This window comes from Calliphora vicina, chromosome 4, assembly GCF_958450345.1.
Source record: "Calliphora vicina chromosome 4, idCalVici1.1, whole genome shotgun sequence".
NCBI lineage: Eukaryota > Metazoa > Arthropoda > Insecta > Diptera > Calliphoridae > Calliphora > Calliphora vicina.
In genome coordinates this window covers 84329410-84401498 of record NC_088783.1, presented here as the reverse complement: position 1 = coordinate 84401498, position 72089 = coordinate 84329410, and the positions used below count along the sequence as shown (strand labels likewise).

Here is a 72089-nt window from a genome sequence, read left to right as displayed (position 1 = left end):
GAAGTAAAAGTAAGCACTGCTATACACCAAGGGTTCAAAGCGCTTTACGACACTATGAATGTAGTTCGTACGGAAAGAAAACCAACTCGGGAATGCAAATCACTGTGCGACCCAATTTCATGCCACTATATTTTTTATCACCGAAATAATTTCGGAAATTGTCCAATGGACCAATGCCAAAATTTCTACAAATCGTTAAAATGATATGACAACTTCAACTTTTAAAGACACAAATTCAAAAGAAATTTTTGTTCTAATAGGCATACTTACTCATTCAGCAGCATTGGAGAATAATTAATTATTTACTGACGAGTTGTTCAACTCTACCTACAGTGGAACACGATTTACAGCAACCGTGAGTCGTATATGGCGACCACAAAAATTTAGTTGGTAAATCTTGCATATAAAGCTTATCGAATTTATTTTATTTGGTTTATATAAGTGAATACAGATATTAATATCTACACAAAGTACAAAGAAAATATTTATTTTAGTTTTTGGAACCGAATTGAAGAAGTCCTTTATAAAAAAGTCTTTAAGTTGTTATATTTTTTTTAAGGCTAATTTAGTTTTATTTTTATTATTATTTTATGTACAGTAATGCCTGGGTTTACGTCGTCTCGATTTACGTTGTTTTGATTAACGTCGTTAAAAATTTTGTTCCCTTCAATTTCGCTATGCGTTGACGTTCGACTTACGTCGCTTCTGTTGTTTATAAACAAAAACAGGGGAATTCCCGCATTAAAAATTTTCAGAATTTGTGTGCAGCAATTTTAAATACAAAAAAAGTATTTTAATAATAAAAGTTTTTGATTGTAATATTAAAGTACTTATAGATGAACTATTCTGAAGCGAATGCAAGGGGGACATTACAAAAGCAAATCTTCCGGTAGTGTGGATGTCCAACAAAAAAGCTTGGGTAACTTTTAAATTATTTAACGATTGGTTCAAAATACATTTTTATCCAGAAATAACAATATACTGTAACAAATAATTTGTCACATAAAGCACCACTATTAGTTGACAATGATCCGGGCCACATTATAAATTTAGTTACCATGAGCGATAGTATCAAAGTCGTATTATTACCTGCAAACACAACTACGCTCATTCAACCAATGGATGAAGGTGTTATTGCTATATTATTTAAAGCGAAGTTTTATTTAACAATCTAATTGATGAAATAGACAAGAAATCTAATGAAAATATCATACAAGCTGGGGACAATATAAAACAAAGATAGGGAGAGTTATCTGTGTCGACGATGCGAAATGCGTGGAAAAAATATGACCTGAATGTACCGCAGAAATCGAAAACGATGAAAATGTCCGATTTTGCTGAAATTTAAAATTTTGAGGACGAACCACTATCCACCTCTGAGTTATTTGCACGCATAAACCAGTCAATTCAGTAACAAAATCAAAGGGAATTTGAAAATACAACACATCCACAGATTCCATTATTATCAGAAACCATTAGTTGCATTAATAAAGCTATGCAGATTTTTGAAGAATTTTACGATGATGAGGAAAGAGTTAAGTTGACAAAACAATCAATAAATATCAGGCCTGTCACAGAATTCCATTCCGATCGAAAGTTAAATTAATTCCGTATTTCGCTTCTTCAAAAAAAGTAAAACGAAAATTTCTTTCGGTTTTCAAAGTGGAATTGATATTTCATTGTAAATGTTTGTTTTTCTAAAATGTTAATCAATTTCATAGTATGTAAGTTTGAGAAATTACTTACAATCAAAAATTAAATCAGGGGATCATCTTCATCCAAAATCCAAAAAATGTCATTGGCAGATGATATAGAGGAGCTTCGTTTTCTTTGCGACTCTTGCTTCAGCTTCCGCATCAAGCGCTGGACATTCCAGGCACTATCATCTTGATCTGCGGGACTAATTCCTTCCATTGTTACAACAACAAGAGCTCCCAACCAAGCGTATTTCTTGACCGCCTTTCTTGCAGATAAAACGTTTTTAAACACATCTAAGTCATTGCGGAATTCCTGTATTGCTTGTGTTTTCTGCGGAATTTAAATAACAATTATATTTTAAAAATTATTTCCGTGTATAAACGTACACACCTTCTGTTTTTTCTTTGGGGGCTCCTCAATAAAGCTACTAGAGAGACAAATTTCGTTTTCATTTGTTTTATCTACTTGTTCCATTTCATTGCTGCCGCTTGAATGGCATGATGCAATGTCATCTATATTAAACTGAAAATATAAAATGAATTAAAAAATAAGTATTTTCCTGGATCATATTTATAAATATATATGTACATACTTCTGAGGGTTTTGCCTTGATATTGTATAGACTTGCTCTAGTTTCGGTATGGGTTTCCAAGAAACTATGTTGCTGGAAACACCATAACTTTGGGCTGTAAACATCTGCTACTCCGCTACCACTTTTTTTGATTGCTTAATAGCGCGCACGTCTTGCATATACCAATTTTTTCATTTCAATCAAAACTATATGAAATGACTGGGCCTTCTTATTGCGGTCTAAATATTCAGAAGATCTAACATTATAAATACACTGATGTTGTTGAATCAAATTAATTAATTGATCCGTTTCGGTTCTCGACCAATTTTTCATAGTTTTTTTTATTTAATATGTTGTCCATCAATCCAAATTTTTAATTTTATTACAAAACAATTTCTAATAATTTAAAAATTACGTCAAACATAAACCAACTCAGCGAAAAATAAATGAAAGAAAATGTCAAAAACAAAAAATATATTCATATTCAGCAAAGATAAGAATGAAAGAACAAAACAACTTGCCAAGTACGAGCAAAAAAATTTTCTTCTTCTTAACCCGACCTTACCTCTGACACCTACAAACACAAAAATTGCGCAATCAAGAAAATAAAATTTTAAAAAATTTTATTTTCTTGATTTTTATTTAAACACTTGGGATAAAACAACAACACAAGCATGTAAATAAGTGTGTTTGTTATTATCATTACTCACATTCGGTAATTTCGTGTTTTTAACATGAGTTGATATAATTCTCATTTGGTTAATAATATTTTGTAAAAAGTTTTGTTTTTGTCAAAGATATTGCAAACATTTTATGATGTATGATAAACATATAAAAATATTGAACACTGTTTTAGATGTTTATTTATTGTTTTTTCTTTACTTGGCTTTTTCTTTCTTTATTTTCCTATTTGTGTTTTTTATTTTTTTTTCTGACATTATTATTTTTAAATTTTTTTTTTATTGATTCTGTACCAATTTAGATTAAAAATTATTTTTTGGACCAGACAAAAATTTTACTGTTTTAATAAAATTTTTGTTTGAAATTGTGTTGTAAATTCAAACAACTTTTTTATTTAATATCAAACTTTTTTAATTGAAAAAAAATATTGTTTTTTTAAAGCAAATTTCTTCATTGAATCAGAAATTTAATTCTTTCTGTGTAGCTTTACATAAGGTATAAATAAACAAACAAAAACACAGATTAAAAAAATAATGCATATAATAACATTTATTTAGATCATCTTATCTATTAACGTATTCATTAATAAACTTTCTTCCAGTTTCGTTTTGCTTTCGAATTGCATAACGATTGGCTGTCTTCTACAAAATTTTTTAGCATTTTATTTTGATCCTTCATCATTTTAAAGACTTTACCTAAATGGTTTCTCTTTCTTCCAGAGGACGACGAAGCTGCGGCAGTTGATGAAAACGTGGTGTCAAGACATTGATGAAGGCGGCGTAGAAACCATTAAGGCTGGGTTAGCCGACCGTTGATGTAATGTAACCGTAATGTTGACTTAACGTAACACTTTAGTGCGATTATAGAACATTAAAAACGTGTCATATGTTTTTGACATAAACAAACAAATTTAAACAGCTGTTTGAAAGTGTTATCAACACAATTGTTTTAAATACTGTTCAAGCGATTTTATAATATTTTTCTGCGATTTAAAAAAAAAAAAATAAACTTTTTTGGTAATAGTACTTACATATAAACCGTATTTTTTACACATAATGGCCCATAATCATAGTCAGAAATAAAATATATTTTAATAGAAATAAAGTCGTCTTTACTTAAGAGTGGACTTTAGGTCTACCATAGACAAGTTAAAGTATATTTTTGACGTTAAAGTCGACTGTAAATATAAAACAAGCTGAAGCTGTTATTAACTCATTTAACAACAGCATCAGCTGTTCCTTGCCACGTAAAAAAGTTCGCAAAAGTAAAAAAAATTAAGTTACAAGAATTTGGCAGAGATTTTGCAATTATTGAACAGTTATCAATAAAATTAGTACCAAAATATTCTAAATATGATATTAATCTTATCTTTTCCATTTTTCCACCACAAACAAATTTTTTTTTTAGTTGTCCCGGTTACTTTTATTGTTTACCTTTTTTGGTTTTTATTTATTTTGTTGTATATTGTATGAAAACATTTTTTACATTTGAGGTGGCACCCAGTTAAAGTCAGTTCAATTTAAAACATACTTTAATTTTGACTATAGTTGGGAAATAATATAAAGCTGGTTTTTAATTTAAAGTTGTTTTTAAAAAGAACCGACTTTAGTTTTGACTATGATTATGGGCCAATGTATTCATCATCATTGTGAAGTGCTGCGAAGTGACTTCATATATGTTTATATTAACCCATTAGGAGACAATTATAAATATTATTTATTACCTTGTCATACAGACTTTATTTATTAAAGGTCCGATAACATAAAAATTAATTAATATTGTATTGTACTTTATACTAAGGGCCATTATTACAACTTGCCTTTATGTTCGTAATAGTAATAGTTAACTTTAAGGGAACCTTTTTCTATTGCTTAAATTTTCACCTTTCACTATTTCGAACATAAAGGAAAGTTTGGCCCTAATTTGTTAATTTAATTTGTCTATACAAAATGTTAATTAAATATTTTCAAACTTATTACTTTCGACTATTATTAGTATACATTTTATAAATGCTTGTGTGAACTAATTTGTATAATAAGTAAATATTACCATAACAATAAAAAAATTTTGTTTTTAGTAAGAATTGTGCTAAATTTCCCAATTATTGATAAATTCACTGACATTTATTGTTGTGGGATATGCTAGTTCCTTTTTCCCCTTTTACAATGCAGAAATTGAAAGGCAGACATTTTTCTCATTCTCTTTTGAACTAACCTAAACATGTGTAATACACACTGTACCTCTTCAACACCTCGCCATCAAACTTCGTCTGTCTACCTTTCAATTTCTGCATTGTAAACGTAGACTATGCGCATTTCACTGGTTGCTTAGGCCAGATCATCAGGAAACCTTTTCCCAAAAGGCTTTAGAAAAACTAAAGATATTATACAAATCAAACTATAGAGTGAATGAGAATTACAGACACTCAAGCTTTTTTTGTAAAAATATCAAGGCTTAAACAAAAAATCAACAATAAACAGTGAGTTTATCTTTTTTTGTTTTTTATTTATGTATTTATATTATTGAAATATTTAAAACATTTTTAGAACATTGAAAATATTGTTAAGCGTTCTGAGCATAAGTATTTTTTATACAAGACTTTTAAAAACAACAAGTTGACAACACCGTTAGTAAATGTCACGTTGAAACGTAAAGAAATTCTGTTTTTAAAGGCTGGGTTAGCCGACCGTTGATGTAATGTAACCGTAATGTTGACTTAACGTAACACTTTAGTGCGATTATAGAACATTAAAAACGTGTCATATGTTTTTGACATAAACAAACAAATTTAAACAGCTGTTTGAAAGTGTTATCAGCACAATTGTTTTAAATACTGTTCAAGTATTTATAGTACTTACATATAAACCGTATTTTTTTACACATAATGTATTCATCATCATTGTGAAGTGCTTCGAAGTGACTTCATATATGTTTACATTAACCCATTAGGAGACAATTATAAATATTATTTATTACCTTGTCATACAGACTTTATTTATTAAAGGTCCGATAACTTAAAAATTAATTAATATTGTATTGTACTTTATACTAAGGACCATTATTACAACTTGCCTTTATGTTCGTAATAGTAATAGTTAACTTTAAGGGTACCTTTTTCTATTGCTTAAAGTTTCACCTTTCACTATTTCGAACATAAGGGCAAGTTGTAATAATGGCCCTAATTTGTTAATTTAATTTGTCTATACAAAATATTAATTTAATATTTTCAAACTTATTACTTTCGACTATTATTAGTATACATTTTATAAATGCTTGAGTGAACTAATTTGTATAATAAGTAAAGGTAGGGTCACACACGGCAAATATTTGCTCAAAAAAGCGTAACAATTTTTTTTTAGCACAAATTTGTTTGACTTGTTCACTCTTACAAGTGTTTTGTAAGATCAAACAGCATGGAATAAAATAAAACTAAATTTTTTGTTTTGAATCATCCTAAGTAAAATAAGTTTTTTAAATAAATAAAAGAATTCAAATGTATTTTATTTAGTGGTTACGTCTTTTTCGTCAAATATTTGTCAGGTAGGGTCACAACCTTAAATATTACCATAACAATAAAAAAATTTTGTTTTTAGTAAGAATTGTGCTAAATTTTCCAATTATTGATAAATTCACTGACATTTATTGTTGTTGTAGCAGCAGTGATTGCTGAGTTGACAGCCCTTGGCCTTTTTGTTTTTTATTTATGTATTTATATTATTGAAATATTTACAACATTTTTAGAACAATGAAAATATTGTTAAGCGTTCTGAGCATAAGTATTTTTTATACAAGACTTTTAAAATCAACAAGTTAGTAAATGTCACGTTGAAACGTAAAGAAATTCTGTTTTTAACAGGTTCAGACGTTACAGTTACGTTACATTTTGTCACTATAACTGCTTTAACTACTTTACACACAATAGAAACGATCAGCTGTTCCGTTCCGTTAAGGTTACATTACAGTCGGCTAATCCACCCTTAACAGGTTCAGACGTTACAGTTACGTTACATTTTGTCACTATAACTGCTTTAACTACTTTACACACAATAGAAACGATCAGCTCTTCCGTTCCGTTAAGGTTACATTACATTACAGTCGGCTAATCCACCCTTTACTGGTGATGGCAATGGCTGTGTCTCCGTCAATGACTGGCTGCTTGCATCTGGTATATTTACACAGAAAAAAATATTGCTTAAATTTTTTTAATTAATTTATTTTTAGGTTTTATTTTGAACTTTAATAAATTTTTTTTATTAATTTAATTATTTTTTTAATTCTCTGTAGGATTTTTTGAATTCTGACGTTTTTAAAGATATTAAAATAGGAAACAAATATTTTGAAAATAGTTATACATTTCATAAGTCAAAATACTCGTAGTTTTATATAAAATTTCCCCAAATTGGATTATTTTGACACCAGTTAACTCCAAATAATGGCAAGATATATTCATGGTCTTCTTTGGATTAAGTGAAGCTATTCGGTAAGTACGAATATGTTGAATTATACATAAATGTGTGCAACTTTTAAGACATTTTGTTCATATAAATTAGAAAGACAGCCTTGTGTATGGGAATATGCGGGATCCGATGCTAGAATTACATTTTCGTTCGAGACGTGTTTCGATAGGTAAGTACGAATATATTCCTTTTTAAAATATCCTTATACTAATGTACGTTTTCTTCTATCATTCCTTAGATCTTGTTTTTTGGAATGCGTGGCCGAGCTGACCCTCTGAAAGTTTTATGGATGTTGTTATTATAGGCAAACCAGTGTTTGTATTGCTTGCTTGAAATTAGCAAAATCACCTAAAAAAATGCTTTGCTTACAGTTTTTCAGCAATTGCGCCCAAGCTATAACAAACAGCAAAAGTAAAAAAATAAAAAAAAAGCTTATTAGCTTATAGTGGTACAGTGAGATGTTATCTGCTTGCGCAGGCAGTCACAGCAATTAAATTCACAAATGCTGAAATGCTGTGAGCATTTCAGCATTTTTATTTTTTCCTATGCTTTTGCTGTGCTTTTTGCTGCGCTCTTTCACTTGGAAATAACTGCTTAAGGTTTTTTATTAATGTTCAGAAATTGAATGTGTGTTTGCACTATTCTCTTTGAATTAAAGTATATTGTGTTTGGACTTCTCATTCTGTTGGCAAATTTTTAAGTGTAATCTGTTGTTAATAAAATTGTTGTTAGGGAGGCAGAATTAAAATTTTAGAAAAATAAGTTATATAATTATGTATGTATATACTTATGTATTAAAATAAAGGCCCATTTGTTCAGGTGTATAAAATATAAACCCCTTTAATACCAATATCACAAAACAAGATTATAATAATTTAATTCCTGCTTTAAGATGAATTTTAATTTGGTTTTTTTAGATTTTTTTTATGTGTATATATATTTTTTTTAGATGAAATAAACTTTACACATTTTTCTTAAAAAATCAGTGTTGTTGTTTTTCTTTTAAATAAATCATGAGTTCTTCAAAAAAAAAACAGCAAAAATCTGTTTAAAACGGTTATTTCTCTAAAAAAAAGTTCTTTATAAAATTATTTAAAAAAAAAAACACAAGAGACTTAAAAAAATTTGCCAACAGAATGAGAAATAAAAACACCTTTCAAAGAGAATGGTGCAAACGCACATTTAATTTCTGAACATTAATAAAAAACCTTAAGCAGTTGTTTCCAAGTGAAAGAGCGCAGCAAAAAGCACAGCAAAAGCATAGGAAAAAACAAAAATGGTGAAATGCTGTATAATGACCATTTCATTTTGAGAATTGCTTGTAGGGAATTAAATCAATAATTTCTGTTGTTAGTTGTAAAAACAAACAGTCTTTTGACAATTAGAGATTTATGCGTGAAATAATTGATTAAAATTTTAAAAAAATCAAATTGTATTTTATTTAAACTAATATTTTTGCGGAAAAAAGAGTTAATTTTTTATTATTTCTAATTTTCGATGGTAAGCAAATGTTTAGACAATATTTGTTAAGCAGAACATTCACTAACTATAAGGTATTATTTTACCACAAAATAATAAAATTAACAAAAAACTCAAGATATTAACTGGAATTTGAAAAAGGAAAAATATTTTGATGATCTGATAATTCAGATCCAAAATAAAAATGTGACAATAACTAAACCGAAATTAATATTGTTGCAATTTTTTGAGGGTTTTCCCATTTACATAATGTTAGTTATCAATTGGCAAAATATATATTTTTTACCTGACTTTTACAACTTATATATATATGATCAACAAAATTTCTACTAAAAATACGAAAGAAAAATTGTTTTGTGATACAATTTGTATAAAAATATTTTCAACATTACATTAATTATTTTATGATATAACAATATATACATAAATAGAATTTCTGAATTTAAGGAATAAGATTTTATTGTTTTACGAAATAAAAAATAACGTAAAACTGTCATTCCAAAAAACAGCGAAAACCCACGATAGGTCGCTCATGGCAGCTGACAAATGTTCTGTTGATGTAGCAGTATAGTAAAAAAGTGCATAAGATATATGTTTTCTAAAAAAAGTGATTGAAATAATATTGCTAATTTAATTAAGAATATCAGTATGTACTTTGTATTATGTTTTTTGGTAGATATAATCCCACTAATGTATTTTTGAAATAGTATTTTTTTTTACTAATTACATAATTTCAATTACAATTATTATTTTAACAATAACAATTATGTATTTCCCTTTTTCATTATTATTTTATGAAATATACTTACAAACTGTAGCAATACTCTTTCTTTATTTCATTCTACATCACCATACCATAAATAAATTCACACTCATTCATAGCACACATATAAAAATTCCTTCTTGAAAACAAAAACAATTTGAATAACTCTAATAATTCTTGAAACAATTCATACAAACGTTGTATCATATCAAAGCAAAAATATATTCGCGGCAGCATACGATCATATACATACATAACAAACCTACATTCGAATGATCGTTTTATTTTTGTAGGACACAATACTCACTCACTTTTCAATGTCAGTGAGCGAAAGAATGTTACAGAATTGACGAGTAAAGTGAAACATTGAAGATGACAAATGAATGTGCTTGTGCAGCTCTTTCATCAGTACTGAAAGAAACATGAGCATAAAACGCTCAGTGCTCAGTTGAAAACGCTCAGTGCTGAGCTGAAAACGCTCAGTATGATGAATGATTCACTTCGCTCAGTTGAGTGAATCGTTCAATTGAACTAGGTCATTCATGAGCTACACAACTCTAAAGCAAATAAGTAAAACTGAAACACAGTGAAGCAAAAACAAACCCTGAGGCAAACACATTACACACATTACATACATTTATAGAATATGTAAAATAATTATAATAATGAAATAATATTTTAAAAAATTGCTAATTAATTTCAGAATTGTGTTAATAATATTTTAATAAAATTTAGTGCAAAATTGCAATTATAAACATAATTGATTCAATTAAAAATTTAATTGAATTTGGTTCAGGAATTCAATTACTATATTTAATACTATTTTAATTGGATTATTTTTTCAATTAAAATTTTTAATTTCAATTTAATTAATAGCATCATTTTGATGATTGGACCAAAATCAAATATTTTTTAATATAATCAATTTCGTAATTGAAACTCATTTATTTTTTCTGTGTACCTAATGAAATTAAATTACAAAGAAATTTTTTTGTTAAAATCAAATTATTTTCAAATATATGAAATGTTAATGCTTACAAATGAAAATGTTTCCAAGATTTCAGCACTATTGGCAGCATTGCTTCCAATTATCTTGTGCACAGCATTATAAAAAGTACAATCCGATGGTTCCCACCAGAAGGACCCATTTCCTGTTTCTATTCTCTACAAATTTCAATAGGTATTTTGTGACAAAAAATTTATTATGATATATATACATACATACAGTGAATGTCACTTAAAATCGTACACCATCGTAGTCAAATTTTATTCATTAGTGTTAGAAAGTTGATGTTTTGGAAATATTTTAAAATGCTATTTTTATATTGTGTGTGCTATTACCTATCAGAAAATTGGGTATAATTTTAATTGCCCTTATCCACAAATAAAAAAATTGGGTAAGACTGTCAGTGCCCAGAATATCAACGCTTCATTTAAAATCGTAAAGGCACTAAAAAATAGCAAATGATACCCTACAAAGTATTAGGATTATTTAATATTAACATTTTTTTTATTTTTTAAAGTTTTAATTATAATTTAATATAATTGTATGAATTTAAGTGAAATATGAATTTTGTGATGTTCATCAATATTTTTTTAACGAATTGAGGTTTTGTTAACATTTTTGTTGAAATACATATTTTTTGTTCCAATTAATAAAATGACTTTTAATTTTTTATATAATCACCTATTATTGCCTGTATAATTTCATAATATTTAAAAAAAAATATGTTGAACGATTTTGAGTGACACTCACTGTATGTAAGTAAGATAAAAATACCTGTGTTTTTGCGTTAAATTTCTTATTTTGACGTGCAGTAAATTTATGATTCATTTGCACAGAAATTTCCTTGTAAATATGTCCATTCCTCTTTGTTCGCTGCAAATCGGTTGCGCGTTCCGCCCACAGCTCTATCAAAACCTGGGTGTCGCTATCGCACCACACACTTCGCTTCTTTCATGGAAATCTTAATCTCAAGACAAAACACCAATTATATGAAAAAGTAATTATATTTTTTTTTAAATCAGTTAGTGATTTAGTTACGAAAAAAATTATTCGACAACTTTTGTTAGCTTTAAAGTTTGCGGTTTTGAGGGTTAAGTATAGAATAAGTGACATTCAGTATGACATTCCTCAGTTGATACATTATTTCTGGTAAAGAAGAAACCAAGTTTATTAATTTCAATTCAGCTTCAGATAAATTTTCTTGATGTAAATCTAATAAATCATGGAAGCAGCACTTGGTGACCAACATCTTTCATTATATAATGTTGCTACTTTTCTGGTTTTTGTTGCAATTTTTTAAACGTTTTAATGCACAATCTCAATTTAGAAATAGTTGGTTCAATGTTTTGTATAAGGGTTACATTAATTTGTGAACAATCATCTTCAGATGCAGCTTTTAATACAATACAGTAATTAATACAAATTAAAATTTTTAAATGCAGTTTAAGAGGCTTATATCATAAGAGTTTAATGCTGTATAAACAGTGAATGAAAAGAAAACAAGAACAAAAATAATTCACTTTATCTTAAACTACTAATGATTTTACGCGTCAAAAAAAGTAAACAGTGTCAACTTCTTTGATTCTTCTTTAGTACGAGAAGTAAGGACCAACCCAGTGTCAAGTGCTGTTCAAATAGCAAAGAATATAGCAGAGACATCTGGAAAATCAGTAAGTGCCAGTACGGTTAAAAGAAATGGACTACATGGCAGAGTGCCACGTAAAAAGCCATACATATCTAAAGCTAATCAACACAAGCGCATGGAATTTGCAAAAAAGTACAAAAATGAGGACGTAGACTTTTGGAAAAACTTTTATACAGCGATGAGAGTAAATTCGAAATATTTGGAGTGAAAAAGCCTCCAAAAATATGGCGGTCAAAGAATCAAGCTTTTCTTGAAAAGAGTGTTACAAGCACCGTCGAACACGGTGGAGGCACGGTTAAGGTATGGGGCTGCATGGCGGCATCTGAAGTCGGCAATCTGGTTTTCATTGAGTCTACAATGAATAAAATTGACTACTGTAATATTCTGAAAGGCAATGTTCCTCCCAGCGTTGAAAAATTGCGACTGCCAAGAAACTGGGTCTTTCAACATGACAACGATCCGAAACATACGTCGATAATTGTCAAGGAATGGTTGTTATACAGAACGCCTAAGACTATAGATCATCCACCACAGTCCCCAGACCTTAATCCTATCGAACATTTGGGGGAGCACCTCGACAGAAAAATCAGGCAGAGGACCATTTCCAACAAGGACGACTTGAAAAAGGCTTTAATTGAGGAATGGAACAAAATCTTTCCAGACATAACGAGAAACCTTGTGGAATCAATGCCTAGAAGATTGAGTAAGGTCCTGAATGCAAATGGAAAACAGACCAAATATTAAAAGTTGACACGAATTTAGTTTATGCACCTAATATTTGATATAATGAGTTCTGTTTACTTTTTTTTGACGCGTATAATTATAAGTATTTTAAGATAGAGTGAATTATTTTTTTTTAGTTTTCGTTTACTATTTATACAGGATTAAACTCTTGCTACATAAGCCTCTGAAGCTGCAATTACACATTTTAATTTTTAGTAATTACTGTACTGTAATAAAAGCTTTTGTACAAATGAAATAACTGTTTACTTTTTTTTACGCTCACAGTATATTTTTGTAGAATGTTTCTATAATACATCAATGTATAGACTGGTTATAACAAAGTAGTCCTATGGCTGAGGTTTTGTTTCCAAATATTGGAATTACAGCCGCTACATCATGTGTTGATGCCACTATGTCTCTAAATAAATCTAACTTAAACTCACTCAACTTTTGTTTTATACACATTTCTATATTTGCAGATGTCCCTTTTCAGGCATTTTTTGCAGCCCAAACATATTTAATACATACAATAGTTACCCCAGGTTTTCACCACTACAATCTTGACATCGGATGCTGATATTTAGGTATTTAAAGTTGGAAATATCCGTCAATTCATCCACAACAATTCAACATTTTTCATTAATTTCCTTTTTCTTTTTAAATATTGCAATATATTTAATATTTTTTCTTTATAAAAATTATAAATTAACTTCTAAATTTTTGTGGCATTACGCGCATGCCATTTTAGATTTTTATAGAGCAATTACTGAAATACCATCTTCTGCCACACATTGGGATAACACACAATACAATGTTTTATGTTTTAAAAAGCTTTTCACAGAATGATTTAAGTCAGTTGTGGCAGATTTTAACCCAATTTTTTATGTTCATAAATTTCTAAGATGATTCAAAAGAGCAGATGTTGAGAGGATCCTTTGCAAGATAAAACTTTTGGACATTTTAAGCAGTGAGCCTTGACTTTTTCTTTGTTGATAGTCTTGTATTCATAGATAGTACTATGAATAGCATAGATTACTTTAACATTTTAACAGCAGCGTGTTGAGAAATTATGCTTAGGATCGACTTGGGTCTTCTAGCAAGACAATGATCACAAGCATACTGATCGAAATGTCAAGGAATGGTTGTATTACAGAACGCCAAAACTGATTGATCACCCCCCTCAATCAAGACTTGAATCGTATCAAGCATTCCGGCAGATCAGAAAACGCATCATAAGTAACAAAGAGTCCCTAAAAGTAGCAATCACTGAGGAATTGAATAACATTTCCTCACCAGTAACCAAAAACCTCGTTGATTCAACGCCCAGATGACTTGCTGCAGTCATAAAAGCAAAGTGCAAGCAAACTAAATATTAGTCTTGCAGAAACTTTTTAGTTTTAAGATTAATGTTAATTTGAAAATAAAGAAGGAATAAATGAATATTTTTTTTAATTTAAATAAACTACACTAATACCCGGAATGGACGCAGAACGAAGCACGATTTTCCATACATTTGTATTGATTTTCATTTAATTGGTTCCGAGATTCATAATTTTAGCTGAAAAAATAGATTTTTCAATAAAATATATTTCATTGGAGTGATGGAGAGATGCAAAAAAAAAACGTAACAAAAATATTAAAATTAAAAATAAGGAATTCTTAGAATAAAATCAAAAGTCTATACGTATTTTTTTCAACTTTAGTCATCTAAATCGACTAAATTAACTGAGGGATGTGTCATGCATGGAACACATTGAAGACAGCAGGCTACCAACTGCAATCCGTCAAAATTAGAATACACACGTTTATATGAAGACGATTCTTTTGACGACAGCACAGCTACACGACCACACGATTGCTTTTGCCGCTGTAGCCGAATTAAACTAATTTCTATTTCTGTCAACTACAAAGCAGAAATAGTGTTGCTATTATAATAAAAAATGTAAATCAAATGAGTGCTTAAAAAAAATATATTTTTTTACTTAATTAAGAGAAGTTTTTGATAACCATATTGATGTAAATTAATAACAGGTACATAATTAATTATAGCCATATATATATGTTTACTCAAAATAATTGTTTAAATCTTAATTACTTTGGAATTTTGTACGGTTATTTTTTATTAAAGTGGCACCACTGAATTATAAATCAGCTGTTTACTTTGTAGCTGTCGTCTTTAAAATAATTCAGTAGCTGCCACACGACTACAACTCCAGCCAGCAGAATTTGTGTTCGTGTAGTCGTGTAGCCTGCTGTCTTCAATGTGTTCAATGCATCAATCCGATTTTGTTATGCACTTGTCTAACGTTTGTTGGATTGTAACGTTTTTTTTTCAAATAAATTTCTTTATAACAATTTATATCTTCGGTCACATTCTAGAATTTTTTAAACTGCGGTCTTCGTCCGGGTCATTGTTTTCAAAAATGTCCATTGCTGCATCGCTTCAGAAATTTTAGCAGCAGTAAGCTTTTTTTTCTGCTTCGACCTGAAGCGGGAGTATTTCATTGTCCAGCGTATTGTTACGCTGAATTGTAGTCAAACTTTCGTTACAATTTAACTCTGGGAATTAGCTAGGCACTTGAAATTTTGTACAACTGACTATGAGACCCACCTTAGTAAAAATTTCAAGTCAATGGAGCAGTGCCCCGCCCACTTCTAGCGGAATCTTATAGTGGTACTAAGGGAAAATATCAATTGAAATAGAATATAGTTTAATAATTTTTTATTGGTGTCTATAATGATTTTTAAAATGTTTGGTAACAATTTCAAGTCAACCCGCTCAATACTCATTATACCCGTGTCGGTGGGTGGTAGAGATGAGCGATATTTCCATACCTGTGATTTAATCACTGTGATTGAAAAATCACTGGTAACAACAGTTACTGAATATTGCAAGTAACAGGTACATTTAAGTCGTTCTTTTATATTTTTCAACATTCACTGGTAACGTTTTAGAAAAATCACTGGAACAACTTTAGTAACAGGTACTTTTAATATCGTTCTTTTACATTTTTCAACATACTGTTAAATGTCGTTCTTTTATATTATTCAACATTCACTGGTAACGTTTTTAAAAAAAATAACTGCTAACAAATGGAGAAAGTAACAGGTACATATTTTAATGTCGTTCTTTTATGTATTTCAACAAACTGTTAAATGTCGTTCTTTATATTTTTCAACATTCACTGGAAACAACAGTTAGAGCATATTTTTAGGCGCATAATTTTATATATCTCCAATACAGTGTATCAAATAAAATGTTAAGTAACATATCAGTTAGTTAGCTTAATTTTGTTATTTTCCTATGTTTTTGGTTAACATAAGAACAGATTTAAGAATGAAAATAATACATAATGATTCTTCTTAACATAATTATTATTTTGCTTAACATAAACCAAACGTGATCGCAGTCACTGTTTAAAAGAACAGTGATTTATAAAACACGTTCACTGAGAACGACGTTCTTCAAAAATCACGGGATCGCTCATCTCTAGTGGGTGGGTCATTATCAACAAACACACAGTGGTTTAGAAACGTTTTTTATGGATATAATTCGGTATCTCGGGAATTATTGCAATTGGAGCTAAGGTGTTTTCGAGTTGATTTACAGTTGTTGAGATTCCTAGAAGTATTGGGGGCCAATGCGTGCCCCCTAAAATTTGGTCACATCGGGTCTCAATTTTTAAAAAAAATCGCCCAAAATCTATTTATGATGAAGGTCTACAAAAAAGACGCTTACATGTGTAGGTTATCTCTTTTAGTATAAGAGAAATTTAGTTTTAATTTTGCTCGATTCGTGTCGATATTTTTTTAAAAGAATTACCTACACACAGTTACTAAAGTATACGTACGATCGACTTTTTGGGTCATGAGTGAGTGAATGAGTCAGGCCTTGTATTTTTAAATAAATAGATTTTTTTAAAAAAAGCCCAAAAAGTCGATCGTACGTACACTTTAGTAACTGTGTGTATTTGGCGACAAAATTCTAAAAAAAAAGAAAACTTGCTAACAGTTATCTCGGCCCTATAAAAAGTTACGCGCATCCAGAGTTGACCAGAGTTTTACCAAATTTTCTTAAGGACTATATACAATTTTTATATGATCCGGAAAGAGAACTTTATGCAAAATCGTGTAAAGTAAAATTTGGCTCACTTAGCGGACACAGAACAAACCAAACAATTTTTTTTAAAAAAAATTATGTTTGAGTAAAAAATTCTAAAAACGCAAGGCATTGATTGATCTTTAAAAAAGCTTCATATTTGTAAAACCTTATACATATGTTATTTAAATATTATTTTACTATCACACATTTGGATCTACATAAGTTCCAAATTCTGTTATATCTTTAACCTTTAAAATTTTACATTAATTAAAATTTTATATTTTTCTGATTTTTATGCAATCTAAAATCGTAAATGTAGTAGAAGGTTCCAGTTAAGCACTTACATTTATAATAACATTAAATGACACATCAATACCTTTCTTTACATATAAAAAGTTTACAGAATACGCCCCGTTATACAAAGTACTACTCCAAGGAACACAAAAACGATCACGAAAACTACATCAAAAAGTCGACACACTTTAATAAACAAATTATGTAATGTAAAAACATTTTTATGATTTTTTTTTTTAAATCTAAATTTCTAAATTATTTTCCATTTTATAAAATATTAATAAGCTATATACTTTGTATTTATTACAAATTTGTTTTTCTTTACTACTTACAGTTGCTAACAAGATAATAGCAGTACCACGAAATTTTGAAATATTTTAACTTTTTTCACAGTGTACTGTGTTTGACATACAGAAGAGAGTGGGCGTCGAATATATTGATTACAGCGTGAACTTACAAATAAAACCAGTTTATATCCGCCAGTTCACAAAATATTGCGATATTTGCTTGCAAACCAGTCGTTATTCAGCGTACTCCAAACGAGTACCACTATGTATTTTTGTTAATAGTGGTTTTTTCCTTGGACTTCGTTCTGTGAAGTTTGCATCTAGAAATCATCTCCTTACTGTCATATCAATAACTTCTAAATTTCATTCGGTTTTTATTTTCTTGACAAATTTCATTTGATGATTCTGACGATATTTCGATCGTTCTGAGGTGCAGTTTTCCGTTTGCAATCCCTATTTTCTATTTTTCTTTCTATTCAATAGCGATGGATATAAAGTAGAATATATGGAAAAGATTTTCCTTATTTTTTAACTTTAAAATTAATTTTCTCTAAGCAATGGTTTAATGTATTGCGCGACCCACTAAAATACGAATTATATGAAAAAGGACTATATTTAACATTACAAATACAATAAATTCAGCATATTTAACTAAATTGTACTTTAATCTTAAAAAATATTTGATTTCTTTAAAAAAAAATTAAAAAAAATTAATTCACTGCTATTTCAATGTTAATAAAAAACAAGTAAGAGTGCAATATTCGGCTATGCCGAATCTTATATACCCTTCACCTTTGTTGTGGATGCATTATTATTTTTTATAATTAGTATATAGGTATGTATGTACATTGCCCACTTTCAGCTTACTATCCTAAATTGATCAAGAACACAAAAAACAACAACAACGCCAAACGAAACAGAACACCAAAAGAAAAAACAAAAACAAAATACGCAAGGCAATGAAACCAACACACATCCAAACATACGTTTAATTGTATAAAAAACAACGCCAAAAGAAACAAAACACAAAAGAAAAAAAAAAATACGCAAAGCATGCACATTCAAACATACGTTTTGTTGTTTTTTTGTCAAAAAAACCAACACACAACCAAACAAACGTTTAGTTGTATAAAAAACAACAACAACGCCAAAGCAACAACCATACGTTTTGTTGCTTTTTTGTCAAAGCATGCAATACATTGTGTTTTTTGATGAAATTTTCAGAGGTTGTCTCGGATTTTTGCTCATATCTCCGTTATTTATGGACGAATTTTGCTGATTTTAAATAGCAAAATTCTCGAAAGTATGTCTGACAGAATTGTTGAAGATTTGGATCCCGGAGATATCTGGGGCCTTCAGAAAATTGATTTCAACAGACAGACAGACAGACAGACGGACATGGCTTAATCGACTCCGCTATCTATAAGGATCCAGAATATATATACTTTATAGGGTCGGAAATGAAAAATGTAGAAATTACAAACGGAATGACAAACTTATATATACCCTTCTCACGAAGGTGAAGGGTATAAATACATATTGTTATATATAAGAGCCTTTATTTGCGAAGTTATCAATATTTTTACAAAAAGATTACCACACAAACAATTTACAGGCTTGACCGATTATGGGTATGAACAAAATTTTAAATTTAAAATTTTTAAAGACGTACTGCTATTTTCATGTTCGTAACTGTAAGTGTGAAATGTATGAAAACAAACAAAAAAGCTTCATCTTTGACAGCTTACCGTTATATTATGAGTTGGCACCTGATTCTAATTTTTTACATCTGTGAATTCCGAAGTGGTAAGTACAAATTGCCATCATTACTTTTGGAAAATTCGAAACTTCAAATATGGACTTCCTGCCTCAAAAACCTATCATTGAGCCTATAGTGCGGAGCTTCGAAAATTATTTTTTAAATTATCTCGTACCTATAAAAAGTTACACGCATACAAATTTGGAACATGTAAAAATAGACGTATTTTTCAAGTTTTTTTTCTAGAAAAGTAAATATATTTTTTCTTTTGTAGAAAAAAATTTTCTTTTGAACTTGTAAATACAATTTTTATATGTTCCGGAAACTTAAAGCAAAAGCTTTTAAAGTAAAATTTGGCTCACTTCATACCCCACAGATCTATTCAAATTTGACCAATTTTTTAAAAAAAAAATTATGTTTGAGTAAAAAATTCTAAAAAGGCAAAGTGCCGATCCTCGAAAATCAACCTATTTATATATGTACAATATACATAAGCCTATTTGTTACTTACATACTTACAAAGTTTTTTTTACTATCACTAGGCCCAACACCCCAGCTCTAATCATGTGAAATTTCTAAACAATATCATCAATAGTTCCCGACATCGGAAATACCTCAGCTCTAACCATGTGAAATTTCATTAGATATCTCCAATAGTTCGCGAGATACCGAATTATTTCCAAAAAAAAACGTTTCTAAAGGAAAGATGAAAACAATTTTGTTTCGAATTTAGAAACTTTATTAAAATTTCAACAAAAACAAACATTTAAAAGAAAATCAATGTAAATATATTTTTAAATGGAATTTGCTTACTATCAGGTATGTTCTGCATATCACATTTTATAAAAGTGGTTTGAAATCACATAAAAGGTGTTTTGTGAACATAATTATGTGATTTTAAAACGTTCAGCCAAGTCACTAATGTTTTAAAATCACTTGGTTATTTCTGCGGCTATTACATGGATAATATTAAAATAAATTACTTAAATAAATTAAACAATATGTCCTTTATTAATTTTCTTATAGAATATTAAAAAAACACTTAAAATTTAATAAAAATCTAGAGACACCTTTTCTGCTGTAAAAAGTTTATTTGCTTTTGTGATTTCAGGTTTGTTTTCAGTTGTACACTGTTTATGATTTTCGAAAATATATGGAAGCTTGCCAGACTAAAATTTTTTAATGGTTGTCTAAAATATGTTCAATATCTTTAAATTAATTATAGAATTCATCATAAAATTTATAATATTTGTTAGATTATATTATAATTTATAAGTTTTTTGCGCTAATTGGGGAAAAAACTGCAACAAAGTTGAAGCAAGTGTGTACTGTGGCAGCTTTGCTGTTTTGTTTTATTTTTGACATAGTGGTTGAGCTTGCGCCATAGTTTTTACAAAATTTTTATAAAATGTAATTCCATTCTTTTTTATTCCCTTAAAGATATAACAGAAGCTCCAGGCATTTTTTATTTTCACTTTAATATTACTACAAAATTATTTGCAAAACAAAACATTTAAAATAAACGAATCAGCTGTTTTCTTGTGCTTTAGAAAATTTAAAATCACACCGAAAAATACAATAACGGTATGATTTACAGAACAGGCCTGTATGATTTATTCGGATTTTCAAAATCTCTTAAAATGTATAATTTATAAAAAATAAACGCTTTTCCAAAAAGTGAAATCGCTACATTTTTAAATTTTCTCTGCGAAGAAATTATCAATACAATCAACATTTCGAATGTTAGTTGGTGATTTATGCAGCAATACAAATATTAAAAAAAAATAGTATAAACCATGACTTTCAAAAAAGAAAAGCTAAAGTTATTTTTGAAAACTATTTTTGATGCCAAAATGTGACATCAAAATATATTTCCAAAAATATGACATACATGACATATGTACATACATTTTTAAACAGGAAAATATTAAATTGTTTTAATTGTATTTCCTGCATGTTTTTGACTATGAAACATATCACTGTGCGCCCGTTTAAAGGCTACATTTATGGCTTTTAGATTAAGTGACAATAACGACATAATAGTTATGCATCGGATAAAAATCCTTTTAGTAATTAATTCCAAAACATACCTACATAAATATTAAATTTACCCATTTTACTTATTTCTCAACAAAGTCTAATTTATCATAAAAATAGTTTGACCTAAAATGTCATTGTTGTTTAATTTATAAATTTAAATTACAACGCCATTTTTACTTGTACAAAATAAATGTTATTGTAAAATTTCAAATGAGAAAAATATAAAATGCCGTCGCTAAAACTACTTCTCCATTTTTAAAGCAAACAGGTAAATGTAATTGTGAACGCCCTTTTATTCGATTACCTAAACCCATGAATATTTAGAGTGGATGGATATTATAAGGGTTGAAATGAAACAGAAACTGTAACATGTGTGAATAATTGTTTTTGTTGTCTCTTTTACTTAGCACTGCCATTGTACTCTTTGTCAGCGCAAGGGGAAATTTCATACTATGGTGAAATTGTAATGTATTGTTTAGGGAGGGGAAACAAGAGTAAAATCGGGAAATGTGGTGTATTCATAAAAACATGGTTGTATTTAATAGTAGTGTTCAACTTATTCCGGCTCATTTAGCTCATGTTAAACACATGTATTTCTTATGGGACTGATTGGTCTCTCACTACGAAAAATCCAATAAAAAAAGGGTTTGCTCATTTCAACGGCTCACGACGTGTTCAGCTCAGTAGCATTGGCTACTGGAAACACTGTAAAACTTTTTTGTAACTGGCAATGCTATTTTAATAAACATTAAGTTAAATCTTCGGAAAAATTTTACATTAATATAACAGTAAATGTTTAAAATAATAATCATTTGAGCTTAAGTTAAAAAAAAAAATCTCGAAAAAAATACTTTTTTAAATTTGTTTAATTAAAATGCACATAAATTTTTACTCAGTATTGATTTTGAAATAATTATTTTTTGCGAATACATACTTATATATTTTTTGTTAATTAAAAAATATATGTATTTGAAAAAAATGGGGAATGAATTGATTATTTCGAAGCTCTTTTTATTGGAAGCGCATAAATTGTTATGCTGATTTTAGTAAATAAATAATAGTTGTAAAAACTGACGTTTATTATTAGAACATGAACAAAATCCGTACGCCGACAATTTACCAAGCGGACTATTCCGAAGTAAGAGTATTATATTCCGCAGTGCCGAATCGTATATACTTACCATTATACCATTAGTTATTAGCAGAGCAACCATTCCTTTTTTTCACGTATCACGGAGTCATAATTTCATATTATAATATATTTTGGAGGTTGTCTCACATTTTGCTCCATAACTCTCATTTGGGAAATTTTATCCCCCTAAGTCATTACCTCAACGCCCTATCGTGCGTACGAACATAGTTTAATCGTAATAGAATTTTACAAGCAATATATGGGCAAAAACACGTTTCTTTTAAAATCTATGAAACCGATTTTAATTTTTCATTATTTCTTAAGTGTTTATGATTTTGACAAAATGGCAAATAAGTTTCAGAATCCGAGTTCTATCTATATCTTTATTAGATGCAGTTTCCTAAAGTTGAACAATATAAAAAAATTATTGAAACGAAGAATAGTTTTATAAAATATTGTAATTTTTTTAACTACAAATTTCAACTCTTGGATTAAGAGTTGTATAAAGGATCTGTTCAGCAGATATAGAGGGGCAATAATGTTATATGCGTTATTACTCAATCACAATCCGATCGAAATTTATAAAGTGCTAACTTTTGAAGCCAACATTTTGGTTATTTTTTAGTTTTTCGAACAGCGTACAGTGGGTGAAATTAAAAAAAGGTGGAAATAAAACTGTAACTTCTAAATCGATAGTCCGATTTTAATAAAATTTTCCACGACTTAGAGGTGGAGCTGAGTTAAAGTTTTGTATTTGGACTTTAAAGATTAAGGTGGGGCGTGGCCTCAATGTGGATTATCTAGGATATATGATAAATTAAAAATTGTGCCATCCAATTTGAAAGATTTTTAAATGTTTAGAATCTTAAAGAAGAGAGCTATAAAAAACATAGCTTGAACAATATTTTATCTCTTATAGTTAACGAGATATTCACATTTAAAAATTATATCAACTATACTACGTCAAAAGTTATGTTCATTTAAATTAAAATTTTTTTATAGCCCGGTCATCGGTACCGTCAACAGAGTCAAAAGTTTTCCCACCGTGCAGCATATGTGGACTCTAAAACAAAGTCAACTGTTTGTTAACAACTGAAATAATTAGCTTCACAGGGTTAAATATACTGGTTTATTGCATGAATTGCGTTTTTTGTCTATAAAATAGTATGGACAGAGGGTCCCTTATAGTACAGTACACTCGCGATAATATGAACACCCCAAAATATGAACACTTTTTACTTCCATAGGGTACTCTAAAATATGAACTTAGTGAACTAAGCTGTTCATATTTTAAAGCTTTTTAAAATATGAACATCTTTATTTTGTTTTTTTAACGTATTTTATCTATCTGCGCAGAGTTGAAATCTAAATCAACAGGGTAGTGGCTAAATTCTAATTCAACTGCTTAATAATTTTTGGACTTCCCTAGCTGTTGATGGGAATTAGATGTCATTCGCAAATATGAACAATCTTGGCCTGGAGAACTGGCCTGTTTTTAATTAGTTCATATTATCGCGAGCGCACTGTAATACAAACATCACTTGAAAAAAGCTACTTTTCTATTAAAACTTAAATCAATTAGTGAACCAATAGGTTTTAGCTTACACTCATTATCATCTCATCTATTTCGCGATTAAAATGGTTCGAATGCATGTAATATTCCCGTAGAAGACAAATATTTTGATTTTTTGATTTTAATTCTTAAAATTAACGTAAACAGAAATACATTTTGTATTGTAGTAGAGTTGAAGAATATTTTTTACACTGATTTATCACTTAAATTAACTTAAAATATAAAATTAAAAAACATTTTTCTAATATATTTGCAACCGCGGTAACTTATGGACCATCACAAAAGTAAATTACGCCAACGGATTTTAAACGCTGAAGTACTAATTTTTGTTCATACAAAATGAAAAATATGAACAAAATTCTGTTTCCCCCATTTACATTTTGGTACAAAAATTTTAATAAAAAATCGACATATATTTCCATGAGGGTTTGTTTCTTTTATACTTTGCTTATATTTAAAATTGCTCCTAAAATTCTGCTATACTTTATGTTTTTATTATGTGTAACATGTATAGAAGACACCCTTCAACTTGAGTTGTACTATTATATTTGACTTATCGTTTGTAACCATAAAATAAAAATGTTTTAACATAAAAATAAAAGTTCGCATGAAACTCTTAAAAAAGAGTAACATTGAAAAAGTATAAAGTTAGAATCAGGATATCGAATATATGTACTTAAAATCAGTTTTAGTTTTTGCGTCACCAAAATATTTGTTATTACTTATCAAGGCGAATTTATATAAGGTGGTGGCAGTTCTACAAAAACAACAATTGGTCTTAGCAAAAGTCAAAAACAAATATGAAAAATTAAACAAATACAGTGACTCTCATTAATATTCGGTTTTTTATTCGAGTTATTAAAAGTCAACAAAATGAATAGAAAATAATAAAAAAACCGGTGATATTATTTTTTATTCATAAGTCTTAAGAGATAAAAAACTTATTTCAGAATTCTGAATATTGAACAAACAACATAAATAACAACAAAAAACTTAAATAATTCACACTTCATTAATATTCGGTTTTTTAGCACATATAACATTATTGTTTAAATACAAATTTAAACAAATACATTAATATATCGTTGGATAGGCCTTTATTTTTTATAACCTCAGAAAGAAGATTTGGCATGTTATAAATCATTTTTTTGCAAGTAATCAATACTGATTTTATCCAATTCTTCCAATTCTTTTTGAGTTAATTTTTCGAAGCAACGGGATTTCCGCGGACTCGGTGATCTAAATAGTACCATAAATTTTCTATGGGATTCATGTCTGCGGACTGAGCAGGCGTATTAATCACTTTTGGACAGTTATAATGCAACCACTCACGAATAACATGAGCTTTATGCTTAGTGTCGTTGTCCTGATATAATTCAAAAGTTCTTGCAATTCCCATTTTTTCTGCAGATTATTTTAAATTGTCTCTCAAAATGTTGTAATAAACATCCTTGTTCATAATGCTTTCTATTAATACCAGTTTCCCAACCCCTTTCGCTGATATGTAGCGCCAAACCATTACACTTCTTTCTCCATGCTTAACTATTCGAGTAATATTTTTTCCTTTTAACTCCTAATTCGGCTTCCGCTACACCATCGCTTCCAAATAAGTTAAATTAGTTTTCATCGAGAAAATTACGTCTTCCCGCCAATTTACATGATTTTTTATATGATCCTTAGTAAATTTTAACCGATTATTCAACAGCCGTATTGCCCGAAAAAAATTAAATTCACGAACGGTTTTTTTCGAGCAATACGGCCGTTGAACCCTTATTGTTTAATGGCGTGACTTAATGTTGCTTCTGAAACTGTCTTTCCAAATTCCGCCTTAACTTCAGTAAAAATTTTGATGGCACTTAAGCCTGGGTTAGCCTCGATTTTTCTAACAAAACGGAGCTTTTCCATCTCGGTAAGCTTTTTGGCTGCCCAGTTTGTTTTTTAAAATCAATTCGATGCTGGTTTTTATATCTTCGGATAATGTTCAATATATCAGCAATATATTTATATTTTTTTCATTTTTTGTAATGAAAATCATAAATTTTATTTGCTCTAACGAAGTATTTTTTCCCTTTTCGACCCATCGCGGCTTTTATAAAAAAAACTTGAGAATGAAAATGTTTATTCAGCTAACATTATTTGTTTGATGTTAATCAATGAGTGTATCCCAATTTCACAAATAATTTATGTAAATATGCAGATTTACAGCTGTGAATTTTATGGTAAAACTAAAAAACCGAATATTAATGAAGCATGATTTCTGTAGTATTTTAGTTTCTTATTATTTTAAAATAGACTTACTCAATATTAATTAAAACCAATTGGTGTAAAGTGAGCTCTAAATATATAAAAAATAAAGATTAACAAGATGTCATTATATTCATTAACAATTTTAGGATTTCAGAAACTGATATATAAAACCGTATATTAATGCGAGTCACTGTATGTATTAAAACTTAATATAGTGTAGATAATTGAATAGTGAGGGCTTTACTCATTTATGTAAAAAATAAATATTTTGTTAATAAGTTTAGAATTTGTAGATATTTAAATATTAAATAAAAAACAAGCTTTGACATCTGTTAGAACCAAAAAGACTCCACCTTGAATAAATTCGCCTTGCACAAGTTAAATTTCCGAAAGAAAAACCTGCTGTTATTTTTGTTTAGAAAATAAAAGACAAAGAATAATTTAAAAAAATATTTTAAATATACATACATACATATGTACATATTCGTATGACATAAGAAATACCAACAAATATTTTTTCTATTCTTCCTTGTGGTGATTTTTCGTTATCATGAATTATAAATATTCGGTCGGAATTCACGCAAAAAAAACGTATTGAGTAAATTAATAATTTTTATTATTTAAATAAGTAAGTTGACTCTTCAAAAATCAATAAATACAAATAATTGAGAACGTACAAGAGTATGTATTTAGTATTTTATATTCAAAGAGAAATAGTGATCAAATAGATAAAAGAGTATTTGATGACTAGCACTTTGTTTATTATCATTAGTTTTGTTGTTTTATTGAATGTTTGCTTAATTGTATAAAAATAAATAAATATAACTTGTTGTTGTGTTATATTTTTTTGAACGTTACTGTATGAAATGTTTGAGTGGGAAATCTTTAGTTGTTAATAAATTGTCAAAAAGAAAGGTATTTTTTTCAAATTCTTTTAAATATATTAAGTTTTATTAAATTATATTTAAATGTTAATATTGTATTTATACAAGTGTGGCCAAAATTATATGTAGTAGTGTTAGTACCTATAACTATGTAATGGTAAACGATTTTATAAGTGGAACAAACGATTACATATTTATGTATTTTATACTATTTGGAACCATAAAAGTTGGATCGAAATTCATCATTTAATTTGAAATCATTAAATTTGCATTACATTGTTGAATTTATTATTTGTTTATCAAGTGCAATTCTATAACGGTTATCAAACTTATTATTTAAATTTTACAAATATAGTAATACGTATGTAAATAAAATAAAATAATAACAATAAGTCAAAATAAGAGATCAAGATAAATACTCTTTCAATTGTATTAGATTTCAGAAACTAATGAAATTGCAACATCAATATTTTTTAACGACTATGCCGGTACTATTAGTTTAATGCCATATTGGCGTTTAAAATGTACAAAAACCCATATTTCATACAAATAATTTGCTCACTAGCAGTATTGAATTCAAAAAATCTTAAAGTTGAAATAAGTAAATAGCGATAGTTTCAATCTGTTCGGAATTATCAAAAAGGTAATGATTTTTAAAGAACAGCAACATTAAAGTGGAATATGATTTGAAATTGATTGAAATGTATTTAAATATCAGAAATACTATGTACTCAAGCGTTTGGTCCTTACATACATTCCGAATCCTGAGCCAATTCTCAGGTTTTCGAAGTTTATATTTATAATTTAATTTTAAATTCACAGTTATAAAAGTATAATTTAATGTTTCTGTAAGGTTTTAAAACTGATAACATTTTGAACAATTTTAATACTTTTCCACAAAAAACAATAATATACTGTACACATTAAAAATCAAATAAATTCAATTTTTATCGTACTTAATTATATTAACGGCATCTAGTCGTATTTTATTATGGTTCAAATCCTGTATATGGGTTTTTATATTATGCAATAGTTGTCAATAAATTGCTATTTTATTCACCTTCGGTCTTTCTGGTTAATTCCTTACCCCAGGTCTACACGTAGCTATATTTATTGCTGCAATTGTGAAATTTGCGAGTGTAGACCGCAAATTGCCATAGGTAGCAATCCATTGCGCAATGATTGCTTTACTGATTGTCTGATCAATTATTGCTAAGCAATAAGTTGACAGTTCAGTTGTCATTAATGTAAAATTTATTCTTTCTATGGTTCAGTGCGATTAATTCATATATATTTAATTTATTTAAGTACCAAAAGTAAAAACACAAAGAAATTAGTGAAAAAAATCAATTAACACAAAATATAAGCAAAATACACATAATTTTTTCATAGAACTTCTCGCGTTGAAAATTTTGTATTTGTGACGAGCGTTTTCTCCACCTAACACTGCAGACACACGATCAAGTTTTTCTTGCTAGTCTTTTACATATGTATGTTGAAAATCTTGACCTGTCTAAATGTTGAAATCTTGACCTGTGTAAATGTATTAAAAAAAATAAAATTTCATACATCTGTTCATATTTTTTTAAAAAAAGTTAATGACGTCATGTTCTGCAATAAACTTTTTTTTTGGTTACTTTTTTAGCATTTTGGTTATTTTTTTAATCAAACTTGGTTACAAATATTTTGAGGTTGTGGCAACACTGCCCCTAAGTAAAGCAATCAGCAATCGCTGTGCTGTTGTTCTGCCGACATTGTAGACTGTGTTTAGCAATAAAAAATGCTACGTAGAGACATAGGGTTAATAAATATTCACTACGATTTAAGTAATTTTTCTGATCATTTGCAACTTTAATATTCTCTGATATGCTAATATTTGTACAAATATCATGGCTTTTAGTTATTATTTAAAACTATTACTTGTTTATAATAAATATTTATAAAAAAAATTTAAAACCTACATACGTCAGCTGGTTATAGTCTTTATCAAAGAATTGATTCATGGGAATGATATTGTGAATTTAATACAATCAATCTTCCATTTAAAAAGATTGTTAGAGTCAGCTGAGAAAAATAAATAAATGATAAGTGTTGGGATTGATAATAGATAAACTAAAGAGGTGGCAGCAATAATAAAGAAAATATTATTCGAAATGTTCAAAAACAATACTTTTATATTTAGCTTTTAGGATACAGTTTAGATACCAAAGTAAATAATTAAACAAATTAGACGATTTTCGTTTCCCATCATTTGGAAATTTCAGCAAGTTTCAACATAATAAAACATTAAGAAAGTATAATACCCTTCACTAAGTAAATGTGCAAAAACATTTTTCTTTTAAAATTCAAATAATTTTTTTCGTGACTGATTTTCGAAAGTGGACCTTATATGGGAGCTATGATCAGTTATGGCCCGATCACCATTAAATTAGGTCGTGTGATTTATATCTATATGGAAGTTATTTATGTTGAATTTTGTGTGTATACCAAAATTTTTAAGAGATTTATGGACGTTAAAGTGATTTTCGGAAGCGGGAGCTATGACTAATTATGGAGCGATCATAACAAAATTTGGTGACATGAATTTTGTATATTAAATAAGTTTTATTTGGAGCGAAATTTGTGTAGATTCCTATATAAATTAAACATTTATGACCGATAAAGTCCAATTTCGGGAGCACATTTGTATGGGGTAGGTGAAATAATGGCCCGATTTCAGAAAGTTTCAATAGGCTTGGTCCTTGGACCGAAAAATTTTATGTACCAAATTTTATCGAAATATCTTCAAATCGACTCAGAAAGTACTTACAAGTCGATCGGTATACTTTAAGGTGGGTGTTGGATTAATATTTTTGTGCGTTACAAATATCTGCACAAACGCATTATATCCTCCCCACTATGGTGGTGTAGGGTAGAAAAACCGTTAAAAATTTAAAATTAAACGAATAAAGAAATTGTATTAGTTGGAATGTTAAATTTAATGGGCAGCATTCAACCAATCTCAATAGTTTAAATAATTGTGACCTGAACTTTGACCACAAACCAGACATCAAAAGTACATATCATGTATTTCAACTAATGTAGAAATTTGGCAATATCATGATGTTAATTGTCAAGTAAGAGATATTGTTTAATCTAATCTACATAGAATTAAATAATATGAAAACATAAACGAACTTATTTGACACATCACAACAACTACATAAGTATTTTATATTTCCATATCTTATCAAGTCAATTAATTCATTTATGTCTAAATGGAAGATTTTCAAGAGCTGTGAAAATATTTAAATTATTTGTATACAAATCATTATCTTTTATTGCAACTATATAAGATTGCGATGCAGTTTAAACTTGATCAAAAAGTGGTTTAAAAATAGACAGATCTTGATCGTGATAGTAAAGGTCAGCTTATGAAATTTGACCTTTGACTCTGGTACATATATATTTCCTTTGGATTGAGTAATAATATTGTGAATTAGTTTTATTTAATATAAGCAATTTGGTATTTTAACCAAATAGTTGCAAAATCCTAAAAGTTCAAACTGCAGGAACGCACAGTAGTATAGAAAAACAAGTAAGACAGCTATATTCGGCTGTGCCGAATCTTATATGCCCTTCACCAAATTATACTTCAAAATACAAATTTTAAATATTTTTAAGTAAACAATTTATTTTTTTCAGTTTTTGGAAAAAAAAATTTTTTGAATTGTTATTTTAATTTTTTTTTTTTTATTTTAAAAAAAAAATTTTTGGTGAAAAAAAATGCGGGTTAAAAACTATTTTTTTCGTCTTATATACGTCGCTGCAAAGGCCTTTGAAATATCTATCATTATATATCCATATTGTCTATATTAATGACTTAGTAATCCAGATATAGGTAAAAAATCGAGGTTTTCCTGGTTTTTCCTCATGATTTTAAATAGGAAACTTCTCGAAAGCATGTCTGACAGAATTATTAAAGATTTGGATCCCGAAGATTGGGGTCTTCAGAAAATTGATTTCAACAAACAGACGGACATGGCTTAATCGACTCCGCTATCTATAAGGATCCAGAATATATATATTTTATAGGGTCGGAAAATTATATTGTGGAAATTACGGAAAACGGAATGACACCTCGGGTATGTTATGTCTTGTTTAAGTTTTGAATTTGAACAACATGGTCCTACCATGGGTGCGGCCAGGGGTCCCTAAAGTGGGACACCTCTTTAGGATCCCATTTCTTCGTTGTGTATTCAATGGATGAATTACGGAATAATATCGAAATGCATAGGTTATGGAGTCAATATTTTTTTTGTTAAAATTCTATGTTTGCATATTATTATTTTATATTTATCGTCTGTGACACATAATGGTTGGGGGAAATTTTGAATAACTCTTAAATTTTCCAACCGATACTAATAGAAAATATTTGTTCATAGATGCAACGCCTTAAAACTCTTACGCAACTGAAAAGAACGTTGTTGTTGCCCTCATTTCGCACATACAGCGTATCATCGACATTGCCAGAATTAACACAGGTAAGCGCAAGGAGCTAAATTTAAAAAATAAAGGATATTATACTTATTTTAAAATCACTTATCGTAATATTATAAACATAATGTAGACAAGAGGATTTACTAACTGCAACGTACAATGACTTTGGAAAAATACATTCTGCTAAACATATTTTACATAAGCAAACAAAAAAGGACAATGTTTTCGAAAAGAATGATACTAAATACAACAATACACAAAGAACATTCAGATTTAATCCTATAGCCGAGAAAAGATAAAGAGAGTGGATTAGCTATACAAACATTTAAAGTTATTCATTGTCTAATAATTCGTTTCCAGGTACAATTTAATGTCAAGCGTGGCAATTATGCCGAATTAAATGGCAAAGATGTGACCTTTTTTGAGTCGTTAATTGGCACCACAAATGTGTTAAAAGATGGCGAAGATGACTTGCAAGGTTACAATGTGGACTTTTGGCGCACTGTACGTGGCAACAGTAAATTGGTATTAAAACCCGGTTCAACGCAGGAAATTTCTGAAATTTTAAAATACTGTAATGGCAGACGTTTGGCCGTTTGTCCCCAGGGTGGCAATACCGGTGTAGTGGGAGGAGCTGTGCCAGTATTTGATGAAATTATTCTATCATTAGCTCGCCTAAATAAAGTTATTAGTGTCGATGACATAACGGGTATAACAGCCTGCGAGTCTGGATGTATATTGGAAAATTTGGATGCTAAGACCAGAGAATCTGGTCTAGTAGTGCCAATTGATTTAGGAGCTAAATCAAGTTGTCATATTGGCGGAAATGTATCCACCAATGCTGGCGGTTTGCGTGTTGTTCGTTATGGTAATTTACATGGCTCTGTATTGGGACTGGAAGCGGTAAGTAAAGCATTTTAATCTCACATATACATATGTATGAGTTTTGAATTTAATAGTGCTTATCATATTCTTAAAGGTATTGGCTGATGGAAAAGTGTTAGATCTTATGTCGGATTTTAAAAAGGACAACACTGGTTACCATCTAAAACACATGTTTATAGGCTCGGAGGGTACTTTGGGAGTGGTTACCAAATTGGCTATTTTATGTCCACCCGTTTCTGAATCTGTAAATTTGTCATTCTTGGGTAAATAGTTAATAATAAAATTTTTACAAAATTTACGAAGCAAGCTTAAATACGATTTTACATATAATTTACAGCCCTAAATTCATTTGAAAGTGTTTTGCAGACATTCAAAAATGCTAAACGTCATTTGGGTGAAATCTTGTCTTCTTGTGAAATGATTGACGAGAAATCTTTGGCTGCTAGCTGTGAAAATTTCAAATTCAAGTAAAATTAGCATTTCATTTAATGTGTATTTTCAGTCCGCTATAAATTACATGTATTTTCCTGCAGGTCACCCATTGAAGGCTTTCCATTCTACATGATTATCGAAACATCCGGTAGTAATGCTGATCATGACATGGAGAAAGTCAATAATTTCTTGCAATATTGTATGGAAAAAGGCGATGTAATCGATGGTACCTGCACCAGCGAACCAAGTAAAATGCGAGATTTGTGGAAAATTCGTGAATTAATTGCACCGGCATTAGATAAGGATGGATATTGTTTCAAATATGATGTATCATTGCCGTTACGTTCCTTCTATGAAATTGTTAATGTTCTGGATAAACGTGTGGGCCATATGTCGAAACGTGTTTGCGGCTTTGGCCATTTGGGAGATTCGAATCTTCATCTGAATGTTTCTTGTGAGGAGTACTCGACCGAACTGTATAAAATGATTGAACCGTTCGTTTATGAATACACATCGCAATTGAAGGGCAGCATAAGTGCCGAACATGGTATAGGTTTTCTTAAGAAGAACTATTTGAAATTCTCCAAAAATCCCGATGCTATAGATATGATGCGGCAAATGAAAAATGTTTTAGATCCAAATTGTATATTAAATCCTTATAAAGTTATAAATTAATTATATTTACAACTTTTAGTTTAGCAGAGAAAAAATATGAATAATATTTTATTGAAAATTTTCTAAATGACATAGAACAAATTACAAAGTTAAGTATGATTTCGTTTTATACATTTTCAACAAGTTAAAATGAAACAAGTTATAAATCTAACACCCCCACTCGAAATCTACTTTAAAACAATCCCAAAAGTTTACAAAAATTTAAATGCTTTTCCTTAGAAACGGGTTTAGTCAAAAAATCAGCTAGTTGATCATTTGTAGATATTCCAATAAACGAAACTTGATTTGATTGGCGTTTTTCTCTTATGTAATGATGCCTTATATCAATATGCTTCGTTCTTGGATGATATACTTCATTCGAGGCTAAGTGTATGGCACTTTGGTTGTCACAACATATGTTAGTAGGAATTTGATCGTTAAATTCAAAATTAAGTTCCTTTTCCAGCATTCTTAGCCACATGATTTCTTGCACTGCTGCCGATAACGCCATATATTCGGCCTCTGTTGTAGATAATGCAATGGTTGGTTGTCGTTTGCTATTCCAGGATATTGCTGCATTTTGTAATAAATTAACGTAACCAGTAACTGATCTTCGATCTTCCAAATCATTACCCCAATCAGAATCTGTATACGAAATAAGATTATTATTACCATTAGTATAAAAATGTAACTTGTAATGAGTAGTTGCTTTCAAATATCGAAGAATACGTTTCACAGCTGTCCAATGAATTCGGGAAGGAGCTTTATTAAATTTACTTAAAAAATTGACAGCTTGACTTATATCAGGACGTGTGCATTGAGCAGCAAATAATAAACTACCAATAGCTTGTTGATACGGAACATTTTTCATTGTATCATCTTCACATTCGGATTTTGAAAATTTTTGATTAAGATCCATTGGTGTAGATATTGGATTACAATTTTCCATTTCATATCTTTTCAACATGTTTAGAATATATTCTTCTTGATCCAGAGTTATATGATCATCAGTTTTAATTATTCGCATTCCTAAACATCGTTTTGCTTCACCTAAAAATTTCATTTTGAAATTTTCCATTAATTTTGTTTTAAATAATTGACTAAAATCCATATCATTAGTAAATAGGAGCATATCATCTACATAAAGCGCCATAAAAGTAATTTTGTTACCTTCAATTCTATAATAAATGCAAGGATCAAGTTTAGAACGTTTCATACCATATTTTTGTAAAGCATCATTCAATTTATTATTCCAAACATGACTTGCTTGTTTCAATCCATAAAGTGCTTTCTGCAACTTTAAAACATGTCCATTGGGAACTTTCACAACTGATGGCGCTTCAACATAAACATTTTCCACCAAATCACCTTGTAGAAAAGCAGTAACTGCATCCATTTGTTCAATTTTCAAATTGTATCTTGCATCTAAAGCCATTATTAAATAACGTATTGATGTATATCGGACAACTGGTGAAAAAGTTTCTTCGTAGTCAATTCCTTTTCGTTGTGTGAAACCTTTGACTACAAGCCTGGCTTTATAACGAATTGAATCATCCTGTTCCTTCTTCTTCTTGAAAACCCATTTTGTCTTAATTAGATTACATTTATCGGGTTTTGGAACTACTATCCATGTTTTATTTTCTTCTATGGACGATAATTCGCTATTAATAGCTTCTTGCCACTTTTGGTTTTCTCTTGATGAAAGAGCTTCTTCAATGCTATTTGGTTCTTCTTCGGAAAGTTCAGCACAATAACTTAACCAATTCCAAGTTCTTTTTTCTTTATTGGCTAGTCTTTCACTTCTTCTAGGATTGGATTCCCCCACTGCACCTTCATTACAGCTTTCAGTTTCTACAATTTGACAATCAGTAGTTTCACTTGAGTCTAAAGTTTCTTCAATATTATTGGAATCGTTAGTTGATTCTACTTGGTCAGATTCTTGACATTCCCCCACTTCATTCTCATTAATAGAATTAAATGATAATGAACTAAAGTTGGAATTATTATCTTCATCATCAAGATTATTTGAATTCATAGGGACGTTTTCATTTTGTTTGCTGTCACAACTGAAAAAATAATATTCTTTTCCTTTTGTCTGTAATAAATAAAAAGCTTTTTTATTTTCATCGAATTTTACGTCTCGACATGTTACGACTATCTTTTTGTCTATATCATATATACGGTAACCTTTAATGTTAATGCCATATCCAACAAAAATACCATTACTTGATTTTGAATCCCACTTTTTGCGTTTTTCTTTAGGTATAAGTGAAACAGCTAAACATCCAAATATTTTCAAGTGACTTACGTTAGGTTTCTTTTTTGACCATAATTCTTGAGGTGTACATTTCAATAGTTTGTGTGGGGATCTGTTGACAACATATGCAGCGGTCTGCACTGCTTCAGCCCAAAATTCCTTCGGAAGTTCCGCATCACACAACATTGATCTTGCCTTTTCAGTTAATGTTCTGTTAACACGTTCCGCAAATCCATTCTGTTGAGGATTGTATGGTACTGATTTTTGATGTTGAATACCCCACTTCTTTAATGCAGCTTCAAATGTTTTGTTTATGTATTCTGTGCCATTGTCGCTTCTTAGTATTTTGATTTTGCTTTCTGTTTGATTTTCTGCAACAGATTTGAATTCTTGAAAATTTTCAAAAACGTCAGATTTATTTTTTAAAAAATAAACAAATATTTTGCGTGAAAAATCATCTACGAATGTTACAAAATACCGATTATCACCAAGCGACTTTACTTCCATGGGTCCACAGACATCAGTGTGTACTACCTCCAAAATTTTTGAAGCTCTATTTCCTTCGTTGGGAAATTTAATCTTACATTGTTTACCACCGGTACATCCTTGGCATAGCTCTTTATTCATAGAGTTGACATTAAAGTCCAAACCAATTACCATACCATTGCTTAGCTGCTTCAAACCATCGTAATAGAGATGTGCAAAACGTTTATGCCATATTTCCATTGAGTCTTTGCCACTGGCATTAAATGCTTGATAGGATTTTGGCGTATTTAACCTATACATACCATTTTCACATATAGCACTTGCAATCATTTGTCCATTTGAACCAAAAATATTTCCGCCATTCTTATCGAATACTATTCGATTACCAGCACTACACATTTGACTCACTGATAATAAATTTTCTGTTATATCTGGAACATATAAAACGTTTTTAACCGGTATTACATATTTACCAAATTCTCCACAAATATTTATTTCAATATCGCCCTTTGATTTCACTTTTAGTGAATTGGCACCTGCTGTTTTTATTTCACCTTCATATGGTTCAAATTTCTTAAAAATTTCTTTCTCCTTCGTCATATGTGCCGAAGCACCACTATCAATGTACCATTTTGATTTATTATTCACATACCTACCGCTCAATGCATAAAATGATGTACTATTCTTGAAATTTTTCTTTTTCTTTATGGTTGGACAATCAGCTTTAAAATGACCTAAGCCATTGCATCCAAAACATCTGCGTTCAGATCCATTTCCTTTTTGCTTTTTTTGAAACGCTTTCTTGCTAACTAATGCATGACATGAACTTTCGACTCTGACATCTTGAAGTAATTTCATCTTGATTGAATCAGCTGTTATTTTTGTACCACAGCTTCCAAGAGACATTATCATCGGCCTATACGTTTCCGGTAATCCTTTTAGTAGTAAACAGCCCAACCATTCATCATCTACAACAAAACCTATTGATCCCAATTTTTGAGATGCAATTACAATTTGAGATACGTAGTCCTCAATTGAAGAACAATCTTCCAATTGAATTGAGCATAGCTTTTGTAACAACCCGACTTTTCTGTCCAAACCTGAATCCTGGAACAAATCCTTAAGAGCTTTCCATACATGGCATGTCTTTTCGCAACCTCTAACATAAACATAGAGTGACTTATCCAAAGCTAAAATTACACGGCATCTTGCTTTTTCATCTTCTTCAGGTTTGTAGTTTTCCAAAACAACATCTACATATTTCCACAAGCCTTCCAATCGTAATTGTGTTTCCATAGCAAAACTCCATGTTAGCCAATTTTCCGAACCAACAAGCTTTTCAAATTTCTCAATTTGACCAACTGCCATTTTTTTAGAATTCGTTAATTCTTTTTATTTTATATTTCTTTTTTCGTTAAATTTACAAGATTTAAAATTGTATTTAAAAAATCTCAATTTGCTGGGCCCATAACCTTTTAGTTTAGCAGAGAAAAAATATGAATAATATTTTATTGAAAATTTTCTAAATGACATAGAACAAATTACAAAGTTAAGTATGATTTCGTTTTATACATTTTCAACAAGTTAAAATGAAACAAGTTATAAATCTAACAACAACAAATAATATTTGGTTGTTTTTATTGTATATAAGTGTGTATAAAAAATATTGGCACCACACTCTGTCAAATAACTATAACTGTGAAAGCGGCAAAACTTCGAATTTACTTCGAAAATTCACGGAATTGGATAAATGGGCGTGGCTCCACCCATACCAAGTAAATATTTGGTAATCAATTTCTTATTACAGCATGAAGTCTAATTATTTTCGAATATTTGGAGAATTATAATTGTGGAAGTCTTCAAATGTCATCATTATTTTACATAGTTTGGAGGGAAATGGAAGGTATTATATTATTGGGTTAATTTCAAATATCTGGAGAACAATAATTGTAAAAGCTAAAGTTTTTACGAATCAATTTATTATTGCTGTATGGAGTTTATCACCTATCAAATAAAGTAAATAGTAGTTTGGAATATCTGGAGAACTATAATAGTGATAGGCTCAATTTCTTATCACTGCATGAGGTATAACCAAAAATTGGAGGGATCGGAACAGGTGGAGTCGCCTACCATACAAAGAAAATAGTTATTTCTAAATATGTATCTTGAGAACTATAATTGCAAGATTATTCAAACTGTACATAGAATGGCTGAAAATGGTCGGAATTAGATTAGTGGGCGTTGGAACTCCCGTAGAAAGTTAGTAATTAACTACTAACTTTCTACGGGAGTAGAATATCTGAAGGTTGCATGAATGTATAATTGCAATGTATTTAAACTTTGTATGAATCAATTTCTTATAACTGCACATAGGTCTAGAAATACACAATTTATGGCCAAAACTCAAATCTTGCGATTATATTTTTGGTACTGCATATTGAAGTAAACACTTGAAATATACCTATTTGGACTTCTGTACGGAGTTTAGCTAAAAATTGTCATACATAATCTGTTTTGAATATCTGGATAACTAAAATTGCGAGATTCTTCAAACTTTGTCTGAAACATTTTTTTTATAATTTTATGGAATTTGTCATGGAACCTCATATACAAAATAAATAAATTAATACTATCAGATATCTTTAAACTTTGTCTGAATCACTTTCTTATATTTTTAAAATGATTCGATGAAATTGTGAATTAATCATTATTTTCGAATATCTAAAGAACTGTTATACATAACTACAGTCTTCTAACTTTTTATAAATTACTTTAATACAAAATAAAATTGGTTGCCACAACTGAAAAATTCGTTCAACTAGATTGAAGCATTTGATTAGCAATAAATTTTAAAATAAGTTCTCAAAAGATCTATTGAGATGCTTAACATTAAACCTTCTAAGGATTATAATCACCCCTATCGCGAATCAATAAACAGCTGTTACGAACAAAATCAACTATTGTGAATGAACAGTTTAGGGGAATTTCACGATAGCAATTTTCTCTTCGAGGGAAATGGATATTTTATGGGAACATAAATTTCACATGTTTTTCACGATAGGGGTGAATGAATAACTATTTGTATCCACATGGGATCAACAAAAATCCATATTTTCAAAACGCTATTTTCCCTTGAATTGACATCACTTTTAAACGAATGAGAGAGGCACACACAAAAAGAAAAATAAGAAACATTGCTACGAATAAATGTTTTTCTAACTAATCATTAAATAGAAACTGTTTGTGTTGAAATATTAGTTAATTGCATATACAATTTTTGGAAAGGAATTAACTTGGAAGGAATAAGGTACTTATTAAAATATGTAGAATATTTTCACAAATTTAAATAATTTTGAAATTTTAAGATAATAAAATAATTAAACTCTATTGCAACTAATAAACTGTGTATTTATCTATGTTTGTTAAATAAATAGTATAAAATAAACAAAAGTGAATAATTTATAAATAACCTACTTACGGCGCACTTTAAGTGTTTTTGTAATCCTACCTTATGTCAAATATTCAATGTTTTATCGCTCTCTTTTAAATTTTTGGTGGGGATGCCAGATACTTGTTTTAAATTTAACAATTTGTATTAAAAAACACGAATATAATAAATTTATACATATTCAGTCCAAATTTATACATATTCAGTCCATCTGCTGCGTATTTTATAATTAAAATAATAAAATATGCAGCAGATACTTAAATAATTGTAATGAAAAAGGTGTAATTAAAGAAATCTTAGTATTTTTTTATAAAAAGCTATTTTCACTGTTTATAATGGATATTTTGCCAAACGCCTCTGGCAATATTGTTTCTGGCTGTCTATTTGAAAGATACAATAAGTATATCTGAGAGATACATACATACATATGTATATGTTCGTAAATATGTACATATATACATATTTATTTTCAAGAGCGTTTAATGTAAAATTTGTTCGTAAGAGAGCAAAAACCTGCTTTTGTTTAGAAAATAAACGACAAAGAAAACGACAAAACACATGTGAATTGATAAGAAATATTTTTATTGTTATTCTTCTTTATGACTGATTTTCCACTATTAGAAATTATAAATATTCACTCAGCATTCACGTGAAGAAATGTTGTGAGTTCAAGTTTAAAAAGAATCTTCCAAAATGTTTGATAAAATGTTCACATAATAAGCATTAAATAATAATTGAGATCCTACAAATGTTTTATTTTAATTTCAAAGAGAAAAAGTCAACAAGATAGGGTATTTGACGATGACGACCAGTTTGTTGATAATTTTGTTGTTTAATTCTACAAAAATAGATTCAATTTGTTGTTGTTATTTTTTTTTTTGGATGTTACTGTATTTGATGTTTGAGTGAATTTTGTATTTAGTTGTTAATAAATTGTCAAAAAGAAAGGTAATAGTGAAATTCTATTAAATTCAGAGTAACTACATTTAATTTAAACTCATGGATAAATAAATAATTACAAGTCTGTGCGAAGGAATATTGTGAACGAATATTTAATAGTGATAATATGATGATAATTGATTACAATTGATTATTTATCTAATATAATGATAATTGATTATATTAGAGTGATATTGTACATATGCATTGAGTTTATGTTTTATATAAATTTCGTAACAGTCAATATTTAAAAATGTAGTTCTAAAGTGATTGTCAAACTGAAAAACCAACCGGCAATTTCACCATACAAATTACACCTTAACGTTGCAACGTTAAGATGCTCCAATTATCTTAATCTTCTGCAAAATGATATCAAGAAAACCAAGATAATTAAAATTTGACTTAAACGACAACAAAAATGTTATACGGTTACGTTAAGAATCGCTCGACTTTTTAAGGTTGCATTGCATACATATATTTTGGAATTCACCCATATTGTGAGTTACACATTAAAAATGAATGTTGTATGTATAAAAAAAACTTAAATTTGTTACTCACTGTTATTATTTCATGTAGAGATATGTGGAAAATTTTCAATTTGAAATTCAGGTTAAGGTGCCTATAAAGCTTATGATGCTACAGAAATTCGATCAAAGTTCTTTATAACTTATAAGGGTGTTTCAAAGTATTAACGATTTAAAGAAGTGATTCTAAAATAATATTTCTTCTTTAATAGCTGCTAGACATATTAATTATATATACATTTGTGTATATATCAATTTAGATTGCAGTTAAATTTATTAATGGAGATGAGTCTCAAGTAAGAGACTGCTGTTAATCTAATCTACAAACAATTAAATAATTTGAAGATAATAAATTACACCGTATAACAATACAATCTTATTCAAAACAAAAATTCATCTACATATGTATATACTAGCGGGAAGCTATTTTTTCTATAGTGTTTATTTAGTTCGCTTATTCAGAACAGTTTGTGTTCTAGCAGGGTCTAGTTTAGGGAATATTTATAATAGCAGAGGTCAGCTTAACCTAAGTTTAATTGTCAAACACATTCAACACTATCGCGAATCAATATTTCACATGAGATATGTTCCCTTTTCCTATTTTTCGTTCATTAACTTTGTTCAATAGCAATTTTCGCTTCGAGGGAAATATTTCATGGGAACATAAATTTCACATGTTTTGCCTATAGCGGTGATAGTTTAGCAAACAAAAGTTTAGTTCCAGTTTTGAGGAAATATAGTTTGTAAATTCTAAAAAAGTTTAAATTTGCATTGTAAAGTGCAGATAAAACGGGTTTGTGTTAACGAAAGTGTGCATTATTAATTTATCGGACAGAGAATTAGTATTGTCCGATTTTTCGTTTATGATTACAATACAATTTTGACTGGAAACTCTTTAAGTTTGGTGTTGCGACTAGGGTTCCTACGCGGGAAAAATTTCCCGGGAATATTTTTTTTTATTAATTTTCGGGAAATGTTTGTCGGAAATTTCTTCATATATTTTATTCTAAAAGTTAAAATTTTCAGATTCGTTTCGATGGCGAAATTTGTTGCTAATTGAATCATTATATTATACCCATAGATTTGTTCGGTTCCAGCAACAGATAGTCAGTTGGCAAAGAAGTATTACGGTTGAAATAACCGAATTTTTTCACTCAACTCAAGCCACACAAGAATATTTGGTTATTAAGAATGAATCTAATTTAAAGTTTATGCTCTTGAAGGAATTAAGATGCCTATGGTATGGTATTCAGGCAGCCGTCCAAAACCTTAAGTTTGTTCAGCTCACTTGGGTCCAATAAACGTTCCCTTTGTGATACCTGAAAGGAGAATAATAACAGAACGGAAGAAAAAGGAAAATAGAAGTTAAAGAAAAGGGAAATCTACAGTTTGAGTCATAGTGAAGTTAACAAGAGTAGAGTGTAAAGAAAAAGAGGAGGAGAGGAGTTAAGAATTCAAAGAATTCGAAAAACGCAGACCATCATGATGCCTAACATTACAACTTCTAGGGATATTCAATGAATATTTTTCATATTTAGAGAAAATAATAACAATAATAGTGGTTCAAATTTGTTTATCTACAATCAGATATGAAAAATGTCTCTAACTACGCATGTTTTATAGATTTAACATAGTCGCAATTCTTAATTTTTTAATTAAACAAAGAATTTATTGATTTTATACTGATTAACCAAGATATGCCTGTTGATTGAGCTTGATCATTTTATATTATTTTGGAAGCAAATGAGAAATAAAAAACAGTGCAATTATAGTTTTTATTGAAAAAAGAGGTTTTTTAAGTCGTCCTATATATATGACATTGGGGTCACAAAAACAAATCTAAAACGCAATAATGAAAAATTCATAAATATAACAATCAAGCTACTCTTCATAAATATAAATTCCAAAAAATTATATGGTCAATTCACAAGGTCTCTTATCATGTCATAATGTCCTAATATTTCACAATGGTTTTTACTGTTTTTCGAGCAAAAAATTTCATAAAATAATACTACTCTGTTTGCTATGTTTATTGTGTTATCGTAGCCAACCAGCAGAGACCTGCGCCGAATGCCTAAAGGCTGGGTTAGCCGACCATTGATGTAATGTAACCGTAATGTTGACTTAACGTAACACTTTAGTGCGATTATAGAACATTTAAAATGTGTCATATGTTTTTGACATAAACAAACAAATTTTAACAGCTGTTTGAAAGTGTTATCAACACAATTGTTTTAAATACTGTTCAAGCGATTTTATAATTTTTTTCTGCGATTTTAAAAAAAAAATTATTAAACTTTTTTGGTAATAACCGTAAATAAACCGTACACATAATGTATTCATCATCATTGTGAAGTGCTTCGAAGTGACTTCATATATGTTTATATTAACCCATTAGGAGACAATTATAAATATTATTTATTACCTTGTCATACAGACTTTATTTATTAAAGGTCCGATAACTTAAAAATTAATTAATATTGTATTGTACTTTATACTAAGGGCCATTATTACAACTTGCCTTTATGTTCGTAATAGTAATAGTTAACTTTAAGGGTACCTTTTTCTATTGCATAAAGTTTTACCTTCACTATTTCGAACATAAAGGCAAGTTGTAATAATGGCCCTAATTTGTTAATTTAATTTGTGAAACAAAATATTAATTTAATATTTTCAAACTTATTACTTTCGACTATTATTAGTATACATTTTATAAATGCTTGTAAGAACTAATTTGTATAAGTAAATATTACCATAACAATAAAAAGTTTTTTTTTAGTAAGAATTGTGCTAAATTTCCCAATTGTTGATAAATTCACTGACATTTATTGTTGTGGGATATGCTAGTTCCTTTGTTCCTTTTACAATGCAGAAATTGAAAGGCAGACATTTTTCTCATTCTCTTTTGAACTAACCTAAATCTGTGTAATACACACTGTACCTCGTCAACCCTTTTCCCAAAAGGCTTTAGAACAGTGATGTTCAAAAATAAAAATGAAAATGTATTGGTGAGAGAGCTACCCAGCAAACATAATGTCAAACACTTAAAATAAGAACAAAATAAAAAATGTTTAGATTTAGAATTTTTGCCAGATATAACCAATTTATTAAATGAATGTAATTTAAATTTAAAGGAAATAAAAGAATACACATTAACGGCCGAAATTCTCTAAAATTTTTTATTTATTTCTGACTTTGTTGTTTTGTGTTCAATTGTAATTGAAACGCGTGTGTTTGATATGCTTCGTTCAAAAAACAACCAACAACAATGCTTAATGAATTTCTGAAAAAATGAGACATTTGTTACGCTCTTTTAAAGAGAATAAGAATATGTGTGTTGTTACTCAGCGCGAAAGCACAATGAAATGAACATCATTGCTTTAGATCAGGGAAAGGCAAAACATGGGCGCCGCGTTTTTCATTTATTCTTCTCTTACGTACGTGTACACACGCATTGTAGAGAAATAAACAACTTTTAATCAGTCTAGCTTGAGAACTCAAACAAGCAGGTTGTGTATCGTTTTTTTATCGCACAATTTAAGAATCAGCGTTGCCAGTGAAAAAAAAAATGTCCCAACTTTTGAAGATGTATGATGAACAATATGAGATTTTACATTTTTAATTGGGGAAAAGAGACGAAAGTTTACTGGCAACACCGATTCGAGGTGAGAGCGGAGAGAGTGTATAACTAATACAGTCGTAAAATGCAATAGTATAGGTTGCCTTTCCCTGCTTTAGATTCTAAAGAAAAGTTTAGAAAAACTAAAGATATTATACAAATCAAACTAGAGTGAATGAGAATTACAGACACTCATGCTTTATTTGTAAAAATATCAAAGCTTAAACAAAACATCAACAATAAACAGTGAGTTTATCTTTTCTTATATTTTGTTTTTTATTTATGTATTTACATATATTATTGAAATATTTAAAACATTTTTAGAACATTGAAAATATTGTTAAGCGTTCTGAGCATAAGTATTTTTTATACAAGACTTTTAAAAACAAAAAGTTGACAACACCGTTAGTAAATGTCACGTAGAAACGTAAAGAAATTCTGTTTTTAACAGGTTCAGACGTTACAGTTAAGTTACATTTTGTCACTATAACTGCTTTAACTATTTTACACACAATAGAAAGGATCAGCTGTTCCGTTCCGTTAAGGTTACATTAGTCGTGATATATTAGGACAATATGACTGATAAGAGACCTTGTGAATTAACCGTACAAACGAAATATGTCCATGATGACTGAATATGGGCATTATGAAAATATCACAAATGAAAAATTCAATAACTCAAAAATAGTAGCAAAAAATAATGCGATCACACAATCCCCGATGATGTATTGGTGAGTACTAAGTATGTGAACAAAAAAAAAATGGTATTTTGATAAAGGTCTCTTATCCTGTAAACAAGAACTACATGAAGTACAGTCGGCATATCTGGGTTAAAACTACGACTGTGGCAATACCGATAAAATACCGAACAGGTTGTCCATCTCCGTTTAAAATATACGACACTTTTGGACACCTTTTTTGTGCTCTTCAATTCTCTTTTAACAAGAGCCCAATATCTCTCCATTGTACTCAGCTCCAGGCAGTTTAGAGGAATTGCTCCAAATACCACATTATTGTTCTGGTACCACTCAAGACCTTTCTTACCATAGTGACAGATGCCAAATCAAGCCAAAAATAAGTGAACACATTAAGAAGTCTAATGAATGGAAACATAATTGTTTGTAAACATTCCTTGCCATACCAAGAACTTTGTCTGCTTTTTGGTCCTAACATTCCTTCAACATACCCTCGAGCATCTGCAACATAAAAAATTGACCCAGAAGCTGCGAAATGTTTTCCATACGTACGTTTCGTCATCCTGTTCTGTCTTTGGCCTCTAAATTTTGTTTGAGCTTTTAAACCTGCATTGGCTTTAACTTTTCGTACCAAATAATCCGAGTACTGACCTAATCGGGCAGCTTTCCTACCGGAGGTGTTGGGAAATGCTTTCTAATTTTTTGCTTTAGAAACGTCATGTGGACAATTCCTTCTACCTGAACTAGGTTTTATATCAACGGACAAGTTCTCCCGGTACTATTTAATAACGTTGGAAACAGTTTTATAGCAGACCTTTCATTGTTGGCCAACTTTTTGACATTAAACATAATAACTGACAAGCTTTACAAAGGTAACTTGATCAAAGAAAAAAATCAATTATTACTTGAGTTAAAAGTTTTAGTGAAAAACTTGTGTTAAGAATTTTACAATCAGTTCTTTATAACGGTTCTAGAAGTAGTTCTTCCATCAATGTTTGTGCAAAATTTAAACACCTGGTTCCGAGAAGCAGTTAAGGAAATCGCTTGCTTTTTTCCAAAGCTAATTTTTAATAGTTTCTTGGAGTTCTTTAGGAACTAGTATGTGTTTCATAAAAATCTGTATAATTACTTAAGAATCATAACACCGTTGTTGTGCCACTAGTTCTATGGGTGTTATCAAAGAATCTGATTATAGTTGTTTTAGAATTAGTTTTCCTTGTCATTTTGTTTTTTATATTCAAACTTGAATCTAATATAAGTAGGAGAAGTGATTGCAAAATATGTGTGTATTGACTTATTTGCTATTCCATGATAGTAGTAATTATTATATATGTAAATATTTTTATTCCAGATGCAGCGTTTTAGAACATTGACACAACTGAAAAACAGTTTACTGTTGCCCACATTACGCACATATAGTAAATCAACGAAATTGCCGGAGTTAACGCAGGTAAATTATGATTAAATGATTCGATTTTTAAAGGGTTTCTTATAATATCGCTTCGCTACCCCTATCGTAGTACAATAATATGAAAGAATTTTATACAAAATTAAATGTATATAATTAATATCGGGTTTCGTATGTTTTTTTACAGTGAACTAGTTTCGATCCAGCCTATTTTTAGTTAAACTACTTACAGTAATAGGAAATAACCTAATAAAGAAGACTTTAGCTATAACATTATTTATATATTCCAAAATAACTCTGTATGAATTAAGTTTGTGTGTTCTGATACCATGGTTAGAGTTTTACACATTTCTCTAATTTATTGTACATGTGAGGTTCCATGCCCTCCCAGTTTTGGTTTAACTTCATGTAGTGATATGAAATTGATTCGTATAAGTTTGCTTTGTATGATGTCAAGCTCCGTATAGTGATAAGAAATTAATTCGTACAAAGTTTAAATACTTTCACGATTAGAGTTCTTCAGATATAATCGGCCAATCAAGCCAATTTTCATCCAAACTGCGTTCAATGGTAGCAAAGTAAATCCCGCGAAGTTTTGCAGTTTTCACTTTGGTATTAGAGGTGTCACGCCCACTTGAAATTTCAAAATAAAAAGTAGCCTATTGTTCCTTTCATACCAACAGACAAACAAATAAACAGACACATTCATATTTATATAGTACATCTATAGATTACAAAAACTTAGAGTGAGAAATTATTGTCTGCTCAACAATTTTACGTTTTACCAGGCAAAAATTAATGGAATTTCAAGAATACTTTTAAGAACAAAATAAACATTTCACATATTATATAAGATACATATTTAATCCTCTAATTCTAAAGAGAGGTTTAACAAAATAATAATTTCAAGTAATTTATTGCGAAATTCTTTTACAGGTACGACACAAGATCAAGCGTGGCAATTATGCTGAATTAAGTGGCAAAGATGTAACCTTTTTTGAGTCGTTACTTGGCACTACCAATGTTTTAAAAGACGGCGAAGATGACTTGCAAGGTTACAATGTGGACTTTTTGCGCAGTGTGCGTGGCAATAGTAAATTGGTACTTAAACCCGGCTCAACACAAGAAGTTTCCGAAATTTTAAAATACTGTAACGATAGACGCTTGGCTGTCTGTCCTCAGGGCGGCAATACCGGTTTAGTGGGTGGATCAGTGCCAGTATGTGATGAAATTGTTCTTTCATTAGCTCGTCTTAATAAAATCATTAGTATCGATGAAATAACGGGAATAACAGCCTGTGAATCTGGATGTATATTGGAAAATTTGGATGCTAAGACCAGAGAATCTGGTCTAGTAGTGCCAATTGATTTGGGTGCTAAATCAAGTTGTCATATTGGTGGTAATATATCCACCAATGCTGGCGGTTTGCGTGTCATCCGTTATGGCAATTTACATGGTTCTGTGTTGGGAGTGGAAGCGGTAAGTGAAACATTTTAAAATTGTATGTTTCGTTTGATATAAATTTAATTCATTTCTCAAGGTGCTGGCTGATGGAAAAGTGTTAGATCTTATGTCGGATTTTAAAAAAGACAACACTGGTTACCATCTAAAACATTTATTTATTGGCTCTGAGGGTACTTTGGGAGTGGTTACCAAATTGGCTATGTTATGTCCACCCGTTTCTGAATCTGTAAATTTGTCTTTCTTGGGTAACTTATTTTAGGATAACTGAACTGAAACAAAATTCTCATGTTTTTTTTTATTTACAGCCTTGAATTCATTTGATAGCGTTTTGCAGACATTCAAAAATGCCAAACGCCATTTGGGTGAAATATTGTCATCATGCGAAATGGTCGATGCGAAATCATTGGCTGCTAGCTGTGAAAATTTCAATTTCAAGGCCCCCATTGAAGGTTTTCCATTCTATATGCTTATCGAAACATCTGGCAGCAATGCTGATCATGACATGGAGAAAGTCAATAATTTTCTGCAATACATTATGGAGAAAGGCGATGTAATCGATGGTACCTGCACCAACGAACCAAGTAAAATGCAAGAATTGTGGAAAATCCGTGAATTCATTTCAACTGCTTTGACCAGGGATGGCTATTGCTTTAAATATGATGTATCTTTACCGCTACGTTCCTTCTACGAAATTGTCAATGTTCTCGATAAACGTGTGGGTCATATGGCGAAACGTGTTTGCGGCTACGGCCATCTGGGAGATTCGAATCTGCATCTGAATGTTTCCTGTGAGGAGTACTCGCCTGAACTGTACAAAATGCTTGAACCCTTCGTTTATGAATACACAGCACAATTGAAGGGCAGTATAAGTGCCGAACATGGCATCGGTTTCCTTAAGAGAAATTATTTAAAATACTCCAAAAATCCCGAAGCTATAGATATGATGCGGAAAATGAAAAACGTTTTAGATCCAAATTGTATATTAAATCCTTATAAAGTTTTAGGTGAATTAAATTAAGCTCATTATAATATATTGTGGTTTTATATGGATTTTGTAAAATTTCTTTGGTATTAATTGTATATAAAACGTATTTTGACAAATTGTGTTTTTTTTTTGCAATAAAACAATGAACTGAATAAGTATTTCGATATTTTAATCTAGTATTTTATGTATCTACATATATATTAATTCTTAAGTTGGACTTTGTCTAAATGGTTCTCCGTCAATTTATAAAAATTTAATTCGTTTCTGGATTCTAATAAATGCTAAAGTAGTATTCAAAATGCAAATCTGAATATTACTTTACTGAATTTCCCACAGTTTGTCAGCTATGAGCCACAAATCGTGAAAAAGATATAAAAAGACAGGAAAACAAAACTACAATTGGATTCCGAGATAGACCTCTTTCACACTAGGCAATTTAGTTGCGCAAGTCTCTTGTGTTTAGGAAGTACTAAGATGAAAAATAATTTCCAAATTCGCATTACTGAGAAGACCAGAGCCTTCCGAATTAGACATATGTAAATTTCAACTTTATGTCCAATTTTCACTAATCGCATTGCTGATTTAAAAAAGTTTAAACCTGTTTTGTATCACCCAATATGTTTTTAAATGTTTAGCAAAGGGAATTTATAGCCCGTCCGTCAACAGAGTCAAAACTCTAAAAATACCATTTTTGGGATTTTTGAAAATTTTTTGGGGAATTGCGGGATTCTCAATAACAATTCATATATTTCTTTTTCACTTTTACATTTTTATCAAACATTTTTATTTAAAATTTCATAAATAAAACTTTCATTACATTTTCAATATTTTATTTTTGAAAATTTTACAAATTTGTCAAAAGAATACACGATTTCCTACTCTTGATACATAATAATCAGCCCAATTATAAAAAAAAATTCCTGTGAGTTTTTTCCCTTTTCGTTTTTTTAACATAGAATTTGAATAGGAAAAATGAGAAAAGGGAAAAAAACTCCCGGGGAATTTTTTTTTCATAATTGGGCTGAATTTGTACATACATATATTATAATATATTATATATCTAATTAGAGTGACAATGGGAAAAATATATGTTTGAATTTTGATGGGTGGCGAGTGGAATATTATGACACTAGGCCTAAAAGTTATGTGCTGAAAATTTGAGCCAAATCGGATTGGAGATTAACCCTGTATCTCTTTTGGGTCAAAATGTCCTAAAAACTGTATTATCGCTAAAATTCGGAAAAAAAATTTACTACTAAATAAATACTTTTGCAATTGGATGCAAAATAATCGAAATGTGTACGTAATTGACGTTGAAATGAGATATAAATGACAAAAATTGGTTAAAAAATTTTAAAGTTATTAAAAATTCCCCAGACCATTAACGCGTCTCAGGCCACTTGAACAATAACTTTAGGAAAATAAATTAACATATTTTGAGAAATATTGAAATAAAAGTTAATTTTTACTTATATCCTTATTTACTTGTGTATGACTTTTTGTCTTCGTACGATACCGTTAACCTAGTCGCAGGTATGGCCAAACAAATATTTTTTAACGGCTGTTTCGAATCTCCATTTTCAAATTTTTAAAAATTTTGTTAAACAAATTTCAGAATTTGTTGATCATCACATTGGGATTTATTGAGATCATAATAGGGAATAAAAATATGAAAAAAATTATGTCAATACCTCTTACAGTTTTTCCGTACCTGCGATTTAATTTTGCGATTTTCAAGAAAAACAATTTTTTTGTCCATATTTTGTCGAATGGGCCCAATTTCCTTACTGTTATAAATTTTAAGTAAAACCTATTCATAATATTATAGTCCTGGTAATTTTAAATATGGTCTGAAAGTTTTACTAAAATCGGAAAACGTTAACCTTTAAATCGTAAAGGTCAAAGGTAAAATGTTTCAATATTTGGTATTTCTAATGAAAAGATAGTGAAATGTTATATATTTTTGTGCCGATTTTAATGAAACTTGCGAAAAATATACCTTAAGGTCCTAGATTTACAATAACAGTGCAAAAATGGATTTTAACCTTAAGAACACTTGGGGTCCAATGACCCTCAACTTAGAAATTTAAAAAAATCGGCTGTCACTCTAATGTTTATCTTATATTTTCCACTAGTCTCATTCCACTTGTAGATTATACACATATTCAAATCGGATCGAACAAAAATTTGGCATCATTTTTAATTGTTCATACCCCATTGAGGCTCCGCCCCATATCGGTATTAAAAGTCCAAATTCAAAACTTTTCGACTGCCTACAGGTCAGAAATCGAAAGAACAATTTTTGTATGAAAATCACTAATTTTTTAAATAATTTTCGAGTGTTTTTCATACAAAAATTTGAAAATTATTTTCAGCAGTTAAGTTTAAATGTAATTTATAATTGTAAGATTGTAATACATATACAGTAGCCCAAGAAAGTCTACATACATACAGGAAAAATTATTATGTTACTTTAATTTAAAGCAGTTTTTTTAGTTTTTTTTTATATATAATAATAAATAAATTCAAATAACGCCCAAAAGTTCACCGTTATTAGAGTTATTGATTCTGAGTAAAATAACGAAAAATTTATTCTCGGTCACGCCTACTTTTGTGTGGGCGGGACTATTAAGTTTCATAATATTTTGAACATTAAAGCCAAAAAAACCCAAAAAAATTTTCGTTATTTGACTCAGAATCAAAAAATTTAATAACGGTGAAATTTTAGAAGTGATAGGAAATGTTGCTAAACCCGACTTAAGTGATGTTGTTTTAATTTTTTTTAGTGTGAATTTATTTTTTTAACAAATATATTTCACTACTTTTAACTTACAAATACAGCTTTCAACGAAAGAAATTTAATTTGAATTCCTGTATGTAGACTTTATTGGGCTACTGTATACATATATCTATCTATCTTCTATATATATAAAAATTAAATGGTCCATGTATGTAATGGCATCACATGAGAACGGCTGGAGCGATTTGGCTGATATTTTTATTTTCGATTCGAAATTTTCAGGAGATGGTTTGTAAAGAAAAAAAATTCCGAGTAAAAAGAAAGCTCAAAAAAAAGCTCCCTAAAGTATGCAGTACAAATTTAGATATTTTATTTGCAAATAAATAAGAAACTTGACGAACTAACATTAGTACATGCTACCGGGCGAAGCCGGGGCAGTTAACTAGTATAATATATAATACATATGGCCATATTGTCCATGTTCTGGGAAAAGCAGTGTTTTAAAATCGCTTACGGTTAGAAAAACGCATTTCAGCATGTTCTGAAAACCACGCGATTTGCTATTGGTTTCAGTATAACTAGCGGTTTGGAAATGCCAAATTTCTAGCGTTTTCGTTTGTCAGAACACCTGTTTGGCATTTTAAATCGAAAACGCAGATTTTGAAGCGATATTCGCTTTTCAGAACATGGGCGATAATAAATATTATTAAATTATTTTCAGTATTGAGATTAAACAAAAAACTTTTCAGATATTGAACTTCCCCCTATAGACAGTTTTAATATGAAACATACGCCTCTGAAATAAAGTTAAAAATTCTGCTGTAAACATTCCAAACGATCAAAGCTTATCAGCATATGTTAAAGCTTTTTTGAGAAAAGCTCATTTATTGGAAGAGAACGTGTTTCAGTTTTGCAAACAAAAAAATAATTAGTAATCGCGCGATCGCGAAAATAAACGGACCATTATAATCAAAGTAATAATTAAGAAAAGGTTTAGAGTTACTCAAAACCAAAATTAAAAACATTTTCTGTTTGTAAAAATCTAGCTGCATAAATTAATATTTAGTGAAGTTAAAAATACAAAATGTCACAGTAAGTAACAAAAACAACTTATACTTAATTATAAATTATTAATGTAAGCAAAATATTAACAAAAAAAGCAAGGTTATTAACTAAAAATCCATGTTACTATGTAGGTATAATATCAAATTTTACAAAATTAATGCAATTAATTAGATTTTAGATACCTAATATGATATGTTTTCTACTTTAAAATAGAAAAGCAGATATAGCCTTGATTGGTTTGGCCGTGATGGGCCAAAATTTGATATTGAACATGGACTCTAAGGGGTTTGTTGTCTGCGCCTACAATCGTACAGTGGATAAGGTACAATCCAATTATTAATCTCTTGTTTCTAATACAAAGTAATGGTTTTTTTTAATACAAAATTAGGTGGATCACTTTTTAAAGAATGAAGCTAAGGGCACAAACATTATTGGTGCCAAGTCTTTGGCCGATATGGTGAACAAATTGAAAAGTCCACGCAAAGTCATGTTATTGGTAAAAGGTAAGTGTCAATGCAATGTCATTTATTCGTATGTGTATTTATTGTTAACAAAAGTTCAAACGATCGTTTGTATGGAGAAGGAAGGGATGAGAAACGACAGAATGATTAAAAAGCGATTTTTTTTATTCAAACGCACACACTAATATGTATAATATCATTATCTATCGCTATACCTTTCGCAAATTCTCCTCTCCGTTTACCCTTTACACCTCTAAACGGGTTACAATTTCACATTCAAACTACACACATGTTTACACTACATGTTGTACTTACACTGGACGTAATAATTATAAGATCAATACCAATAGTATTTTGATATATTTTGAAATATGTCTAGTAATTATAATAATAGAAACGTAAACATTTTTGAGTGCCCGCACATAGTTCAGAAATAACAGAACCTTAACGTTTTTATATATGACTGTAAGTGCGTTTGTATCTTCTATAATTAAATTTACCTATCATTGAAAAGTGCATCAAAATGACACAAAATCAGGATAATGGGAGACAAAAAGTGCATTCTGAATGTTTATTGGCCAAGAAGAGTGAAATGAAATGAATTACTATGAATATATTACTATGAATGAAATAAAATAAAACTCTTTTGAACGATCAGTAAGTTTATTTACTTATCGTATTTATTATTAATATTACTATATCAGTAGTATAACTTCGATTAGTAACGAAAACTTGGTTACATTACCCTAAGTTTTTAATTATAAAAAATAATTAATTAAACTTTATAATTATTTCACATAGTGTAAACTCATGCAAGTATTGCAAACGTACGGCAAAATTTAAATATTGATTCGATTGTTTAAGTTGGAGGGTGAAGTGTAAAATTTTGTGTGCACTATTCAATCGTCAGATTTGTGTAACGTCACAACGCTATTGATTATTTAATGACTGTCAATATTTTGAATTGTTGTTATTTGAAAGTTTTTAAGTTTACCAACTTGAAACTAATATGATTTAAAAACTATATCATTTAATAACAATCGCAAATAATAAAATTTGAAACTCACTCAACTTAATTATTTCATAACTTAAAATATTGATAACAGATAAATTAATAAAATAGTAGTTAAACGCTTCTTCAAATACCTATATATTATAATATTAAATTAATCATCTAAATCAACGATTTAACATTCGCTGACCCGCAAAGATCCGTAGCAATATTCCAGTGCAAGTTCTAAAATTACCTACTAATTAAATCTTGAAATTTAAATTTCTTTATGAAGCTTATTTAAAAAAATATCGTAACTTTTAATAGTTTATAGCCTTTAGTGAACACATAGAAAGTTGGTTAATTTTATTCAAGATTTTAAAAACGTTTATTAAATAATTTATAATATTACTAGCTGTCTCGGCAAACGTTGTTCTGCCATAGCTCACATAAAGTTTGAAGACTCCCACTATAAAAGTACTCCAGATATGCAATAATAAATGTTTACTTCATATGGGAGGTGCCACGCACATAGTACCTATATAGCTCAATTATGAATCTAAACCATCCAGGGACCCACTTAAATACACACAACAATTTCATCGAAATCGGCCTAGCCGTTAAGGAGGAGTTCAGTTACTAACACACGTACAGAAGAATTATATACATATATTTATAATATATTATTTGCACAATATTAAAGGTTTTTGCTTCTTTTTCCGTTTGATTTTGTTAATTCGCAAATAATTTAATAATGTGAATTACTGTTTTCGACCCAAGATTACCAACTTTCGCAGAATGTTAATTTGGCAAGGTTTTGAAAACAAAATCCATGTACAGAATTATTAAACAAATTGACAGAAATTGAGAAAAACAATTCTTACAAGCAAATACCAAAAACTTTTTACAAAATACGAAATAGTTTCCACTTTCGATCGGAATATGGAATTCTTCGTCACTGTGTCTTGTCTGATTACTTTTGTTTTTTTAAAGTATGAACAAATAAACTAAAAACTCTACATTTTCATATTTTATCTAAATTAAAAAAAGCAAGCTAAAAATAAACATTGCTTATGGCAGCAATTGTTTTAAGTTAGGTACAACTGTTTCGAATTCAATCAGAACCTTGGGGTATCTAAAGTCAAATGGCATAAGAAATCCACATTTGAACATTCCAGGGTGCATTATTTTTTATTCTTTTTTTAAACAAACACAAACTGCGAAGTCTTTTGTCTCTGGCAGGAATCGAACCCGCAATGCTCAGGTTGATAGTCCAGCACACTATCGTCTAGTATATCGGGGTAAATAGTTGTAGCGAATTAAATGAATTGAGTTTTAAATCTTTTTCCTCAATTTTCTCTTTACTACAGTATTGGCCCAGTAGCTTGTGTCAACCTTTCCGTGGAAAATTTTCAATAAATTGTCGTTCTTGCAAAACAGCGCTCACTACTGAAGGACATCGACTCAACATTATTTCTCTTATATAATTGTGGGATATAAAATATTTTTTGTTTGAATTGACCTGATTACTTGCAACAAAATGGCATCGATTTGATGTAGCATATTTTGTTATAATTACATATTGTAGCATATTTTGCTTTTATACGTATATAATTTCAATTTTTACAATTTTGATTGCATATTTTAAATTTAATAAAAAAAATGTTGAGTCTTTATACTAACGTTTTTGTATACAACAACATATAAATTTAATTTAAAATTAATTTTATTATTGCATATTTTTAACAATATTTTACATTTTGTATTCCATATATTGCTGTATATAGTGCATTTTTCTGCATAGTTTTTATAGCATATTTTATGTGCAAATTTTTGTTTTTCTAGTTCATGAAAACTTCAGACATGATCATAACAATAAAACACAGAACATTAAACAAATGAATCCATGTACTTTTGTGCGTTTTTTTCGCTTCCATAAAAGGGTACAGCCATAGGGTAACATAAAGACGAGATGTAATTGTCAAAAACCTAAAACTTGAAACATAATTCTCTATGGGTACAGAATTTTATTTTCTATTTTGCAAAAGTATGAAATTGCAATAAGATACTCTAATAAATCTTGTACTTAACTTTTGATAAATCATACATTAAGTTAGTTTTAAAAAGAACATAAAGTCACAACTTATGAGAGCATATGAACGTATCAATGTCATTTCTGGCTTTAACGAATAAAAATAAAACATACAACCTAAATTATAATTTAACATACTTTCTAATTATTTACAAGCATTAAAATGTACAAGATCAAATAGTCAAGTTCATGATAACATACACGCAATATTTATTTCAAGTTCATTATTAAATCTGGAAAAAAAAATAAGAAAACCTTGTTATACATTTTAATTATAAGATATTGCATACGAAAACGTGATTACTCATACATTCTAATTTCATTCACTACCTGTATGACTGTATAATTTATACATTTCCCATCAAATGTATTTCCAGCTGGACAAGCCGTGGATAGTTTCATACAACAACTTGTGCCCTTGTTATCTGCCGGCGATGTTATCATTGATGGTGGCAATTCAGAGTATTTGGATACCGCCCGACGTTGTGATGAATTGAAAGCGAAGGGTATACTCTTTGTGGGCTCTGGTGTCAGTGGTGGAGAGGAGGGTGCCCGCTATGGTCCCTCCCTAATGCCAGGTGGTCACCCAGAAGCCTGGCCTTTAATTAAACCCATTTTCCAAGCTATTTGTGCCAAGGCTGATGGTCAGCCCTGTTGCGATTGGGTTGGTGAAGGTGGTGCTGGCCATTTTGTAAAAATGGTCCACAATGGCATTGAATATGGTGATATGCAATTGATATGTGAAGCTTATCACATAATGACCAGCTTGGGTATGAAACCAGATGAAATTGCTCAAGAATTCGACAAATGGAACCGCGAAGAATTGGACTCATTCTTAATCGAAATAACCGCAGATATTTTGAAATATAAAGATGCAAAGGGTCATTTAATAGAGCGCATACGTGATACAGCTGGTCAGAAAGGCACTGGCAAATGGACTGCTATAGCTGCCCTACAATATGGTATACCGGTGACATTGATTGGTGAGGCTGTATTTTCCCGCTGTCTGTCTGCTCTTAAAGACGAGCGTGTGGCTGCCAGTAAACAATTGCAGGGACCCAACACACCCATTAAGGTGGACAACTTAAAGGAGTTCTTAAACCACATTAAACATGCTCTATATTGTGCGAAAATTGTATCGTATGCCCAGGGATTCATGTTGATGCGCGAAGCTGCCAATGTGAATAAATGGAATTTAAATTATGGTGGCATTGCTTTAATGTGGAGAGGTGGCTGTATTATTAGAAGGTAAATTGCGTTATTTTAATTATTTTTATTTTGAAGTACAAGAGTAAATACATTTGACTTATGTACATACATATATTTTTGATAATTATAAAAAAAAGCTATGTTCAATAACTAAAAGTTGTTACTAGTTAGTAACAATTGTTACTGGAAAAGCGTTCATTAACTAAAAAACTTGCAAGTAGAGAAAAAATCAAGAGCGTATAAATTTTAGAGAGTGTTCTCTCGTTGCAAACTATTACAAGTTCTATTTTGAACTCGTAATAGTTAGCAGCTTATATTTTATATGTTTTGTGTTATTGTTTATTTATTTAAAATGCGGAAATTCCCAGAAAATTACTAATAAGTCGGCAACGCACTTCTTCTAAACGTTATATTTTGGTTCTAAACGGTATACTTTGTTCTAAACTATGATTATTTATCATTATAAATGATTCCAAACAAAGTATACCATACCTAATAAGTAATTGACAGATTGCAAAAATATTTAAAAACAAGAATTTTTGTTATTTTTGCACTGCTGAATTTTGTCTTCTTGACACATCGACGCTTTGTATTTAAATCTTATAAAACTAAAAACGATAAATTTCTTTTAATAACTTACATCTTTTTCTCTCTCCTTTTTTAGTGTTTTCTTGGGAAATATAAAGGATGCTTACGATAGCAATTCCAAGTTGTCGAATTTACTATTGGATCCCTTCTTCAAAAAAGCCATAGCAACTGGCCAAGCCTCATGGCGTCAAGTTGTATCGAATGCCTTTTTGTGGGGTGTACCAGTTCCAGCTCTATCAACAGCTTTATCATTCTATGATGGATATCGCTCTGAAAGATTACCAGCCAACCTTTTGCAAGCTCAGAGAGATTATTTTGGTGCACATACCTATGAACTTTTGGGTGAAGAGGGTAAATTTGTGCACACCAATTGGACTGGAACCGGTGGTAATGTGTCAGCTAGTACTTATGATGCATAGACTGTCTCCAGAATTGTGAGCCAGATACATAATATTTGTAAAAGCATTTTCTTCTCTCAATCGTATATAAGTCATGGCGCATTTTGACATTCCATCGGAAAACTTATTAACTAAAATGTTTGGCTAAGAATTAATTGTTAAATAATTTCGATTTCAATGTATTTAATTAGTATAGATCATGTATTAAATGCAATTATACTTATCTTTTCTTTTCTTATTTTAATTTATCTCATATTTTTGTTTTAATTTTCGTTTGGGTTTAACAATTGTTATTAGATACATACACTTCAATATGATATTAAATTATACAAGATGGTTACAATTTAAATGTTTTTATGTGTGTTTTTCTTTGTATTTATTGATATCTTAACTTTAGTTTTAAACATTTTTTTTTGGTTTTTTCATTTTCACTATAAATTTTAAAGCCTAAAATGCAAAAAAAGAACAAATTGAAATATTGTATCTTAAATATTTCATGGTGCAAGATTATGTAACAACTATTAGTCCGCATATATGATTTCTGATCGACTAATCGTCTGAGGGGCGCAATGTTGGTTTCTTTTCAATTACAAGTTTCTCGGCAGTATACAAATGTCCAATTATTGCCTAAAAGAGAGATAAAATTTAATTGTTTTAAATATACAAAATTTATTTGGGCTGATCATTTGCTAATGTTATAAAAATGTATTTCCCAGAGTTGGGGGTAGTGCACTAAATGTTGAGTGCAATCAACATTTCACTAGCACTAAATATTATTTTAAAAAATATAGTTTTAACTAATTTTCATCAGCTTTAGTGGTAGTGAAGCTTATATTTTTATCACTAATATTTTTTAGTGATAGTGATATTTTTTTAACTATAAATCAATTAAGTGGTAGTGTAGAAATAAGCACTAAACTCAAATAGTTAAAAAATTTAACAATAACTAAAAAAAAGCTTCAATAATTTTCTTTGCACTAATATATTCAAAATTAGTGATCGTGAAGTTATTCCAGTTTAAACTAGAATATTAAATATACAGATGTTTGTTGAGCAAGATTAAAAGTGTTTTTCAGCATCCGAAGAAATAATAACACAAAAAAACACTGATAATGTAGGATTCTTAGATTTTGGGGAAATTGACAGTAAGTGAAAAAGTTATTGAAGAAATTACTTAGTTTATTAACATCTTCAATATTAGGGCCTTCAACCTTTGTTCAGAAAGATGGCATAGTGAAATACGTGCATTCCTTTTAAGCTCGGACACTGATATTTGCAGTCTCAAAAAATATCCAATAATAAGGCAAATGTTTTTTAAATTTAACACGCCTTTGGCTTCTTCTGCTCCAGTAGAGCGTTTATTTTCTTTTAGTGGAATGGTGGATTCTCCTCCGAGAAATAAATTAAGTGATTCGAATTTCGAAAAGCTTGTTTTACTTAAAGCCAATAGTCGCTAATTATTTTATGTGTAATTGCTTATTTCTCTTTTTATTGTAATTTGTATATTTATATACCGCTTTTACGTTTTTTCCTTAAATATATTAACTTAAACTATGAATAGAGTAAAACATTTCTTTGTTGAAAAAAATAGTGCAGGAATATTTTTTTAACTAAAAATTTTAGTGTAGAAAAAATTATTTCATTAGGCTGCAAAACAAAATATTTTAACTATTTTCAAAATATTATTAGTTAAAAAATTTTAACTACACTATCACTATTATTGAGTGAGGCTTATATTTTTCAACTCATCACTAAACATTAAAAAAATTAGTGAAATATTTTACACTACCACTAACTATTAGTGATAGTTAAAAATTAGTGCACTACCCCCAACTATGGTATTTCCTGAACTGTTTATTACTTTTGAAAAAAATAACATGTGTCATCAATAAATTAGTTGTTAAAGTTTGTTGGTGGTGCATAACGACTCACAAATTTCCTGGTTATAATACGACGATTCAAGTAAGTCCCTATTAGACCTATATCTTCATAAAGGAAGCTGGAACGCTTAAACCTTGTTATTAAAATCAAGAGTGATAATGGTACTTTACCAGTTCATACGCTGATTTATAAATGGTAATCCACCAATTTACGATTTGGGTTTTAAATCGTACCGATGAGCTTTTATGGACTCCCCCAGGGTTTATACAAATTAAAAGACACGCGGTTGGTGTAAACGACGTATAACATTGATCGTTACAAGAAACCTCACATCACACACGCGCCAGAACAAGACGCAAAATTATTGAAGGACAAACAACGAAAACGATCCTGAGTCCTTAAGAAATAATGATAATGACGAGCGAGTTGTTAATTAGCCCAGACCCACTTTTAGACTTAAGGTTCACAATGATAATAAACTGGACCATATATACATATACATATTTTGAAGTATTCAATGATATCCATAATGTTCATATAATTCATTAATTATATGTAGGAGCAATTTACTATTCCATATATTAACGATAAAGTGATATAACTCCTATATTGGTTAATTATGCATATAATAAATCATCTTCATTTATGCCGAAAATAAATTGAATCTTTGACACTGGTGAAAAATCTTGGTCGGGGTAAGGTCTTTTGATTTGTTACACATAACCGCCACAAAACCACTTTTTAACTAAATATTCCTTTAAAATTCAACTAAATATGAAAAATTAATTCCTTAAATTTGTTCAAACGAAACCCATCTAATATAATTTGAACATAAAATATGAATATACGAACATACCTGCCGGCGTATCATTTCTAGACTTTGTTTTCCATACATGATTTGCTGATCAATTTTCTCAAAATCGTTTATAGTTCTATTAGCACGGAATGTATCTCGTATTTTGCGGACAGCATACATCCTGTAACAAATAGATAAGAAAAACTAAATATATAATTCAGAAAATAGGCAAGTTTCAAAACTCTTATATGATTTTACCTGAAGTTATATGATGGCAGTTTTTCAGCCTCACGCAACAATTGGCGGTATAAGAAAGAAACTTGACGACGTGTAGACATTTTTGTGATTTTTCAATGATTTTTTGCAGTTCCAATAAATATGAACAAATTTTGTGTCGAATCTACAGTTCACCAGTCCTCTACCGCATTGGTTAAGTGATGAAATCGAAAACAAAAAGAAAATAAAAAAACAGCAATAAAATAACAGTCAGCTGTTTTGATAAAAATAACAACAATAACAAAACCAGTAATGATAATTTAGAGATTTTTCATTCAAATCTAGTGACTTTGCAATCGCTGAAATTGTAAACAATTCTGACATAATTAATTATCCGAATAAATTAAATCTATTAACTAACAGAACATAAAAATAAGAATTTGAAAATACAATAATTATTATTTTTTTATTTCTATATAGTGATGTTTTTCAACTTTTACACAATAGTTTTTAAAATGATACTGTTTTAATTTCCGTCAACTTTCGATGTATGGGAAATTTTTAAAATTAGAGTCACTTCACTTTGTACTGCAACAGAAATGTTAACTGTTTAAAATACAATGAAGATGATAAAAAATAATGAGATAGCAATAAACAAACAACCAATTTTTATTACTCAAAATTTGTCTAATTTCACAGAATTTTCGCACATACCTACATTAGTTTTATTTTTCACATCGCTAAATAAAAATGTCATCGATTTAACTCTATAATTTCAACTAAAAATATTTCTATTTCTATATAATATTTCATTTGGAAAAAAAGTTACAAGCCAACCAAATTCATTTAAGGTAGATTCATTCAAACAGCTGATTACTTTTCTTTGCTTGTTTGGTTCTAGTAGCCGTCAAAGATTGTTTTTATATTTCAATATCTACATATTCTAAGCTTATTAGCAAAATATGTATTTTGTATATAAATAAACTAAGCCCCCACTATTCAATTATCCATACTATAATAAGTTTTGATACACAGTTTTTTTAATTTTTCAATTCTGTTTTTTGACATTTGGTAAGACCAATTGTTCTTTTTGTAGAACTGACACCACCATGTAAGGATTCCAAAGTATGTTTTAAAAACAGGGTTGCTATATTTAGTTCGTTAAGGTTTATGCCTTCGCTTAAAACGTTAAAAAGTGATGCCAAATCTATGTATTAATTGGTTTGTTTCCAATCTTATTTAGTAAAAAACAGGAGTGCCTATTAAATTTTGTAATAGATTGACAAATCTGTTACAATTACCGTTGTATTGGTATTTGCAGTATTAACCACCATATGTTTGATTGTTACATTTTACTGTTATACAAAGTCTGACTGACACTAATTGAATAAAACATAATGGAAAAAAACATACACACACAATAACATGTACTTGAAAAATTGATTTTTACGCAAACTGAAAGAAAAAGTGAAAAGTTTACTTTAAAGTGTTGAAAAAACAGTGAAATAAATTGGAGAAATTAATGATGCTATTGTTAATAACAACTTAACAAATATGAATACAACGGACTGTGAGAAAATTGAATGTAAACTGGGAAAAGAGTTAAATTTTCAAGGAAAATTCGATGCGAACTTTGATGAACTAAATAAAGATGAGGGACAGTCGGAGGAGACGTCAATTAGCAAGGTTGACACGTTTAATACAAGTGAAAAACAAAATAAAGACCTCGAAAATCATATTGTTAGAGAAGAATTTGCGTTGCAATCTTTTAACAGCTGCGAAGAAAAAATCAAGGAAAATGTATTTGGCAGTCTCGCTAACATCAATACAGGCACACCAACCGCAACGGACGCCCCCGCAAATTTAACACATATAGAGACGTTAAAAACCACACAACCCACATGCACAGCTTTAGTGTTTACACCAGCCGAAGAGCAACAACTACCACTACCATCACATTTAGATGCAATGACGGACATTGATGGCGATGATGCTCAAGTGGATTTTGATGACGGCTTGCAACCGTTAAGTGAACGATGGTCTCCTTTGGGAGCTAATTATGATGATGCTGTGACCCCGTCATCAGAGCTATTAAGTCCAGAGTCTGAGCTGGAATTGTTGAGTTCAGATAGTCAGGATAAACATGATTTCCATCAGCATACAGATGAAGTCGCTGAAATGGCACGTTTAAAGGGTTTGGAGGATGAGCAAGAAATGCTTACTTCATCCCTAATGGCACTCACCTCCCATTTCGCGCATGTCCAGCTAAGAGTACGACAGATTGTTGAGGCACCAGCCAACGAACGCGACCAATTGTTAAGAGATCTTGAAGAATTTGCTTTTCAAGGTATACCAGAGCCTCCTTCAGCCAAAACAACTGCCACGTTCCGAAGTGGTTCATCTTCGGCTCATAATCACAATGGCGAAGATAATACTAGCAGTACGATCAACGATCAGCATCAGTTCGAACTCATAGATCATTTAAAAAACCAACTAACTGAATTGGAAAAAATTGCTTATGAATCGGGTGCTCCCGTACTGCCTCAACATATTCTACTAGAAAAACAGAAAATCATTATTGATGAATTGAAGCAAAAACTTAATTTCAAAGTTGATGAGAACAAGTTGCCCGAGCTTTCGGCTGAAGAATTAAAGTCGCATGTCGATAACGCCATCGGTGAATTTGTTGGCCCTTTGAAGATGAAAGAACAACTGGTTGCACAATTAAAAACCCAAATCACAGATCTTGAACGTTTCATTGCCTTCTTGCAGTGTGACACCGACGAGAGTAAAATGAAAACTCTTAATGGCAGCGAAAAGTTTTGCGAAGCATACAATAGTTATGCTGCCAAAAAGAAAAAAGAATCAAATAAATCTTTAGCTGATGTTGCGAAAATTGCAAGTGGTGAAGATGTGGATACATTTCGTTCAACATCTGGTCCCAGTTCAGAAGTAGAGTTGAACAAGAATGCAAATTCAGGCGATTCCATGAGAGTGAGAGAAAGTCTCCATAGTAAGGCACACGGTTTGATGGATAAGGCTTCATTATTGATGCAGATGTTTGCCACCACACACTTTGGCACCAAACAAGAGCAGTTTCAAAAGAATACTTTAAAGAAAACCCACAAAGGAAACCACTGGGGGTAAGTAAAATATTAAATGCAGGATTTAAGCATTTTATTTCTTTTGCATTAAAACAAGTATGTAGTATTTTACTTTAAATAGTTAATTAATTATTAATTATTAATTAATATTCTATGAGATCTCTAATATCTAGATTCTTTTCGACGCCTTGCTATATTCTTAAACTACTGCGTGAACTAAATGCGTTTAAATCAATCTAATGAAAATCATTTTGAAATATTGGGTTAATAATTAAATTACACTATGCACATAGGGTTTTTAATTTCCCGATCTTTTTTGATTCCCGGGAATCGGGAAATTTTTTTCTACATTTCCGGGTACCCGGCTATTCCCGAAATAAATAATGATACTGTAAATTAGGAATATTATAGCCAAATTTCATATAAAAACTTAGTGTTATAATTATTAAATATCAGAGCTTCGAAAAATTTGAGCTTAATTCACTAAAATCTTAATCCGTAATTAAAAAATGTCAGCCTTTCATTCCATAAATCCATTCCTAATATTTAATTTTTTAGATTCATTCCAAAGTCTTTGTTTAAACTGAATTAATTTTATTTTAATTTTAAATTAATAACAGAATTTATTCAAACTTTGAATGATTAAATTTTTGTTAAATCAAATCATTTACAAAATTAATTGAAAAAATTGTCTTAAACCTTTTTGTACTAGATTTTAATTGAAGAAAAATTTAATCATTTAATACATTTTTGAAGCTATTTTGTTACGGATTTGAGGAAGAAATTTAAAGACATTAGAATGATTCAATAAGAAATAAATTCTATAAATAATGAATTCTCTTTTTAAATTTTCATACGAAAAACCCCAAATACATACTAAATAATAATAATAAGTGGTCTATTATTGCTAAGAAATAAACAAAAAAACTGTAAAAAAAAACTTTTTTGGTGAAAAAAACAGAGTTCTAATTTGTTTTCTATGTATTTTCGTCAGTTTTTAATTCCCGGGATTCCCGACTAAAAATTCCGGGAATCGGGTAGTGAAAAATTGCAAAAATTCCCGGGAAATTTGTACCGGGAATTCCCGGGATAAAAACCCTATATGCACACCAAAAATTAGCAGAAGTTCTCATATAGAAATTAGGAAATGTAGTGAAATAACGATTTTCTTAAAGTTACAAATTATTGATGAAAAAATTGGTTCTTTTATTTGAAATACATGAGTTTTGCCTTTTTAAAAAGGTAAAGAAATGGCTGAGTTACGGTCTTTTAAGATTAAAAAAATACACTTTTTCCATTTTGATCGTGAGAAAGTAAAATATATTGTTCTTATTTTAGTAAAAAAGCATATTAAAGTAGCTTTCCAAAGTAGCTTTTGTGAAATTATCCACAGATATTTTCAAGTAATAGAAAATTTTGTTACGTTTTTACCTTTTTCCTTTAAATAAACAAGATACTTTTGATTGCAAATAAAAGCAGTTTAGTAGTTTAAAATTGCAACAACTCTTTATTTATTAAATTTTACACAACAATTTAAATAGTCACTTTCTCTTAATGTACATACTTTATAATGTACAATTATACACTGGTAATACAGTTGATGTTACTTTTAACAGTATCTATCATAAACTAAACTCCGACTGCCACCGCAGACACTATTTATACACAGCGCCATCATCCTTCCAGTAGCTTCATGGACGATCTATTTATACAATGATCAACTCAAAGCATTTATTCAATGTTGTATGTTCCACATCTATGTTAATAATATCCACAGATATGTTAATAATAGCCACAGTTATGTTAACTTTTGTATCACTGTGTTATTATCTTATCTCTTGTAAAATCGAAATGGCTCATTCACGATAACGAGTTAATTGATCTTCAACGTGATCAATGATAAAAAAGTATTGTTTCGTTTTTACCTTTTAAAAACGGTGGTTTATTTTCTAATAATATTTCATTCTTACTTAAATACAATACTATTAGTTTGGAAAAATAATATTCACAATATGATGCTGTGAGCAGAATTATCACTATAATAATGATTGATGATTTTTTTTCTCGATTTCAGTGACTTGCGTGCTCAACTAGAAGTGGACATACAGGAAGTAGCATCATTGGCGGCAACCTTAAGTTTTGATCGTGAGAAACTTACAAAACTACGCAAAGCTATGAAAAAGTCAAAAACATTTGCAGACACTGAAGAAGCTGCATTGAAAAATGGCATTATAACAACAATCCCTCCATCATGCAGTCGAAATCGTTCCAAAATATCAGCAACAAATCAACAAAAGCATCTTAAACCATATACTATTTCTTCCGGTTCGGATGACGAGGACTTGGATGCGTACGATTACTATGATTGGCAACAGCAAAACAACAGACGCATGGTACAATGTGCCCGAATTCGTGGTGATACCATTAATACTCTAAGCAAAGAATTGACAACAGCTGTGCGAAAAAACTTTGCCATGACTTTGTTAAAACTAATGCAACATGGCCTAAGAGTGGAATCAATACCCCCTGTAACTTCAAGTCTTATAGTTCCATTTATGCGCTGCCTTAATCCGTCCCCAGTTTTTGTAGCAGAACACAGTTATCGTGCTCGCGACTTTGATGCCTCTTCATTTATGTCGTCGGCAGCTTCATTCGGCTATGAAGATACTGAAGGAACAGATTCAAGTTATAACTGGACTACCGATGGCGGTGGAGGATTCTTTAGCACTGGTAGTACAAGACCAATGCATGCGTGGGAATTGATATTGGAGTATTATTACCTTAAACATGGCGATGAGTACAATAACACTCCGGCTCGAAAACTTTCGCAAAGTTTCAACTTGGATATTGTCAATTCGCAGATAGTGACAGCAAAGCAGAATTTGCTTAGTATTGTGGGCAGCATTATAGCCATGCATCGTCCCTATAAACGAAGTTATAATGCACATTTCAAGGCTTTCGTATGCGCTGGACTAAAGTGAGTTCATTTCTAGATGCTTGCAAATATTTAGTTAATTGTTTTCGTATTTGTTTTTTCAGTTGCCATCAACTAGTGGAATGGTTGAATTTAATATTTAGTTGCACTGATCTTATCGAAAATTACTACACGAGTTCCAGCTATGTTGCCTGCACTGGTTTTCGCGATGCTCTACGTTCTATTGACACATTGTCAAAATATGATTTTGATTTGCCCGTCGATTTGGCCATACGACATTTTCGTAATCTATAAAGGATTTAAAGGACACACTCTACCATAAACACACCTTAGACTAGACATACACACAAATATAGTTGGTCGACTTACAAGGTCTCCTATATTGTCACAATGTCCTAATATTTCACGACTCGGTGGCTTGGCTTAACCGACTCTTAGGCGTTCGGCTCAGGTCTCTGCTGGTTGGTAACGATAACACAATAAACATAGCATACATAGTAGTATTATTTTAGGAGATTTTTTTGCTTGAAAGTCAATAACAACAATTTCAAACCATGGTAGGAGACATGATAGGAGACCTTGTGAATCGACCGAATACTATATGTATACATATGTATGTATGTATATATGAGGACGCTTAGAAATGATTATAAATTAATCAATTAATAATTCTTAGACTATGACCTGGTTTTTGACTTGAAGATTACCGATTAAATTAAATTTAATCTAGAAATGTTATTTCTGAGATTTTTATTATTTAGTTTTCTTTGCTACTTAGCGGGTTAATATCATGTCACTAATGATGGCATAGATATAGTAACTTCGAAATATAATATTTGAATACTGTTAATTCAAATGTTCGTAATTATCCCAATTTATTTTCACAACACACAGCTGTTATCTTGTTCATTTTCAGAAAGTATTAATTGTTTTGATACCAAATTGCGTTAACAACTGATAATACAAATCATAAGTGTGTTAACTTTAAACTTAATTTATTCTTCGATTAACTAATCTAATTATTAATTGGCAATAGTAATTACCAATCAAGTCAAAAATACGTGCTAATTAGTTTAATTTTAAATAATATTTATGTGGTATATTGCGATATACCAGTATCGTGTGTATGTCTATATATATATATTAAACAAATGATATGAAACTAGTAATTTTTCCAATTATTTTTATGTAAATTTTTATCTTCTATCTTATATGTATTGTACACAAACAAACCTTACCTTATTGACATTGAATAATTTTTCTATCCATTTATGTATTAAAATAATCGTATGTATAGTAGCTAATTTATGCTCCATCCTTTTCCCTTTAACATTTACATATAAATATATTATACATTAAAATACAACAAATATTAAATTAACTAAAAAAAATAAATAAATATATCATTATTGAAATGTTAAACCTATGACAAATATAATAATAATATTTCAGATTTTGTCTTAATTTGTCTTAAATAATGTAAATGACCGTAATTTTCTAGAACTATTTTAAATGTCCCTGACGTTATCTATTTACTTGAAAAGTATAAGAAACTTATCACACTGAATACCTTGAACCACTTCGCAATTTGGAACCCACTGGCGTGCAAAGGTAGATCCTGTACAGGAACGTCACATGTCGAATCCTTATGATGAAAAATGCTATAAACGTGTGGTCTGCAGGATAGTTGATGATATTTGATTTCTATGCAATCGAAGTTGACATTGGTTAGTGAAATGACACACGCTGTGGGACACAAAATAAACATCCCTATAACAAAAACAAGTAAGAAAGTATGGTTGCTCACTAAGTAAAATAGCAAAAACATTTTTCTTTTAAAATTTCAATAATATATATTTTTGAGTGATTTTCGGAGTGGGCCTTATATGGGAGCTATGACCAATTATGGACCGATCACCATGAAATTAGGTCGTGTGATTTATGTCTATATTGAAGTTAACTTTGTTGAATTTTGTGTGTATACCAACATTTTTAAGCGATTTATGCACGTTAAAGTGATTTTCGGAAGCGGGTCTATATGGGAGCTATGACTAATTATGGGCCGATCGTAACAAAATTTGGTGACATGAATTTTGTATATATAAACCTTATTTGGAGCGGAATTTGTGGAGATACATTTATAAATTAAACATTTATGAAATGTTCCATCTTTGGATGCGTATAACTTTTTATAGGGACGAGATAACTATTAGCAAATTGTCTTTATTTTATTTGGAATTTTATCGCGATTATAGCTGATATTTTAAATATAAATTTCGACCCTCTGCATCTATATATCTCTTCAACTAATAGATATAACTTACACATGTAAGCGAATTTTTTGTAGATCTTCCCAAGGACTATTTATATTTAGAATTTCAGCTCATTCGGATCATAAATGGAATTTTGCAATTTTTTAAAAAAATTTGAGACCCGAGGTGACCACATTTGACAGGTTACGAAATGGCCCCTATTAGCGCTAGGAAGCTGAACAAACGTAAATCAACTCAAAAACTCTAGCTCCAACCATGTGAAATTTCGTAACAATATCTCTAATAGTTACCGAGATACCGAATTATTTCCAAAAAAATCTTTTCTAAACCACTGTGCGCTGTAGTTAATCGATTAATGAGTATCTACTTGATAAAGCTGATACATTTCTTGATCATTATTGCTTGATAATGAATTAAGTTTTGATTCTCACATTTTGGAAGCTATTAATAAGGCCAAAGGGGTATTAGGTTTCATCAAACGCTGAGGAAAATAATTTTATGATCCTTATGTCACAAAGCAAATGTTCACTTCTCTTGTGAGACCAATTTTAGAATATGCTTCTTGTTCGAGATCCACTGTACGAAATCCATATAAAGAAAATTGAATCCGTCCAAAAGCAATTTACTTTTTATTTGTCTCCGCAAACTCTCATGGAATCCTAACATTAATCTACCATCATATGGAAGTCAGTTATCACTTGTTAACTCCCTACTCCAAAAGTAGGAGAATATATGTATAAGAACATCTCATTCATGATTAATTTAATGAATGGTGCAATTAAGTCGGAATTCCTACTTCGCAAAATCGAATTCATAGCTCCAAATCATCCAACAAAAAATTATATTCCTCTTAACCTCCAAAATTTTCGTTAAAATTAAGCCATTAAGAAATAGTAATTTTATTGCCGAATTAAATGATCTCCAACGTCAAATCCACACAACTGTACGGGATATTCAAGCTATACACATTTTTGTCCACAAATATTTACGCAATATTCTACATACATATATTCTAGTCCATAACTATGTATATCCAACAGCCGTCTGTGCGAAGAACTGTGGAAATTCGGAAGTAAATGGCTTTGGTTTGCTAAATAGTTTATAGATTGGAAACCACTAGGAAGTCGTCATATCGGAAGAGCAGCACACATATAGAAGCACTAAATTATGATGCAATTATTCAAACTAAGTTTTCAATGGAACGAGATAAAACATCATGCGGAATACAGTATTTATTAGAACTAAAAGGAGTAAAAGAAGAAAAAACAAAGCAACCGTAACAATTATGACATTTATAATAAAAATCACAACGTAATTGTTATTTTCTGAATTTTTTTATTTTTTTTTTATAATAATTATAAATAATTGTTATTTTTTGATATTTATTTTATTTTTGTCAGAAATATTCAAGGCGTATTAACAAGGTGAGTGCGTCCCGGCAACAAATACAACAATGCAAAAACAACAGGCAATTTGTTTTTGTTAAAATGTACGGTAAATGTCAAAATCAGCGCGAATTAAAATATTACTATGTTATTTACAATAACAAATGTAAACATAAACAAAGTTTGACATATAGTGTACATAAAACCACAGCGAGTTAAGAAACAGCTGATTTTATGCACTCACCTTGTTAATACGCCTTGGAAATATTTGTCGAGTTTTGATTTTTATTTTTTTTGTTCAGACATATTAGGTGTGTTCGCGTACTTTCCAGTAAAAAA

At 29.9% G+C, this 72089-nt stretch overlaps 5 protein-coding genes across 7 annotated transcripts; 4 read left to right on the top strand and 1 right to left on the bottom strand.

The window, feature by feature from the left end:
* Positions 1-27027: 27027 nt before the first annotated feature.
* On the top strand, positions 27028-33825 carry LOC135958835 (D-2-hydroxyglutarate dehydrogenase, mitochondrial-like). 2 transcript variants are annotated; one of them, XM_065509752.1, is made up of 6 exons: positions 27028-27085; positions 31766-31864; positions 32181-32723; positions 32800-32968; positions 33043-33172; positions 33239-33825. In XM_065509752.1, exons 2-6 carry the CDS (start codon positions 31766-31768, stop codon positions 33810-33812), a joined length of 1515 nt encoding a protein of 504 aa, XP_065365824.1. In that variant the 5' UTR covers positions 27028-27085; the 3' UTR covers positions 33813-33825. The 2 variants fall into 2 exon arrangements, with proteins under 2 accessions (XP_065365824.1, XP_065365823.1); XM_065509751.1 differs by lacking the exon at positions 27028-27085 and adding an exon at positions 27334-27372.
* A 5874-nt stretch (positions 33826-39699) lies between these two features.
* Positions 39700-49771, top strand: D2hgdh (D-2-hydroxyglutaric acid dehydrogenase). Of its 2 annotated transcripts, none has more exons than XM_065508676.1 (5): positions 39700-39841; positions 47111-47209; positions 48104-48646; positions 48708-48876; positions 48937-49771. In XM_065508676.1, exons 2-5 carry the CDS (start codon positions 47111-47113, stop codon positions 49647-49649), a joined length of 1524 nt encoding a protein of 507 aa, XP_065364748.1. In that variant the 5' UTR covers positions 39700-39841; the 3' UTR covers positions 49650-49771. The 2 variants fall into 2 exon arrangements, with proteins under 2 accessions (XP_065364748.1, XP_065364749.1); XM_065508677.1 differs by lacking the exon at positions 39700-39841 and adding an exon at positions 40896-40930.
* A 3527-nt stretch (positions 49772-53298) lies between these two features.
* Positions 53299-59383, top strand: Pgd (phosphogluconate dehydrogenase). The gene is made up of 5 exons (XM_065509808.1): positions 53299-53448; positions 53635-53743; positions 53810-53924; positions 57343-58213; positions 58839-59383. Exons 1-5 carry the CDS (start codon positions 53441-53443, stop codon positions 59179-59181), a joined length of 1446 nt encoding a protein of 481 aa, XP_065365880.1. The 5' UTR covers positions 53299-53440; the 3' UTR covers positions 59182-59383.
* A 114-nt stretch (positions 59384-59497) lies between these two features.
* Positions 59498-62270, bottom strand: bcn92 (LYR motif-containing protein bcn92). Its single transcript, XM_065509809.1, has 3 exons — positions 62096-62270; positions 61898-62018; positions 59498-59787 (listed from the first exon to the last, which is right to left on the bottom strand). Exons 1-3 carry the CDS (start codon positions 62173-62175, stop codon positions 59710-59712), a joined length of 279 nt encoding a protein of 92 aa, XP_065365881.1. The 5' UTR covers positions 62176-62270; the 3' UTR covers positions 59498-59709.
* A 1191-nt stretch (positions 62271-63461) lies between these two features.
* Positions 63462-68431, top strand: LOC135957160 (RUN domain-containing protein 1). The gene is made up of 3 exons (XM_065507847.1): positions 63462-65196; positions 67232-68134; positions 68197-68431. Exons 1-3 carry the CDS (start codon positions 63608-63610, stop codon positions 68384-68386), a joined length of 2682 nt encoding a protein of 893 aa, XP_065363919.1. The 5' UTR covers positions 63462-63607; the 3' UTR covers positions 68387-68431.
* Positions 68432-72089: the final 3658 nt, after the last annotated feature.

Excerpts from the sequence above, each read along its gene's own strand:
- LOC135957160 (XM_065507847.1), top strand. The coding sequence starts at position 63,608 with ATGAATACAACGGACTGTGAGAAAATTGAATGTAAACTGGGAAAAGAG. Across the intron at positions 65,197-67,231 it reads CACAAAGGAAACCACTGGGG|TGACTTGCGTGCTCAACTAG; the intron begins GTAAGTAAAATA and ends TCTCGATTTCAG. Across the intron at positions 68,135-68,196 it reads TTCGTATGCGCTGGACTAAA|TTGCCATCAACTAGTGGAAT; the intron begins GTGAGTTCATTT and ends TTGTTTTTTCAG.
- bcn92 (XM_065509809.1), bottom strand. The coding sequence starts at position 62,175 with ATGTCTACACGTCGTCAAGTTTCTTTCTTATACCGCCAATTGTTGCGT. Across the intron at positions 62,019-62,095 it reads CTGCCATCATATAACTTCAG|GATGTATGCTGTCCGCAAAA; the intron begins GTAAAATCATAT and ends TATTTGTTACAG. Across the intron at positions 59,788-61,897 it reads TAGAAATGATACGCCGGCAG|GCAATAATTGGACATTTGTA; the intron begins GTATGTTCGTAT and ends TCTCTCTTTTAG.
- D2hgdh (XM_065508676.1), top strand. The coding sequence starts at position 47,111 with ATGCAGCGTTTTAGAACATTGACACAACTGAAAAACAGTTTACTGTTG. Across the intron at positions 47,210-48,103 it reads AATTGCCGGAGTTAACGCAG|GTACGACACAAGATCAAGCG; the intron begins GTAAATTATGAT and ends ATTCTTTTACAG. Across the intron at positions 48,877-48,936 it reads TGTAAATTTGTCTTTCTTGG|CCTTGAATTCATTTGATAGC; the intron begins GTAACTTATTTT and ends TTTTATTTACAG.
- Pgd (XM_065509808.1), top strand. Across the intron at positions 53,925-57,342 it reads AGTCATGTTATTGGTAAAAG|CTGGACAAGCCGTGGATAGT; the intron begins GTAAGTGTCAAT and ends ATGTATTTCCAG. Across the intron at positions 58,214-58,838 it reads GGTGGCTGTATTATTAGAAG|TGTTTTCTTGGGAAATATAA; the intron begins GTAAATTGCGTT and ends CTCCTTTTTTAG.
- LOC135958835 (XM_065509752.1), top strand. The coding sequence starts at position 31,766 with ATGCAACGCCTTAAAACTCTTACGCAACTGAAAAGAACGTTGTTGTTG. Across the intron at positions 31,865-32,180 it reads CATTGCCAGAATTAACACAG|GTACAATTTAATGTCAAGCG; the intron begins GTAAGCGCAAGG and ends ATTCGTTTCCAG. Across the intron at positions 33,173-33,238 it reads TGTGAAAATTTCAAATTCAA|GTCACCCATTGAAGGCTTTC; the intron begins GTAAAATTAGCA and ends ATTTTCCTGCAG.